The sequence below is a fragment of the Heterodontus francisci genome, chromosome 10 (genome assembly GCF_036365525.1).
Source record: "Heterodontus francisci isolate sHetFra1 chromosome 10, sHetFra1.hap1, whole genome shotgun sequence".
Classification (NCBI taxonomy): Eukaryota; Metazoa; Chordata; class Chondrichthyes; order Heterodontiformes; family Heterodontidae; genus Heterodontus; species Heterodontus francisci.
In genome coordinates, this window is record NC_090380.1 from 86814926 (window position 1) to 86887014 (window position 72089).

The following is a 72089-nucleotide window of genomic DNA, read 5'->3' on the forward strand; positions in this document are numbered from 1 at the left end:
TGTAAATAGAAAAATAGCATTACATTTTCAGGTCTGTGCCCTTTCATCAGAACTGGTCACAGACCTGAAACGTTAACTCTGTTTTTATCTCAGCAAATGCTGCCTGACTTGCTGAGTATTTCCAGCATTTTATGTTTTTGTTTCAGATTTCCAGTATCAGCAGTATTTTGCTTTTATATTTAAAATATATGACAGTTGATAAGTAATGGTAAACATTTAAAGAACTACTTCATAATCCACAATGAGTATACATTCCCTTAAGGAATAAAAATTCCATAGAAAAAGTGGTCCAACCATAGGTGACAAGTGAAGTCAAAGATAGTATTAGTTTAAAGGCAGAGGATTAAAAGAGTAGTAATCCTGAGGATTGAGAATATTTTAGAACACAGCAAAGGAAGATCAGAAAATTAATAGAGAGAAAATGGAATATGAGAGTAAATTAGCAAGAGACATAAAAACAGATTGTGAATGCTTCTGTAGGGAAAAGGATGGATCCCTTGGAGGCAGAGATGGGAGTATTTATAATGGGGAATAAGGAAATAGCAGAGACATTGAACAATTACTGGGTTTTCAATGCACTTTGGGGGCTACTGTGGGTGCAGGTGCGGATTGAAGACTGCATTCCTAGAAGGCGTCTCTGGATCCCAATGCCAATGAAATGTGCTCCAATTTTCAAAGTGAAGTTGGGGTGGGGGGGGTGGGGGGGGTTCTGTTAAGCTCCTTGACAAGCTTATTAATAGGCTGGGGAGGATGAGACTGCAATTTTCAATTGAGAAATTGGCGAACCCTAACAGTCTGGTGCGCTTTCGTAGGGTTCAATGTGGGGAGAAGTTAAACTCTTTTATTATAAGGTTAAAAATATCAGGACCGGGGGGATATTGCTGCAGATCGAGTGCAGTGCCCTATCATTTGGTCATATGGCCACTTTCCTGCATGGTTAGGCTGTTGGCCCTCAAAGGTGTTGCCTGCTGTCATCTGCAAGGCAGCAGCAAGCCCCAACACCTAGGAGGAGACGATGCTGGACACTATAGGAAGGCCAATGCTGAGGCAGAGGCCACTGGTGGGGCTGAAGCCATTGAAGATGACATTATCCTCATGCCTAGTCATCAGCCTGAAACGTTAACTCTGTTTCTCTCTCCATAGATGCTGCCACACCTACTGAGTATTTCCAGCATTTTCTGTTTTTATTTTAGTGCAAATGCACAATCTGTGGATCCACTGAACATATTGGGCCCCTGCTGATGTGTGCAACCTATAATCAGTGCAGAGAGTGCTTGCTGCATGCACCAATCATTATAATTCGCAGGCAGCATGAAGTTAGTGTGCTGGTTGCATACCATTTATCAGGTGTGGGTTAATAGTGCATTGTGGTTCCTATGCCTGTTTTTTGGGACTAACTAATTTATAGCCTTCCAATTCTAACTCTGGTGTAACTTGAGAGTAGAAATGATACAGGTTTCCGACCACCCTCAAACTTTCACCCCTCCAACCAGTAAACTTTTATGCAGAAACAACAAAATTTTAAAAAGCACCCTACAGATTTCTTGCAGCAGCAGAACATATCTGACAGCAAAACAAATGGCCGACAAGTGCTTTCGCGTGTCTGTCTCACCCACAGCATCAGTCCATATTGGCACTAAAGTGCCACTGGACATCACACCAGGGCAGTAAAATGGGGTATGATAGCATAGTGGTTATGTTACTAGACTAGTAATCCAGCGGCCTGGATTAATGGTCCAGAGAAATGAGTTCAAATTCCACCATGGCAGTTGGAAATTTAAATTCAGTTAATTAAATAAATCTGGAATAAAAAGATAGTGGCAGTAATTGTGACCATGAAACTACCAGATTGTGATAAAAACCCATGTGATTCACTCATATCCTTTAGGGAAGGAAATCTGCTGTCCTTACCTGGTCTGGCCTACATATGACTCCAGATTCACAGCAATGTGGTTGACTCTTAACTGCCTTTTGAAATGGCTTAGCAAGCCACTCAGTTGTATCTCAGTTAGGGATGAGTAATAAATGCTGACTTTGCCAGAAACACCCATATCACGTGAATGAATAAAACAAAAAAAGACAGAATAAGCACAACCACGTTCTCTGATGACGATCTCCAAGCCTTCCTCCAAGACGGAAGAGAAAGAAACCTCAAACTACTGAGTCTTTCTATAACCAAACCAGACACCAATATAAATCATTCAACTTTGGTGTCAACTAGTAGGGTGCATAGAGATAGTTGCAGCTGAGGTGCTACTACTGCAGGTGATCAATTGATGAAGATGTTCTGCAGAATCAGATACACCTTGTAGTGGCGAGTGAGGACACAGTCTAGTTTGCATTCGAGATGAGCTGAACGTTCCAGGAATGGAACCCCTTCCCATTTACATATGTCACCAGCTGCCTGATTAGGACCTTCGATTTCACGTGCACACCATCGTGTACCAAGTACCCTAGAAAATCAAGTTATCCTGTTGAAGTTCCTGGCTCTGTGTCCCTGTTGCCTAGAAGTGATGCTGACATGGATAAATGGAAGGAAGGAAGGACTGGCTTTTGAAGTGTATTAACTGACATTTTGTGCAAGTGTATCAAAGCAAAATACTGCAGATGCTGGGAAGCTGAAATAAAAATAGAAAATGCTACAAATACTCAGCAGGTCTAGCAGCATCTATGGAGAGAGAAACGGAATTAACATTTCAGGTCAATGACCTTTCATTAGAATCCCCCACCATCTACATCCTGAGATTACCATTGACTAAAAACTTAACTGAAGCATCCACATAAATACTGTGGCTACAAGAGCAGGCTGGCTATTCTATGGGGAATTACTCACCTCTTGGCTCCCCAAAGCCTGTCCATCATCTATAAGGCACAAGTCAGGAGTGTGATGGAATGCTGTCCACTTGTCTGGATGAATGAAGCAACAACAATATTCAAGAAGCTGAACAACATCCAGGACAAAGCAGCCAGCTTGATCAGCACACCATCCACCACCTTAAACATTGCTCTTTCTACCACTGGTGCACTGCCGCAGCAGTGTGTACGGTGTACAAAATGCACTGCAGCAATGTGCCAAGGTTTCTTCAACAGCACCTCTTAATCCTGCGACATCTGCTGCCTAGTAGAACAAGGACAGCAGAAACTTGGGAACACCATCACCTGCAGTTTTTCCTCCAAGTGACACACCATCATGACTTGGAAATGTATTACCGGTCCTTAATTGTCACTGGGCCAAAATTCTGGAACTCACTCCCGAACAGCACTGTGGATGTTGCCTTCAACTCATGGACTACAGTAGTTCAAGAAGGTGGCTCACTGCCACCTATTCAAGGGCAATTAGGAATAAAATCATAGAATGGTTACAGCACAAAAGGAGGCCATTTGGCCTGTTGTGTCCACGCTGGCTTTCTGCAAGAGCAACTCAGCTAGTCGCATTCCCTCGCCCTTTCCACATAGCCCTGAAAATTGTTTCTCTTCAGATAATTACACAATTTCCTTTTGAAAGCCACAGTTGAATCTGCCTCCACCATACTCTCAGACAGTGCATTCCCAGTCCTACCCACTCACTGTGTAATAAAGTCACTGTTGGTTCTTTTCCCAATCAACTTAAATCAGTGTCCTCTGGTTCTTGACCCTTTCGCCAATGGGAACAGTTTCTCCCTATCTACTCTGTCCAGACCTTTCATGATTTTGAACACCTCTATCAAATCTCATTTCAAACGTCTCTTCTCTATGGAGAATAGCCCCAGCTTCACCAGTCTATCCGCATAACTGGAACCATCCTCGTAAATCTTTTCTGCCCCCTCTAAAACCTTCACGTTTTTATTTATTTAGCGATACAGCACTGAAACAGGCCCTTCGGCCCACTGAGTCTGTGCCGACCAACAACCACCCATTTATACTAACCCTACATTAATCCCATATTCCTACCACGTCCCCACCATTCTCCTACCACCTACCCACACTAGGGGCAATTTACAATGGCCAATTTACCCATCAACCTGCAAGTCTTTGGCTGTGGGAGGAAACCGGAGCACCCAGTGGAAATCCACATGGTCACAGGGAGAACTTGCAAACTCCGCACAGGCAGTACCCAGAACTGAACCTGGGTCGCTGGAGCTGTGAGGCTGCGGTGCTAACCATTGCACCACTGTGCTGCCTAACATCCTTCCGAAAGTGCGGTGTCCAAAATTAGACATAATATTACAGTTGAGGCAGAGCCAGTGCTTTATAAGGGTTGATCATAACTTCCTTTCTGTTGTATTCTATGCCTTTATTTATGAAGCCCAGGAACCTGTATGCCTTTTTAACCGCTTTCTCAATCTGCCCCGCCACCTTCAACAATTTGTGCACATATACCTCCATATCTCTCTTCTTGCACCCCCCCTCCCCACTTTAGAGATGTATCCTGTATTTTGTATTGCCTCTTCTCGTTCTTCCTACCAAATGTATCACTTCACATTTCTCTGCATTAAGTATCATCTGCCACGTATCCGTCCATTCCACCAGCCTGTCTATGTCCTCTTGAACTCTATCCTACTCGCAGTTCACAATACTTCTAAGATTTGTGTCATCCGCAAATTTTGAAATTGTGCCCGGTACACGTAAGTCTAGGTCATTAATATAAGTCAAGAAAAGCAGTAGTCCTATACAGACTGCTGGTGAACACCAATGCATACTTTCCTCCAGTCCAAAAAGACATTCCACTACCCTCTGTTTCTTGTCACTCAGCCAATTTCATCTCCATGCTGCCACTGTCCCTTTTATTCAATGGGCTTTAACTTTGCTGACATGCTTGTTATGTGGCACTTTATCAAATGCCTTTTGGAAGTTCATCAACACTACATAAACCAGTGGAAACCCACATGGTCACAGGGAGAACTTGCAAACTCCTCATTAACCATCTCTGTTAGCTCATCAAAAAACTCAATCAAGTTATTTAAACATGATTTGCCTTTAACAAATCTGTGGCTTTCCTTAATTAATACAAGTCAGTTCAAATGACTGTTAATTTTGTTCTGGATTATCATTTCTAAAGGCTTTCCCACCACAAAGATTAAACTGACTGGCCTGCAGTTGCTGGGCTTATCCTTACACCCTTTTCTGAACAAGGATGTAACATTTACAATTCTCCAGTTTTCTGGCACTGTCCCTCGAGCTAAAGAGGATTGGATTATCTCTGTAATTTCCACCCTTAATCCCTCAGCATCCTCAGATGTATCCCATCCAGTCCTGGTGTCTTATCAACTTTAAGTACAGCCTGCCTCTCTAATATCTCCCCTTCATCAATGCTTAGCCCATCCAATGTTTCAACTGCCTCCTCATTCACAATGACTCTGGCAATATCTTCTTCTTTGGTAAAGACAGATACAAAGTACCTCAGCCATGCCCTGTGCCTCCATGTATAAATCTCCTTTTTTGGTCCCTAATTAGTACCCGTTTACTATTTACATGCTTATAGAAAACTTTTATGTTACTTACCATTGTCTTTTTGCATCTCATTCCTTTTTCAATTCCCCTCTGAACTTTCTATATTCAGTCTGGTTTTCACTTGTATTGTCAACCTGACATCTGTCATACACAGCCTTTTCCTGCTTCATTTTGCTCTTTATCTCTTTCATCAACCAGGGAGCTCTGGCTTTGATTGCCTGACCTTTCCCCCTTTGTGGGAATGTGCCTTGATTTGACCCGAACCATCACCTCTTTAAAGGCAGTCCATTGTCCCGTTACAGTTTTGCCTGCCTATCTTTGATTCCAATTTACCTGGGACAGGTCCATTCTCAATCCACTGAAATTGACCCTCCTCCAATTAAATATTTTTACACTAGATTGCTCTTGGTCCTTTTGATGTAGCTCCATAATCCATTGTGTCTCATTTCTTCCACATACGCTCTGAAGAGATGAGCTGCAGTGAATTATAAGACAACTTCCCCCGTTTGCCTGCCTGCAGTGTTACAAGGGACTGAAAATCATCAAGTTTCAATGCACAGCCTCAGAAAAAAAAGCAAAAATGACATCTATGATCAGGATTATCTTTGTCTATTTATTTAAAGAAGCACAGCCTCTTTTTTTAATTATTTTTATAATCAGGATACATTTTCATAGCATGAAAGTACATGTAGATGGAGATATAAAAGCAAAATACTGCAGATGCTGGAAATCTGAAATAAAAACAAAAAGTGCTGGAATTATTCAGCAGGTCTGGCAGCATCTGTGGACAGAGGAGCAAAGTTAATGTTTCAGGTCAGTGACCTTTCATCAGATGTAGATATAATTGGCCATCATTTCAAAATCCCTATTTATCTAACACCAAAGAACTAACCTGTTGAAATATTTATAATTTTCAGAAATAAATTGATAGAATTGCAGAATTTAGTCGCCACAATAAAAGAAAATATTACAAAATTCCATGTAGTATAAAGGGAATTTTACTCCAGCCACCCTAAATCCTTCACCTGACCAAAGGCTGTGATTCATGTGAGAGGAACAACTAGGGATTGAACCCAGATTGGTCAGTAGCTGACCTAGACTGCTGCTGCCATGGCCAAGAGAGTACAGTCTGGAATTGGTGCTTCCAGAACAAGAGCTGAGGTCGTCCTGTATTCTCCTCCACTGAAAATCAGCAGCCGTTCACCAGCCACATTGCAGCCGCTGGGGTAGCACTCTTAGGAGTACAAAGACAAGCACAAGCAAAATAAATTTGGCTTAGACTGTTTGTTTTGTGGCGATTTTAATTTTTGCATTGTGGCCAAGCAGATGTTGTGATCGTCAGTGACAGAGGGAAGATAAGGTGTGGGACTGTTGATCACTGGGGAATTGGGATTACATGGACTGGTATTGCAGTCAGCCCAGCCAGAAAGGGATTGGGTTGACTGTCTTCTCCCTTCTCCTCCTCTTCTCACCCCTCCTCCTGCTTCTCCCAAGCTTTTTTTTTTCATTCATGGGAGGTGGGTGTCACTGACTAGGCCAGCATTTATTGTCCATCCCTAATTGCCCTTGAGAGGGTGGCGGTGAGCTGCCTTCTTGAACTGCTGCAGTCCATCTGAGGTAGGTACACCCACAGTGCTGTTCGGAAAGGAGTTCCAGGATGTTGACCCAGTGACAGTGAAGGAATGGCGATATCGTTCCAAGTCAGGATGGTGTGTGACTTGGAGGGGAACTTGCAGGTCATGATATTCCCAACCATTTGCTGTCCTTGTCCTTCTCGGTGGTTATGGGTTTGGAAGGTGCTGTTGAAGGAACCTTGGTGCATTGCTGCAGTGCATCTTGTAGATGGTGCACACTGCTGCCACTGTGCGTCAGTGGTGGAGGGAGTGAATGTTTGTGAATGGGGTGCCAATCCAGCCAGCTGCTTTGTCCTGGATGGTGTCGAGCTTCTTGAGTGTTGTTGGAGCTGCACTCATTCAGGCAAGTGGAGAGCATTCCATCACACTCCTAACTTGTGCCTTGTAGATGGTGGGCAGGCACTGGGGAGTCAGGATTCCTAGCCTCTGACCTGCTCTTGTAGCCACGGTATTTATATGGCTACTCCAGTTCAGTTTCTGGTCAATGGTAACCACTAGGATGTTGATAGTGGGGGATTCAACAATTGTAATGCCATTGAATGTCAAGGGGAGATGGTTAGATTCTCTCTTGTTGGAGATGGTCATTGCCTGACACTTGTGTGGCACGAATGTTATTTGCCACTTATCAGCCCAAGCCCTGATATTGCCCAGGTCTTGCTGCATTTCTGCATGAACTGCTTCAGTATCTGAGGAGTAGCGAATGGTGCTGAACATTATGTAATCATCAGCGAACATCCCCACTTCTGACCTTATGATTGAAGGAAGGTCATTGATGAAGCAGCTGAAGATGGTTGGGCCGAGGACACTACCCTGAGGAACTCCTGCAATGATGTCCTGGAGCTGAGATGATTGACCTCCAACAACCACTACCATCTTCCTTTGCGCTAGGTATGACTCCAACCAGCGGAGAGATTTCCCCCTGATTCCCACTGACTGCAGTTTTGCTAGGGCTCCTTGATCAAATGCTGCTTTGATGTCAAGGGAATCACTCTCACCTCACCTCTTGAGTTCAGCTTTTTTGTCCATGCTGTGATCAGGTCAGGAGCTGCGTGGCCCTGGCAGAACCCAAACTAAGCGTCACTGAGCAGGTTATTGCTAAGCAAGTGCCACATGATAGCACTGTCGATGACACCCTCCGTCACTTTACTGATGATTGAAAGTAGACTGATGGGGCAGTAATTGACCGGGTTGGACTTGTCCTACTTTTTTTGTACAGGATAAAGGTGGGCAATTTTCCACATTGCTGGGTAGATGGCAGCATTGTAGCTCCCTGGCTGGTTGCCATATAGCTAGTAGCAAGGGCTGTGCCCTCATGATGGTGAGATTTTGCAGCATGCAGCATACCACCACAAATATTGACATGCACTCTACCTAGTACTGGAGCGCTTCTCCAGACAAGGTCAGGTAGTGGAAACAATGTTTAAGCATTCCCAGAGTCTGCTCTATCTTCATGTGATAGCATGGTTTTCCCCCTGTCCTGCTGTAGTCCAAGGGAGATGCGTAATACTGCTCCCATGTCTGAAGTAAATGGTTTGTGCAGAACCCTTGAAGTCAGGAAAATGCCTATCAGCTCCTGCCATGAAGTTATTTGTGACTTAAACCCCTTGTAGGGACTAAACCAAATCAGGAATACAGCCCGACGAATCTCCTTTAATCAAGATCAAACCAAACAAATTTTCAGACACTTATTTGGGTCCAAAGAATTGCACTAGCTTTCCCTCAAAGAAAGAAAACCAACAGAGAATTTTACCATCTTTCGGATAGCCTATTTCTAATATTTTTGTGGCTAAGTCATAAATACCCCAGATATCATAAGGGTCTGGGAAACTCTCTTCAATACATATCTCTCCACTTGAAGAGACACAGAGAGGGGGTTCTTGTAGTTGTATGCAAAATACTACATGACACGATTTATTAACTTTTAGATATTTATTAAAGAATTTAACATGCAATAAACTTCTGAAGTGGATAGGATATCACAACAGCGGAGGTCCTAGAGGAGTATAGAAAGTGTAGGGGGTACTTAAAAATATAATTAGGAAAGCGAAGAGGGGACATGAGAAAACACTGGCGGGCACGATAAAGGAAAATCCTAAGGCATTTTATAAGTATATTAAGGGCAAGAGGATAAGAAGAGAAAGAGTAGGGCCCATTAGGGACCAAAGTGGCAATCTGTGTGTGGAGTCAGAGGATATAGGAGAGGTTTTAAAATGATTACTTTTCATCTGTGTTCACTATGGAGAAGGACGATGTAGGTGTAGAGATCAGGGAGGGGGATTGTGATATATTTGAACATATTAATATTGAAAGGGAGGAAGTATTAGTTGTTTTAGAGGGCTTAACTGTGGATAAATCCCCAGGCCCAGATGGGATGTATCCCAGGCTGTTATGTGAGGCAAGGGAGGAGATAGCAGGGGCTGTGACACAAATTTTCAAATCCTCTCTGGCCATAGGAGAGGTACCAGAGGATTGGAAGACAGCAAATGACGTACCATTATTTAGGAAGGGTAGCAGGGATAAACCAGATAATTACAGGCCAGTGAGTCTGACATCAGTGGTAAGGAAACTATTGGAAAAATTCTGAGACAGGATTAATCTCCACTTGGAGAGGCAGGGATTAATCAGGGATAGTCAGCGTGGCTTTGTCAGGGAGTGATCATGTCTGACTAACTTGATTGAATTTTTTGAGGAGGTGACCAGATGTGTAGATGAGGATAAAGCAGTTGATGTAGTCGACATGGACTTCAGTAAGGCTTTTGATAAGGTCCTGCATGGGAGATTGGTTAAGAAGGTAAGAGCCCATGGGATCCAGGGCAATTTGGGAAATTGGATACAAAATTGGCTTAGTGGCAGGAGGCAGAGGGTGATGGTCGAGGGTTGTTTCTGCGAGTGGAAGCCTGTGACCAGTGGTGTACCGCAGGGATCGATGCTGGGTCCCTTGCTGTTTGCAGTGTACATTAATGATTTAGACATGAATGTAGGAGGTATGATCAGTAAGTTCGCAGATGACGTGAAAATTGGTGGTGTCATAAATAGTAAGGAGGAAAGCCTTAGATTATGGGATGATATGGATGGGCTGGTAAAATGGGCGGAGCAGTGGCAAATGGAATTTAATCCTGAGAAATGTGAGGTGATGCATTTTGGGAGGACTAACAAGGCAAGGGAATATACAATGGATGGTAGGACCCAAGGAAGTACAGAGGGTCAGAGGGACCTTGGTGTACTTGTCCATAGATCACTGAAGGCAGCAGCACAGGTAGATAATGTGGTTAGGAAGGCATGTGGGATACTTGCCTTTATTAGCCGAGGCATAGACTGTAAGAGCGGGGAGGTTATGATGGAGCTGTATAAAACACCAGTTAGGCCACAGCTGGAGTACTGTGTACAGTTCTGGGCACCACACTATAGGAAGGATGTGATTGCACTGGAGAGGGTGCAGAGGAGATTCATGAGGATGTTGCCTGGGCTGGAGCATTTCAGCTATGAAGAGAGACTGAAAAGGCTAGGGTTGTTTTCCTTAGAGCAGAGAGGGCTGAGGGGGGACATGATTGAGGTGTGCAAAATTATGAGGGGCATTGATAGATTAGATAGGAAGAAACTTTTCCCTTAGTGGAGGGGTCAATAACCAGGGGGCATAAATTTAAGGTAGGGGGCAGGAGGTTTAGAGGGGATTTGAGGAAAAAAAAATTTCACCCAGAGGGTGGTTGGAATTTGGAACACACTACCTGAAGGGGTGGTCGAGGCAGGAACCATCACAACATTTAAGAAGTATTTAGATGAGCACTTGAAACACCATAGCATACAAGTCTATGGGCCAAGTGCTGGAAAATGGGATTAGAATAGGTAGGTGCTTAATGGCCAGCACAGACACAATGGGCCGAAGGGCCTGTTTCTGTGCTGTATGATTCTATGACTCTATGACAATATCAAATATTACTGAGAGATGTAACACATATTCTTATTTCTAACGTAGAATCCAAAAGTTTAACCTTGCTAATGTTACAGCAAAATTATCTTAGAATATCCAGAATATCCATCAAAATTTAAGGTAAACTTGTGGTGTTGAGGATTCAACACTCCTAAGTGTTTGCTTCAGAACCTTGCTTTTTTATACTATTTCTAAGGTGTTATATGACTTTTGCATTAGATTGGACCTTCCTGTGTTCCCTCCAAAATCCATATCTTTAATTTAATGTTTTACTGTAATTTGAAGTTGTGAGCTTTTATCTGGTCAAAATGTTTATAGTTGTGTTTACTTGACCTCTCTTCTTCCTGTGAGTACATTCCATTTATTGTTAATTACCCTTTCCATGGCCCTCCAGAGCCGACCTGTCTGAACAAACGAATCAAGTTTATTGTTACCTCTTACTGAGGTCACACAGGATATTTCAATGTGTGTGTTTATCTTCCAAGCCCCTGGTAACAGCAATTCTATTCTAACAGAGACCTTGAAATGTTTAACTCTACCATCTTAAACTGGAACTTCAGTGAGCTCTGAAAACTAACCATTTATTCAATCTTTAACTCGAAAGGCATAATACACTAACTATTTCCAAATTCTACTTAATCAAGCCTATTATACCTACATTCCATTACACACCCTCTCTTGACCCAGATAAAGGCATACAACAAAAATAGGTTGTTTAAACTAAACGACGCCCAAAATATAAACATTCAATAAAATGTCGTAATCCATTATGTGAAACAGGATAATAATACAAACGAGTACAGTGACAACAATCATAGTCTGTATTTTTACATGGATCATCTAAATTTTCTAAAGATAGATCTTGTAATTCCAGTACAAAGATCTGAGGACACAAAATGTTCAAGAAGACGACTGTAACTCGGCATGTTGAACATCAATGAACAATTGATGAAATTACATAGAGAAGTAGAAAAGGATTCATAGCTGCTGCTTGAACTTGAACCAATAAGGTCCTGTTGAGATAAACTAAAATGTGCTTTAGTCTGTTGTCAGTCACAGTCCAGCCAACGTCCTCATACCAGGAATAAAATGAAAAGAGCTTAACATCAGGGAATTCTGAGGTCACCTGGATAGAAGTGTTATTCAGAACCTGAGTATCTGTATAACAGGTGTACTTTCCATCAGAAGCCAACTTGGCGATACAAAGAAGAGTCATTCCACCATGTTCTCCTTAGTACCATCGTACTCTTCCAATGTTACGATGAATCACTTGCTCGATGAATCTCCCCTCCAAACGTCACTCAGGGCAAATGCAGTAAAATGTTTTATTCCTGCCTCTCGACAAGAAATCGCATAGGGTAAGGTGTTCAAGCTGTAAGACATCTCTGGCATGTCACATGCACTGCTTGCACCCAGAAGATCTTTAACAAAAGAATCTAGCAGTGCTTTAAACCATGCTTTACTCAAGAGCAAGTCTCATCACTGAAAGTCTGCAGTACGTCATTCCATTCCCACAGTTGTGACTTGACTATCACTCGTTGCGTCGAGTGCGGTTCCCTGTGAAACTAACCTCTGAGGCGCTGTAAGGTCCTGCCTGGGTGAGGAACATTTATTGACACAGTTGGTTCAGTCCGATTTGCGCCGTATCCGATGCCAGCCTCCAGGCTGGATCCTGAAAGACAGGGTATGACTGCACCTTGTACTGTACCTCCATTCCTGTACCCTTCAGGACACCTCTTCAGGTTGTCTACAGAGACAATTTTAAAAGAGTGCTTGCCATTCGGCTGGTTAGCAAATATTTTGACAGTTCTTTCAATAATAACAGAATGTATTTGAACAGGTTTCTTCGATTTCGATCTCAAACCAGGTTTCTGTTCAAACTTTCTCTCCTGAACCCACTCCGCGGTTACAGATTGCCAAGCTTTGTTAGTTACCTGTTTTTGTCTATTCTTCTCTCTGATCCTCCGATCAGTTTCATGAATTTGATCTGTTATTTCTTGTTCCAAATCTAATTGTTGCTTTCGGTTCAAGGAGTCAGAAAGCGGAGAGACATTAAAAGAACCTGAGTAAGGGGTGTATGCATTTCAACACCATACATTAAATAAGACGGTGTTCCCTGGAACACTGTCCCTGATGCACAGATGGGCACATTATTTAGTGATAACTGTACTTCCGGAATGATGGCGGCTCTCTTATTCCCTCTGATTCCCTCTGCTTCTCTTACAGTTTGGTCAATAGCTTTTTTACTTCCTGGTTTTTACGTTCCACCAGTCCTGCTGACTGCGAATGACGTGGTGTGCTATGCTTTAACCCAATCCCCCTTTGCACACAATAGTCTTTGAAAACCATGAAAACAAAGGCTCCGCCTTGATCAGAGTGTAGGATTTTGGGTGCACCAGCTATAGTAATAATATCAGTAATAACATTGACAAGTGCGGATTCCGAAACAGTTTTTATGGGGATCAGCCAGCAGAAAGAAGCTCAGCCATCAACACAAATGAGGTCATGTTGATACCCCATTGATGGGGGTAGTGGTCCAATGAAATCAATAAAAAATTTCGCCATTCATTTATTTGGCTTCACAGGAGCCAATGGTGGCTGTTTAATAAGTGATGATTTGCTGATCAAATTACATGGCTCACAATTTGCCACATATCTTTTACAGGTTTTAAGCATACCTGGCCACCAATAGAAAGGAGTCAATTTACAGAATATTGTTCGGGCACCACTATGTGCCTGATCAATATCCTCGTGAGCTTCTTTTACAAGCTGTTCTCATTTGTGACTCGGGGGTTCCTCCCGGACACCCTCGGGCAAGTTAACCAGTATAATACCAGTTGGGATCATTGAATAGAAGTACTTTGATGGATATTCTTTTGGATTCTCTTTCGTCGGGTCTAATAGCTGAATCAGTTCCTCATCCTGATTACATTAACTATAACTCTCGAGGGAGTGTCATGCAGACTGAATGTTTTGCCTGTCCATCAGCAAGACTGTTGCCCTTTGAATATACTGAACCAGTGGTATGCTGGGTACATGAATTACCTGACAATTATGTTTCTCCTTTCGCAAATGGAGAATATCTTCCCACAACGACTTTGGTTTTATGGGTTTACCTTTATGAATAGTAAAACCTGTTTGCTCCCGGAACACAAGGTCTTGGTTGTAAGCCCATTTACAATAGTCACAATCTATACAAATTAATGCAGCTTAAGAGGGTCTGACTTTTCTAAAGCATACTGTAATGCTTCAGCATACTGTGCTGTCCATTGGCCATGGGGTATGGACAGTAACTCTTCTGGATAGAAAGAATAAGAATCTCAAAAGGTACCTATTACTATCCCTATCCCAGCTGAGGATTGTTGGTATATTCCTTTTTTAATCATCATTGATGACCCATCACAATAAATAACCTGATGATAATCTTGTAAGTGGTTTCAGAGGTGCTTGTTTAACTCCCTCCTCGTTATCATCATCTTCCATAACAGCGAGGTGTTCTAAGTCCATGTCTGAGGATAGAAATTTAAAAATTAACGTGGGCTCATTCAAAAAGGAGGCCCATTTCTCATATCGGATTTGAGTGACTCTTCTCTCATCAGAGGCCATTTGCAAAACTGATCTCAAATCTGGTATTTCAGTATAATTTGTAATGGGGTGTATCCCTTGAAGAGGTCGTGCTTTAATGAGGCACTGAACTATCATCGTCATAACTCTTTCCTTTTTATTATACCGTCTTTCAACATTGGAAAAATTACTGCAACTGCTATTTGAGGAGATGTTTTAACATGAAGATTAAGTGGGACCTGCAAGTCCCTTTGCTCTAAATCTATATCCTTCTGTACACCACGGCACAGTTGTTGCGATTTCAAGTAATCATCTGGGGAAAAAATGAGCGGGCCTTTTACTGTCTCACCTGCACTAGCATACAGAGGTGCTGAGAGATCAGCAAAAGTCAGGTAAAAGATCTAGCAAAGTTCAGGAGTCCTAAATTTGCCTGCAAATTTTTCAAAGTTCGGCAATATTGAATTGTATCTAATTTCCCTTTATGATCCTGAATAGGCCACTGTTTCCTGAGCTTGTGCCAGCCTGCATCAATATAGGTTCTATATCTACCTTGCCACATTGATTCGGATGGCCCTGTAGATAAGGGTAATACTTGTTTAGGAGCTGTTCCAAAAGACCCATTTCACCCCCTTCTGGGCAGGTGCAGTCTAGCTGTGCATGAATATACTTCTGTCGGTCATCCTTGTCCGTGGATGCCTCCACAGCCATGGACGTGATCTTAAGGAAGTATTTAATATCAGGCTGTCCTATAATAAGAGGAAAAACCAAATCAGATACTAAACCCATCTTCATGGTGGCTGTAATACCATAAATAGTAACAGGAATTGCATAAAAGGCAATCCGCTGTGTCTTACACTGTGTAAATCCCCCGAATGATAACTGATAAAGCGGGCTTCCCAAATCTGACCACTGAGTCTTTATAATTCCAGGATCTATGACTGAATAATCAGCTCCTATATCAAAGAGTGCCTGTACCTGTTCAGCAGTGGGCAGTGTTGCCAGGGCATAGGGGAATTCAAGAGACCCTGGCTGGGTGCCAGCTCTTCAATGTGGAGAGCCAGATGCTTCTGAGTCCTGACCATCAGCCCTGCCTTGATTTCTGATGACTCTAACTGAAGTCTGCCCCTCCATCTTTGGAATCTCATGCTTTCCCGATCCCTTAGGTGGATAAAAGTCTATCAGAAGACTTACAGTCACGACTATTGCCCCCTTGTGGTGGATGCCAATCCTGTTGGGAGTCTTTCTGATCCCTGCCTCTGTCAGCCCTGGAACCTCCCATTACTCTATGATAGGAACGGCCAGTGCAAAATTCATCCCCATAGGGATCCCAGCTGACCCTGCTATCTCTGCAAGGTGTAATGCTAGACTATTCCCACCGTTTTGGGGAAATATGCCGCTTGCGCTCCTGGCGAAATGGCAGTGTAGAGCCACCAGAGCGCCCGTCTGGGGCCCAAAGGAACAAGTCTGCAGGCAACTGGAACGAGAAGGAGTCCATGTCCTATTCTGTCCCTGTCTGTATGAAACAGAGACACAATCCATATTATTTTTAACCTTCGGATCCGGTTGGACCACAGGCTTAGTATGGGGCAGATCCAGCAAGGCATGGTTTGAGCAGATAATGCCATCAACATTATCCCACCTCTACTGATCACCAGGATAAGCAGACAATGCCCCTTCACAGGCTAGTCTAAGTGCAGAATTCTGATACTGGTTCACCAGACAACCGTGAACAATTTCCCAGTTGCCATGTATAAGGTCCTTACCTAATCGATAGGCAGCAGCCAAACCATTCGACTTAACAGTGTATTGAAGGATTTCTTTGATTGAGCCTTTTACATGCCCTCCCTGAGTTGTGGTCAGGAGCTGGGAATATATTTTTATCCAGATGTTGCAGTTATTAATTGGGGGGACGAGATCAGAGTTTAACATCATGGAGAGGAGCTGCCGTAAATGTGCAGCACTCCAGCCCTGACAAGAAGTGTCAAGTCTTTCAAGGTTATTTAAAATCCATCTTGTTTTATCTTGGTTGCTGAGACTGGGCTTGCCACACATGTCATGTATAGAGTGAAGATTCACATTGCCTAAGGGCGTAATTTGTGACTGCACTGGCTGTCCCACAGACAGAGGAAAACCTGCAGCACCAGCAGTAGCAAAAGTCTGCAAAAGTGTCTGTTTCATTTGAAGGTGATGTATCAGCAGCTGTCTATAATCCTCCCGCAAATTCTGATCATGAACTTTATTGTGAGGAAACCATCTAATCTGAAACCCATGTCTACCATGCACATAGGGAGACCCAGGACCTTCAATTCTCTCATGGATACCCCCACCAGTCATTAAGCCACCCAATTGTGCAGGCGTGCATGTTACCATTAATGAATGTTTTGGGTCTGGGGATCAGTCTGATTATCCCACTGGATACGTGCTATCCGTTCCTCCTGGGGGTCAGCCACAATAATACCATGAGCTCTACCTGAACTATCGGACATCAAAATCATCTATCTCAAAGACTACCACCTGATCTACCTGATGCAGTGGAATGGGATTCTGTAATCTACTGAAACAAGTTGTTGGATCACCCAAGGAAAAATTAAGCCAATCCCTTCTTCATTAGCCATTATATCGGAACAGAACCTGAACTAGGAATTAAAATATGTCAGGACCTAATCTCAACTAGGATTCAAAGTGAACTTTAAAGGAAATTTCAAAACCTCAAAAATAGAATGAGGGAGTTCCGATTTAAGATCCACAAACCGTGGTCGAGGTGGAGCCTGCCACACACACAGCCCCACAAAACAGTGTTCTACTCTACCTTGCTTTGAGAGAAGCCCCTCTGTAATACAGTAAATAAGCATGTACAGCAGTTCCGTTAAATAGACAAACTCCAGCACCCTTGCTCCTGTTATAATGAAACACAATAAAAACAAAAACCTCATTTGCTTACAAGCACAATGAATACCCCCACACTGGAATAATTCAAAAATTATCATTTGTTTTAAAAAGGCAGTTTAGATCAATGTTAAAAAATGCACATTAATTCTAGGCAGTTAACAAATCTAAGAATTCTGATGGCATTATTTATATTTTGAACCACGTGAGAACCAAAACAGATCTAACACAGTATTTATCACTTTTTAGAAGAACACACATATGAAAGAAACACATCAATTTCATTCTTTATAATGACTTGTTTGGGGTGTAAGTTATGTGGCAGGTAATGTGCTACCGTCATTTCCCAGGCATCCACAAATGCCACCTTGATACCCGTGAATATCTTCCTCATCACTAAATCAAGCTGATAGGTGTACCAGTCACTGCTGAAGAAACTGAACTGTCCTGGAAGGGCCTGGACATTGGCAGTTTTAATTACAACCGCTGTATCCGGACTCCTGCCTAATAACCGTAGAACAGACCTGCGGATATTCTGTAGTCTTCGGATGTATGGTTCAACTTGAATATTACTGAAATGGGACCATATAGTGATGGCTATAACTGTGTTTTTTCCTCCTTTAATGTCATCCAGTTTATTTACAATGTACTGAATTTCCAGGCTTGAAATTGGATCGAATCGGAGTGGTAAGCCATGAAGATGAAATTCCATCATGATGTTCTTTTCCACATCCACAGCAAGATGAGGGCCAATACCTTCAGGATTTCCAAGATCAATCTTTTTGAGACCTATAACAGAAAATATAATAGTATATCAGAAGTTTGCTGATGTTAACAGGTAGGAAATTGGGAGGAACACATCATGTGGGATTTCAACTAAATTTACAGCATTGATATATTTCATCTTTTTGCCTCAAACATTAGAATTATTTGTAACTGCTCCACAATGTTTCAGTGAGAAACTGCACCACCTGGTGGAGTGCTGAGTCATTCAAATCAGGAAGTTTTTTTCCAAGTTTGAGTTCCTGTTCGATTAGTTGATCTTATCTGGAGAGACAGAATGAACACTACAATTAGCCTCAATGCCTTTGGCTACAGAGGGGAGGGAAAAATAAAGCAAACATGTCCAATTGCTGTTCAATGATCCCCGTGCTTGAAAGTTCATGTGCACTGAGTGTTGTACGACAATAGTATTGGGTCTGGTCATGATGCCAATAATGGTCGGTTACTTGGTCAACACTCAGCATCGGAAGGAGATTAGGTGGCGGAGGGCAGGGTAAACTAAAACACACAAACGCACACACATCAGGCTGAATTTAATGTTCCCACCGCAGTCCTGACGGCATACACGGAAGCAGGTGCCATCGCTGCCGATGATGCATGCGGCTGGCTGACCACGATTACACGATGGGCGGCCACTTTCCATAATGGAGACAGGGTCCCATCCAATCACATGATGGGGACGGGCTCCGAGGTGGTGATTGCGGCTACAGTTGACTCCAATGCAGGTGCTGGCATCATTTCTAAAGAGCTGCCAGCTTGGCTTGTATTGCTGTGTTTCTGTAAAGCAGTGAAACTGGTGTGTTGCTGAACCCACTTTGAATGTTGTTTGAACGACCACTCCCCTGCAACACTACTGTAGCTGCTGTTTCCTAGGAATACTGGACTCCCCTGCAACACTACTGCAGCTGCTGTTTCCTAGGAATACTGGACTCCCCTGCAACACTACTGTAACTGCTGTTACCTGGGAATACTGGACCCCCCTGCAACACTACTGTAGCTGCTGTTTCCTAGGAATACTGGACCCCCCTGCAACACTACTGCAGCTGCTGTTTCCTAGGAATACTGGACTCCCCTGCAACACTACTGTAACTGCTGTTTCCTGGGAATACTGGACTCCCCTGCAACACTACTGCAGCTGCTGTTTCCTAGGAATACTGGACTCCCCTGCAACACTACTGTAACTGCTGTTACCTGGGAATACTGGACCCCCCTGCAACACTACTGTCGCTGCTGTTTCCTGGGAATACTGGACTCCCCTGCAACGCTACTGTCGCTGCTATTTCATGGGAATACTGGACTCCGCTGCAACACTACAGCAGCTTCTGTTTCCTGGGAATACTGGACTCCCCTGCAACACTTCTGTAGCTGCTGTTTCCTGGGAATACTGGAGCCCCCTGCAACACTACTGTAGCTGCTGTTTCCTGGGAACACTGGACTCCCCTGCAACAGTACTGTAGCTGCTGTTTCCTGGGAATACTGTTCTCCCCTGCAACACTATTGTAGCTGCTGTTTCCTGGGAATACTGGACTCCCCTGCATCACTACTGTACCTGCTGTTTCCTGGGACTGCTGGACTACTGCCACACTACTGTAGCTGCTGTTTCCTGGGAATACTGGACTCCCTTGCCACACTATTGTACCTGCTGTTTCCTGGGAATTCTGGACTCCCCTGTAACACTACTGGAGCTGCTGTTTCCTGGGAATACTGGACTCCCCTGCAACAGTACCGTAGTTGCTGTTTCCTGGGAATACTTTTCTCCCCTGCAGCACTTCTGTAACTGCTGTTTCCTGGGAATACTGGACTCCCCTGCAACACTACTGTAGCTGCTGATTCTGGTGGAGTTGTGGCAAATCTTGGACCTCTCCTCTGCTGCAATGTCTGGTGGAGTTGTGGCCAATGTTGGACCTCTCCTCTGCTGCAGTGTCTGGTGGAGTTGTGGCAAATCTTGGACCTCTCCTCTGCTGCAATGTCTGGTGGAGTTGTGGCAAATCTTGGACCTCTCCTCTGCTGCAATGTCTGGTGGAGTTGTGGCAAATGTTGGACCTCTCCTCTGCTGCAGTGTGACGGTTTCTCACAGTGTCAGTAGCCATCTCTTCAATGGGCAGCCCTTGTCCCCGAGAGTCCATCCCTGAAGGTGAGCAGGGGGGCTGAAAAAGCTGTGGCACCTGGGACTGTCGAAGTATGTAGACATTGTGGCTGCTTCCCAGGAAGCGGGCACATACCTGCAGGATGCACTTCCGGTGGTCATAGACCAGTTGTATGTTGACGGAATGGAAGCCCTTCCTGTTGATGAAGGCGGCTGGCTGCTCCATGGGAGCCTTGATGGTCACATGTGTGCAGTCGATGACATTTTGTACCTGGGGGAATCCAGCAATGGTACTCTCTGCCTGACTGTCAGAGTCGGTCCGGTAACGCACAGTCGCCAGCCCTCTTGAACAGGGCCACCTTTCAACAGCCGGGGATCCAAAGGCAGATGAGGCCCACCCGCTGTTCACTTAATTCCAAACCCCCCCTTTGAATCGTGATCAGTTGCATGTTAATCTATTACAAAGACCTGTTCAACTATTTAAATTGCAGTCCTGGAGCTTTCCCAACACTGACTAAATCCGGTCCAACGTCACAACATTGGATTTGCAGGCGGGCGCGCAAGCCACTATTGTCCAACCCACCATCACTCCATTCCCATTCCTAATGGCCTCACTGAATTCTACCCAGGATGACACACTCTACAGAAACAAAAGGTGGACTTACTTTCTGTAAATACTTTCTGCAAACTTATCAACAGATAGCTGATATTGTAGAACAACAACTTGTATTTATAAAGCACCTTCACCATAATGAAATATTCCAAGGTGCTCCACAGGAGTATAGCTAGCTTTAAAATGGGCTTTTATGCCATGTAACACACTGTATAATATCATGGTTTTCCAAGCATGGAGATTAAATAAATCAAATTGTGTTTTCGTTACACAGTATTCTGGAGTCTTCCTGATACTCTGAGGATTGAACTTCACAATTCTGTCCATTATTCTGTGAAAACTAGAGACCAGTGGCCTTGAATATTAATTTTTGTACTCAATTTTATTTCTTATTAAAAAAGAAAATCCAGGACAGAGATCAAAATAGTAGGGAAAATATACCAGGCTAGAGGTAGGTACCTGGCACTTAGTAGCACTGGGAAAGAGTGTTACTGAGGTGCAGCAGTCCTGGAGAGTTTTACATGGGCTTGGTCCTACTGGAAGGGTAGTTATTCCTGAACTTTAACTAGGGTGCAGCTCTTCTGTATAAGAATTCAGAACAGTTTGAAACATTTTTATTCAAAAGGGTTCCAAATTTCACTTCCCTTCTATTCCCTTAGTCAAGGAGCTGCATTAGTTTGAATGTTTCTTTTTCAATCCAAAATGATAAACCTTAGGAGCATATAATTAGTGTTTGCTTTTGTGAAACTTTTCTGAAAGATTTTCAGTATTTGATTTGCTTGTTTTTTGGTTTTGGTGGAAACAAATCTCAGAGGTCATGTTATGTCGTGAGAAAACAAACCATGAAAAATAAAATGTCCCATTAACCATAATCAGGGCTGATTTTAACTGCCTCTGCCTGATGTAAGCAGGTCTGAAGCAGCCTGAGAATGGTGTCAAGACACTTACAATCCAGTTTACACTGGTGCTTCGGCCGCTGCCATCTGGAGTAGGGTCCTGAGAAAGTTGACGGCAGGAGGCCAGTTTTTAAATGCTAATCAGGGTCCCTATGATGTATAGAAGAGTCTAAATGCAATTTTGAGATACAATTGGGCGGAGCAGGTGCACTGCCAGCACTGATGGAGACTAATCAGAAAATGCACCTAAGAAATTTTTAACCTCCTGGCACCATAGAAATACTCTGGTCCATGCATAATCCTCCTCCCTCCCAAACCTCCCCTTTGCTGTTCCACTCGTACAGAGTATTGCTGATACTTGGAATTTACCCTTTAACATAAACCTGGGCACCTCTAGCCAGGACCACACCTCAGGCCTGCAGCTGAGAATCAGGTTCCAAGGGGCTTTCTCACAGCTGATGGAGGATGAAAAGTCACAAAAACTGAAACTTAGCTGTCTGTCTTAGACCTGCTCCTGGACCCCTGCTGACTGCTGGGGCCAACTTTTGTTCCATGTTTCACTGGGTGTCCAGTGAACATTCCTCTGGCAAAGTGAAGGGGGAGGCTGAGAATCCAGTCTCCCATTTCATTAGCAAACTCATCGCTGGTGTGCATTACTGCAGGCATAGACCCAGCTCCTCGCACCAGGGAAATCCTTGACATCCTGGGGCAATTAACAGTGCCATAAATGATCGAACCCGCTCCCCCACTATTTTTCCTATCTCTGCACTCAGGGAAATGACCTTTCCCTGGGGTGAAAGGGCAAAATAAATCTACCATATTAAGTCCAAACTCAGATGGGACCTTCAAATAAAACTGTTCATGAAGGTACTGAAACAGAAGATTGTTATAATTAAATATAAGTCATGTTACTTTGCAATATTTTAATATTTCATGCTTTTATCTTTTAAGCCCTTAGTCAGTAGGCTAAAACAATTTTATGGGAGTATTTTGATTGATTTCATTGTTTCACCTTCACCTTTCTTTTATTGGTAAGTGAGTTATTTAAGATTATTGTTTTCAGAAATCCTGAGACTTTTTGATCAGTAATTTTCGAATAGCTTTTCTTGGTTGAAATTTGTACTGGAGCCAATTTTAAAAACATAATTCATATATTTTCAATGTCACATGTGCATTTAATGTGGGATGCATGCTGGATACAGGTAGTTTGATGAATAGATAGACTGACTAACCTGGAACAAATCCAATCAAATATTCAAACCACTGGCGTATAGTGGAATCCCCAAACAGATAAACTTTTTTTCGCTGAAGACAATCTGTAACACTTGTAGGAGTGTCAAAGCGGTGAATACTGCAGGTTGTTGATATCCACTGGTCCTTATAATAAAAGCCAGATGGTGATACCATGGGCTTTCCCCGGACACATTCCCCAAGAACTGCAGCTGAAAATAAAGAGAAACAAGATAGAGGAATCATGATGCAGTATCGGTAATGGGTAAAATGACAGACGGTCAGTGTGAGGTGTTCAAAAGAGAACTTAACATAATCCAAAACCAGTTTATGCCTCTCAGGGATGAGAGCTCTACTTGCCAATAAAAGCAGCCATGGACAATAAAGAGATTAGAGACAACAGAAAACTAAAAGAAAAAGCATACAAAAATCAAAAAATAGCACAGATTCTGGTGAATGGGAAAGATATAAAAGAACAGCAAAGGGTGACAAAACAGAGAGCTAGAGCTACAAAACAAAAAGGGAATCTTGAAAGAAGCTTCCAAGGAATATCAAAATCAACAAGAAAATTTATACCGTGACAATTAGGAAAAACAGGGTTGCCAGGAGCAATTGACAATTGAGATACTGTCAATGAAAGTAAGGAAATAGCAGACATGCTAAATAATTATTTTGTGCCAGTATTTCCAGTGGAGGAAGAGGTCAGCATGCTGGAAATCCCAAGGAAACAAATTTTTAATCAGGACAGGCACTCACCAAAATTAACATGAGCAAAATAACAGTAATGAACAAAATAATGACACTAAAGAGTGACAAATCACCAGCACCAAAAGGCTTCCATCGCAGGGTTTTAAAGGAAGCAGGTGAAAACATTGCCGATGTCCTAACTGGAATCTTCCAAGTTCTCACAATAGTCAGCGACACCCAGCATGGATTTGTAAAGGGTAGGACATACCCGATGAACCTGATTGAATTTTTTGAAGAGGTGACTAAAGTAGTGAACAGGGGAATGTCTATAGATGTCATTTATATGGACTTCCAGAAGGCATTTGATAAAATCCCTCATAAGAGATTTTTAATTAAAGTTGATGCACATGAAATTGAGGGCAAATTATTGACCTGGAAATTGGCTGAACAGCAGAGGACAGACAGTAGAGATAATGAGCAGGTACTCTAATTGGCAGGATGTGACTAGTTTTTTTATTTTTTTTTTAATGAGGCCTTTAAACCCCAGGCCCCTTTTATATTTTCCATGTTGAGGGGGCCTTTATTTCTCAGGCCCCCTTTATATACATATTTATATTTTTTTTAAATAACTTTATTAAAACCAGAAATAAACAAAAACTCAAATTAAAATGCCATTCTCGACGTCGATAATGCACTCCAGTCCCTGCGGTGCCAACCGGTCGCGGAAGGTCTCAAGCGTACGGGCGGACACCGCATGCTCCTTCTCCAGGGACACCCGGGCGCGAACGTAACCGCGGAAGAGGGGCAGGCAATCGGGGAGGACGGACCCCCCGATGGCCCGCAGCCTGGACCTGTGAATTGCCACCTTTGCCATGCCCAGGAGCAGACCGACGAGGAGATCCTCCACCCGGCCCACGCCCCTCCGCTCCGGGTGCCCAAAGATCAGGAGCGTGGGACTGAGGTGCAGCCAGAACTTGAGGAGCAGCCCCTTCAAATACTCAAAGAGGGGCTGCAACCTCGCACACTCCATATATACATGGAACACGGACTCATCCAGGCTGCAGAAAGTACAGGCGGCCTGGGAGTCCGTGAACCTACTTAAAAGTCTATTGCACGGGACTGCCCTGTGCAACAGCCTCCACCCCAGGTCCCCGATGTAAAGGGGGAAGACTCCTGCGTAGAGAGACCTCCATTGGGGTTTTCCCTCGCCGCCAGATGGCAACACGGACCGCCAGGGCGTGTCCGGCCTGCTGACGAGGGCGAGGAAGTGGAGTGTGTGCAGGAGCAGCCTGTACAGGAAACCCCTCTAGGATGTGACTAGTGGTGTTAGGGCCTCAGATATTCACCATATTTATTAATAACTTAGATGGTGAAACAGAAAGACGCATACCCAAATTTGCCGGCGACAAATAGATTGACAGGATTGTAAGCAGCATAGATGGAAGCATAAAATTATAAGGGGATATTGATAGATTAAGAGAATGGGAAAAACTGTGGCAAATGGGTTTCATTGTAGGCCATCCATTTTGGACCTAAAAAGGATAGAACAGGGTACTTTCTAATTGGGGAAAAGTTAGAAACAGTGGAGGTCCAAAGAGACTTAGGGGTGCAGGTACACAGAGCATTAAAATGTCATGAACAGGCACGGAACATAATCAAAAGGCTAATGGAATGCTGGCCTTTATATCCGGAGAACTAGAATGCAAAGCCCTGGTTAAACCACACCTGGAGTACTGTGTTCAGTTCTGGACACCACATCTTAGGAAGGATATAATGTCCTTGGAGGGAGTGCAGCTTAGATTCCCCAGAATGATACCTGGACTCCAGAGAAGAGATTGCACAAACTTGGGTTCTGTTCCCTGGAATTTAGAAGGTGAAGGGGTGATTTGATAAAAGTTTTTAAAATATTAAGGGGACTAGCGTTACGATCAGGTGAGGAGGGGTCAAATGGTTCCTCTCTTTTCCCTCTCCTTGATTGACTGCAACAGGTTTATTCTTTTTTGAAGAGGATATACTTGCCAATTCAGTGCGTGTTTAACTGTCTGTGCGCTGTGCTCATGAAAGAACCAATCGGACAGTTCTTCTTGAGCGTAACTAAGAGGTTAACTTTATTATACTAAAGTAAGATAATAAAATACTCTCCGACTTTCACACACACACACATACCCCCACACACACACACCCACACACACACACGCAGTTCACACACATACACAAATAGAATACAGAGTGAGGGAGGGAGGATAGATCAGTCAAGTTAAAGTCCAGAGAAATAAAAGGGGTATACAATCTGTGGAAGTTGGTGACTCGGCTGGCTTCAGGCTGAATTTGTGCGGCTTTGCTTCGGTGGTCCTGAGGCTTCCAATTTGAAGATGTGGACGGTTGATTTTGCTGTTCTCCTGGAGACAGTAGTGCAGGGTTAATTTCCTTCAAGGAATCTCTGTCTGCAGCAGGGGTGTCCCTCGGTGGTCACAGTCAGCAAACAGGGTTTGAAGCTTGCAAGGTTGGTTGGAGAGAGAGAGAGGGGGGGAGGAAGGAGGGACCCCTTGGGTCGTCTCTCATCAGTATCTAGTTGTTTGTCTCTATACTGCAGAGAAAACAGAAGCTTAAGCACACAAAGGGTGGGCCTGTTGCATGACTGTCACCCAGTGATTAAAGCATGTTGTTACTAATGTATTCCCCCTTGCAACCTAATTAGTCCATGTCTAGGAATCCCCTTTTCACAGCTAGGTCCCATTGTTCAAGTGATTAGGCTGAGTGATTTGTTTCCACTGGTTGATTTCTTTGATGCCTCGCTAAGAGGAACAGGACTCGTGGTTCAACCAGATTCCCCAAGTTATTATCCTTGATGGGTCTTTGCAGACATGGACTGGAATTTTACATCAGGCTGGAGGCCCAGCCCACCAGCAGAAAAAGACAGTGGTGAGCCTGCCTCTGCCGGGCCTGGAAGCCATGCTGTAATTTTACATGGCCTTGACCCTTAATTGGCCTCAGGTGGGACTTCCACCCCTCTGAGGCAGGAGGTCCTGCTTCCAAGTGCTGCCAGCCAGTCAACAGGCCGGCAGCTCTTCAGTCCCGGCAGCGCCACCGGAAACAGTGGCTCCTGTTGGGACCGCACCCAGCCAGGACTGGCAATATGGACAAGGCCCTGGAATACAGTTAAATGGGTGGGGCCTCACTGGAACAATCAGCTGGAGCTCAGTAAACCTGGGGGGGTGCGGGGGTGCGGGGGTGGGTGCATGGGCGTTCACTCGAGAGGTTGGGGGGTGGATGGAGGAGGTGCTCTTGGGCGATGGCTTGTGTTGCGGGGAGAGGGAGAAACCATCTACCTAACCAGGAGAGACCCCCTCCCACAGCCCACAAGGAGGCTGCCAGGTATTACTGGGCAGCCTTCTGAGCTACTGAACCACCTGCCTGCCCGCCACTGGTAATATACCAACAGCGGTGGGAGGAGGCCCTTAAGTTGCAATTAATTGGTAAAATTGCAGCTGGAACAGGAAGGGCACCCCCGCCTCCCACCCAATTTTACGTCCTCCCCCACCTCCAGCCCACTTCTGCAAGGGGCATAAAATTCCAGCCATGGTGTCTCCATCAAGACAGATTGGAATGTGGAAGGTACGGTGATGAATATTGGGGTAGCCATCTTTAGCTGCAAACTCCAAGTCCTCTTTAGTCTCTGTTTTTTTAAAATGCAATTCAGCTTTCCAGCCAGTGGATTAAAAATCATCATTCAACATAAAGCACCTTTTCATGACTTGGATAGATAGAGAGAAATGATTTCCACTGGTTGGGGAGCCTGGGTCTAGGGGGCATAGTCTAAAAATTAAAGCCAGATCTTTCAGGTGTGAATTTAGGAAATAGTTCTCCACACAAAGGGTAATAGAAGTTTGGAACTCTCTTCTGTGAATGGCAATTATTTTTAAAACTGAGATCGATAAATTTCTGTTCGACAGAAATATTAACAGATGTGGGACACAGGCAGGTGTATGGAGTTAGGTCACAGATTGTTATTTTCCTGCCTTATGCTCCTTCTTAAATCCCAATTCACTCTCATCCTGCTATCTGACATGAAGTGCAAACTGCACATGGTATGACCATGGACCTCTTGCTTTTCATGTGCCTCCCTTCCCTCACCCCAACTCTCCCCTTCTGCATTTCTGTTTTCAGATACCCAAGACCTCCTGCCTGGCCAGCCAGTGCAGTGTCACCAGGAAGAGCAAGAGCAGACGTCTGAAGAAGAAGCATCACCACTTGATAAGACACCCGCAGCCACCAGCTCAGATACTGGCACTGTGAGTACATTAGACGATAGTATCGGGGCAGGATCTGTATGTGGTGAGCAACTGAGCAACATTGGGCTGCAGAGAAGGGAAAGGGATAGCTCCACTGAGGATAAAGTCACAGAGGATTTCTGCTGCAAAGGACAACTGAGGATGCTGATGGGGAAGTGTATGGGAGAACGCTGATGGGCATGCACTCAGAGATGCTTTGTGCATTGGCAGGCCTGCCAGCCACCCTGTTGCCTCGGTCAAGGTGGATGGAGGAGTCCAGCTCCAATTTGTTAGAGGGCTCCATACAGACCTAGGTCCCATTCTATCCAGTATGGAAGTGGTGTCCAACCCCTTGACAGCACTTACTGACCCAGCCGTTTTGCAGCGTCCAATGGGCAATGTCTAAATTTGCAGTGTAGCTTAAGCAGAAGACACCCAACATTGCAGTGCTGCCATGAAATCTCAGACTGAAGTCATGCCATCTATGCTTGTTGTCATGCAAGCCCAGTTTGGTGGCATGCAAGCTCAGACTGCCACTATCATGGCTGTGGATACCACTGCTCAAAGGGACATTTGGAGTCTCACAGCAGTCTAGCAATCTGTGCTCCAGCAGTTTACTAGAACTGCTGAGGCGCTGTCCCATGGAAGTGTCAATGGATCCTTGGAGCACAAATCTGCTGTCCACTCCCAGAATGACCACATTCATGCTCCCACCATTGCCACTCCACCAGTGCCCATCAGTCACTTAGCTGGGTCTGCTGCTGCCCAGGCTGAGGTGGTACAGACTGAAGCCGGGCACTCAAAGCCCAGAGTTGCTCAAGGTTGTCCTGCAAGGCCATCTGCAGTAACAGTTACTGAAAGTCAGAAGCCTTCCACCAGTAATGCTGTGGTAGCACTGCATAGGAACATGAGGACATATGAAGGCACCCACAAGACAGGCACTAAAAAAATGCACAAGGCTGAATTGTTTAATTTCTGTGCGTATTATTAGAAGTGTTGTTGGATAAAGTTTTCATGGAAATGTTTTTCTGTGGTTTCCTTTATTTCAGGACTGTGTCCAAGAGGATGTAGTGATGGTCCCTCGAGAGGGACAGAAAGGTGGGCAATTGTGGATCAGTGGTGATGTGGAGATGAGAATTGATAGAAGTCTGTCCGGCTGAAGGGGCACCAGATGCCTTCTCCTCTTCTTCCTCCTTTCTGCCTCCTCCTCCTCCTCTTCTTCCTCCTTCTCCCAAGATTAATGCCGAATTCCTGGCGGCAAGAGTTGCACCCTCATGAAAGCAAGATTGTGGAGGATGCAGACTACCTTGGATTTGGAGACATGCTTGTGTGAGTATTGGAAGGCTCCCCCACCAAGCCCTCTAGACAGTGGAACTGTTGTTTGAGAACACCCATAGTGTGCCCATGATGTTCCTGGTGGCAGCATGGCTCTCGTTGTATGCATTCTGTCCACACGTGATCGGGTGGCAGAGGGAATTCATGATCCACATATAGAGCGGTAAGCCTTTTCACAAAGCAGCCAGCCTCTGGCGCATCATGTGGCTCAAATATGGCACGAACGGCTGACTGACACAGGATACAAGCATTGTGCCTGTCGCCAGGACAGCGAGCGCTCAATGACATCGATGGTCTGTGGATGGCTGCACACCAACTGCACCTTCAGGGAGTAGAACCATCTGCCGTTCTGGTACATCTCCCCATTCCTCCAACACTTTTTCCAAACTCCTCCAAAATCACTGAATACAGTACTTCCACTCATTTTCGGCAAAAGTAAGTCAAAGGCACCTCACCTGAAAGTCCCATGATTAGGCCCTGGGTGGATAGGGGAGGGGTTGGGGGTCCTTCATGCAGCTGAATGTATGCAGGAGTACTAAGAAAGGGCATTAACAGGACCTGTGAGGGCCAAAATGGTAGATTGGGCTTCCAACTCACATTTGACATTGACGTCATGATCTTCTCGCTCTGCGTGCTCAGCACAAGTACAGTATGCCTGTACTCATACCCTTAGAAGCCAGGTGTGCCACACAGGTTGTGCCAGAAATGCATGGAAGCAATATGAACACCATTTTTGCCTCTTTGGGCTTCCATAGTACCAAGGACAGTGGCGCTACGGAGCCGGATTTTGTGGCCACAGTGTCTAATGTTCTATCTCAGACTGTATTGAGGAAAAAGGGGATTCTGTTTTAAATCATATTTTCAAACTATAAATTAAAATAGTTAAAATGCACCATAATGGCCAAGACACTAGTATTATTCTAGTATTATGACTTAAAAACAGAAAATGCTGGAAATACTCAGCAGGTCTGGCAGCATCTGTGAAGATAGAAACAGAGTTAACGCTTCAGGTCTGTGACATTTCATCAGAGGTTAGAAATCAAAGGTTAGAAATTCTGTTTTTATTTCAGATTTCCAGCATCTGCAGTATTTTGTTTTTATTTTAATCTTGAATGACTTGTTGAGTTATAGATGTTTTATGTACAAAGTTTCGGATCAGTTTTAATCTTATGTGGATTCATCAAGACAATCCATTTTTGTTGGTTAAGTCCTACTTGTTTTAAATAAACTTGTACCCAAAATTTATGAAACAACTGCATGGAGCATTAAATTACACTTTATTTGAAAAAGAGTGGCAAATTCCAGACTATTTACGGCAGGCTATTACTCCACCATTCTGCTTACTCACATGCCCTCAAAAATATTAAACCTTCAATTTACTCATCATGAATGTACGGCTTACCTGCCCGAGGTGAAGGCTCCACAGTTACGTAACCTTTGGAACTGGGTAATATGGACTTCTTGATGTTGGCTCTGCTGAAAATGTAAATATATTGTACATTAAGTCATTGTATTCCTCAAACCTTTAACTAAAATTTATTTCAGTAGGAAGGTTAAAATGTTAACCAACCTGATAGTTCAGATGTAGTGGGCTAAAAATTTGATTAGGCCCATTAGCTGGTGCGGGGATTGCAAAGCACGGTTACCCATGCCCAGTCGAAATAATGCAGGCAACACATAAATTTCATGTTTTCTGCTTATCTCTATGATTGTGACATGTAGCCCAGGACTAAATGTGCTGCTGAGTGGCTGCACGTTCATCAGGGGGACAAGGTGCATGCATGCCTCACATGACTTACAGCCAGCGAGCACTTCTTAAAGCAGCCTACTCCACTAATAGGGAAGGTGCATTCAGGCTGAAGCAGCTGGTGGAACTGTTAGTTAAAGTCTCTGAAGGAAGGAAGAAGATTACCAATGGAGCAACAGGCAGAGAGAGGGCTCCCAGTTCTTTGATGTGGCACCCGAGGCCTTAGTCCAAGAGGTCAAAAGGGGGAAAGAGGTCATAGCTCTGCAGGGGGCCAGAAGGACCTCGAGGCATACCCTGCAAAAGGAATGGGAGCAGGGGGTCAGGAGCTACCACCTCATGAAAACAAGCTTCTGGAGGACACAGTGGACTACCACAAAGTTGCAGATGTTCTCCGGCAAGTGTTGGAGGGCTTCCCCCGAGCCGTCCAGCAATGGAACTGTTGTCAATGGTTTACTCCATGATGTTCTTGGCAGCATAGCTGTTGTTGTACATGCATTGCCAAGCATGGTCGGTTTGCGGAGGTGATCTCATGAACCATGTGTAGAGCAGATATCCCTTGTCACCACAAACTCACTGTTTGGTTTGTCATGTTGGCTCCAATATGGCAGGAACAACTGTGTGGTGCAGGGTGAAAGCATTGTGCCTGCTGTCAGGCTAATGAGCTTTCACCAGCATTATGTTCTGTGCAAGGTCACACACCAACTGCCCATTAAGAGCCTGATAGACACAACCACAAGGGGCTATCTCCCTGTTTATACGTGGCACCCACAGAGCTACATGGGTGCAGTCAATGCCTCGCTACACCATTGGGAAACCCACTACCCTGGCAATGGATGTGCCTGCTCCTCCTGCTTCTCTGTGGTTGGAGAGAAGACGATGAAGTCCCCTTTCCCGTCTACAGGACCTCTGTTACAATCCTGATGCAGCAATACACGGTAAATTGTGAAATGTTGGCAATGTCATTGGCTCCCACCTGGAAGAATGTGCTGGCAGAGAAATTGAGGACCACAGTGATCTTCACAGCCACTGGCAGTGCCATCCTCGCCCTACTCTGCAGTTGCAGATTCGATCGGAGGAGGTGGCACAGTTCAGTCCCACCTTCCTACCTCCTTGGTGAATCATAGCTTTCATAGCTGCCTCAGTTGCTGCTCATGCCTTCAAGTGCTCCTTGAATATCCTAGGTAGGTACAGTCTTCCTTTGAATGCCCTTCTCCTCCTCCAACTGCACACAGCTTCCCCTCTGAGCTACCTGAGCTTCATTGCCCTGCCATGCTGCAGACCATGAGGGACTGCAATTATAGCCTTTGTTAGTGCTAGCAGGCCTTTCACTGACAGGCCTTCAAAGTCCAATGAACTCCTTGGAAAAGTCCAGCAACTCTCCATTCTGACTCCAACACCTTTTCAGAACCCCTCCAACAACACTAAACACACACACACTGCAACAGCAAAAGAAAGTCAGACACCTCACCCCAAAGTGCCATTCTGATCTCTTTAAATAGCACTAATGGTGAGGGTCCCTTGTGTAGCTGAATACATATTCATCTGGGAGTGTTTAAGAGAGGGTGTTAACAACATCTGCAAGGCCCAAAATGGCAAATTGGATGGCAAATTAGCATTTGACACAGTGATATCAGGATCTACCCACTCTGCACGCTTTCTGCACATCCACAACATGCTCATGCTAACACCCTTACAAACATGGTGCGCCAGGCGTGGTGTATGATTGCCTTTAAGAGTGATGTCCCTTTAAGATCTTAGTATGCTAATGAGCTATGTACCGGATATAGTCATGTGATTACAAGCTAGAGTCACTCTGCAACTGTAACACACAGAGTAAGGTTCTGTAAATAGTGTGCTCTGTACTGTACATAATAGTTTAGGTGTAATAAACCTGATTGAGATCTTCGACCACCTAGACTCCACGCATCTCATTTATGTTGTGTCAGACAACATAAATAATGCATTACATGATGACAGCTGCAGTGAGAAGACAAAGTCTAAATTTACCATGGGTAAAATAGCTTTGAAAACGACCATTCCTACAGCCACCAGAGACAAAGGTTCCATCGAAATACTGGCCCAAACAATGGACAAAAAAAAAACACATCCAGCTGTAGAAGACAGAGCTCAGAACGGCAAGTTGCAAATAAATCGGGCGAGTCATTCTGCCGATGGTGGAGGGATACTGGTTTTAAAAAAAGGCTGTGAGGTGCTTTAAAGATTGATTTTTTCTAAAGATTCCATTAAAAGAATATGGGTAAGATCCGACTCCTCTCCCAGGCTGATTGAAGTCGGTGCCATTACAGGAGGTGCCCGATTGCAAAAAGCACGGGAAAAACTCAATCACTGCAGCGCCTTCATGCACGCAGCCAAAGTTTAAAAAACTTATTAAATCACTCGAACATGAAAAGCTTCCATTCATGCAGCCACACCAATAAAAATGCCATTAAACCACTTGGGCGTGAAGAACTCTAGAAAAAAAAAGCAAGCTGTGTAAACAGGCAGACTTAAGTGCTGCAAGCAAGATAAACAGAGAGCACTACCAAGCATCTGTTCTTCTCAATCCAAGCAGTTCGCGTGAATAACAGAGATTTTATTAAAGGGGAAACAGTGCATAGAACAAGGCTCAAAGCAAGCTTCAAGCAAACGAACAGCAGGAAGATGGATACCAAATTTCCCAGAATGAACTGAATGGCCATGGATATCCTTTCCGAGTTCAAACCTTTCAAATAAAGAATGCAGTAATGCTTCACAGATCAAATGTTGGCAGAACCAGTAAAACAGGCTGTGAAAATACTAGTAGCAGTTGAAAATGAGGGATTACACAGAATCAATACCTCTGGCTTATCTGAGAAAGACCAGAAAAATCCCGCAAAGATATGGAAAGTGCTAGAAGATCAGCTCTGATTAAGAATGAATTTTAGAATTGACTGTCTGGAATTGAATTCTTACAGGCAACAGCCACAGGAATCAGACCAGTTTGTCAGTAGATGATATAGTAAGGGCCACGAATGCGATTTCTCAGAAGCTGAGCTGTCAGACCGAATAATATAGCTGGTAATTGTACCAACTCCCATTGAAGCATTTCAGAAAGATATCTAGGAGAAAAAGAAAGATCACAGCATTGATGCACTGCTGATGGCAGGAAATATGAAGCCATTGTTGCTGGATAACAGCACCTGCAAGCACTGGGTGCAGCCAACTGTATTGGCACCATAATCAGGTCGAAAAGAGCAAGAAAGCTGTGTGGTAAGTGTGGTTTGCCCCACTGACCACAAAGTTATCCTGCATTTCAAGACCTGTGAAAGGAGTGCAGTGCAAAAGCTCATTGTGCCCGCCTGCGTAAGAAATCTGGCTCCAAAGACGCATCCAGTCATAGTATGACTCAAACAAACAGAAAACAGGTGCAGCAACATGGCAACAGCAGCAAGGAGACCTCCAGAGACCTGCATAAACACAAGCTGATACACAAAATCCACAGCAAATCAGACCTGAGACAAGACCCAGTGAGAAGTAATTTTCAGCCAGAAGTGGCACAGGCGTTTCACATTGTGAAACTGAAACATCATGTTCATAAAGTCAAACAACTGGAAACTTTCACCACTATTAACATGAGATGCCCAAAGAAAGCTGGAAAACATACACTCAGGGTAAAGACTGACACAGGAGCTAGTGCAAATATCCTACCAGTCCGAAACCTGAAGGATATGTACTGGAGTCATTGAAAATCATTGTTACAACCGGCAACTGCCAAGTTATCTGCATACAATGGGTCACCCATCACTTGCAGTGGTACACTAACAATGGAATGCAGCTATGGCAAGTCAGCATGGAAGCCACAAATATTCTACCTGGTAGACATGAGCGGACCAGCAGTGGAAGGACGACCAGCGTGTAAAGACCATCACTATCCATGAGGTCACTAAATCACCAATTACACCAGAAGAGACCAAAGGTACCCATATGACGCACAGTTCCCTCCAGGATCTCAGTAGTTCTGGCTTGGAAAGTTTCAGCCCCTTCTCAGAGATGCCACACCAAGAGAATGAAGATCCAAACTCAGATGGTGAAAGGTCTTTGTCAACAGGCAGTGTTTCCTCGCGCTTCAGTGACTCAGAAGAAGAGATTGACATTGTCACTACTGAGACGCAACAGTTGGCAGTGGGGAGCATTGCCAAGGGGAAATCTCCAGGACCAGAACCCGCTCGCAGACTCTGGCCAGCATCAAACATTGCAGTCTGGACACCCAGCAATAGCATAACTATGCTGCGCCTTCACCTCTGCTATCCAGAGAACCACGAGTACCGCAAAGGGCCAGAATGGACAGGTACTGCCAAGAGACCTAGTACTCCTCGCCCAACAAATCTTCGACCTTGAGCCTTGAGATGCGGAGGTTGAGGAGAAGCAATGGACACGCAATGTCCTGAGGAGGCAGAGGAGGAATGAGTTGAAGAATTGTCTTTTGGTTCTTAGAGATCAGGTGCCAGAACCTTCCAAGAATGACAAGGTCTCAAAAGTTGTCATCTTGAGAAAAGCAACAGAATATATTAGCAGGCTGAAGGGAGAGCAACAGAAACTGAATGCAAAAAGGAAGAAACCTCAGAAAAAACAGCAACAGCTGAGATGCAAATTCTCCGAGCAAGAGATGTCAAACCACCAAAGCAATATGTGGACTCTTAAGTTTCTGCATGTGTAAATGTCATAATCTCTATCCATGTGTAAATAATTTTGATGTTATCCAATGTTATGTATTTTTACTTTTAGCATACGAGACTTATCTTTGGAAAGAAAGGGGAAGTTGTATGATTGCCTTTAAGAGTGATGTCCCTTTAAGATCTTAGCATGCTAATGAGCTAAGTACCAGGATGTAGTCATGTGGCTACAAGCTAGAGTCACTCTGCAACTGTAACATCTCGAGAAAGGTTCTGTAAATAGTGTGCGCTGTACTGTACATAATAGTTTAGCTGTAATAAACCTGTTTGAGATCTTCAACCAACTGGACTCCACGCATCTCATTTATGTTGCATCAGACATCATGAAGAACTCATTAGAACGTGAACCACGCTGCAATTGGCCGGAAGCGGTTTGGCAGCTATTTTCAGCTCACCGAGCTCTTTAACACTGACACCAGCAGCAATACAGAGCTGAATGTTGCAGCTAATGTCTCCATTTCCGATTCACACTGGAATGCAAGTCCGTCCTAGGTTGGCACTCACCGAAATGGCAGTAGAGGCACTATAATCGACCGCAACAGCTTTGGGTTAATAGAGGGAAAAATCAGCACGAATTCCTGCTCCTAATAGCTACACAGCAACCCCGACTGGAAGTGTCTGTTTTTGGACGCTGGGCAGGGACAGGACTAAGCTCGGCTCTGCTGCTCTCCAACACTCACTGTTGAAGCTCACACATGAATAATAGACTTTTGGATCAGTGCAAGTGTGTGTGTGGCAATGTATTCCAATGATGGAGTCAATGCCATCAGGGAAGCAGGGTAGGGAAGAAAATTGCAGGAGAACATTGGATAAAAAAGACTTTAAATGTAGGACTCAAGTTTACATCCACTCAGCTACAAGAACAAGGTTATTATTGATCAACCATGTACCTCAGTTTATGTTGTGAGTTGCTGCCAGGAGCAGACCTGTAACATAAATGATTTACCTCAGCAACATGGAATATCATTTCAGATTATCTCCCTCCCTTCTGTCCACATTGTCAAGGCATGGCATCATCGCTGGCTAGTACGAGTGGGCCCATATAAATGGTGACAGCAAAATGAGATATCCTGTTTCTAGCTGCAACTAGCCTGAGATCTGTTCATCCATATAGACCAGTAATGCTGTTTTTGCATTACTTGTCTGTATTGTCCTTCCCCCAAAGACTAGGAATAAGAAATTGGGTTGCCTGGCTTATGAATTCAGTGGTCATGTTTCATGACTTGCCCACACCTGTTCAAATCTAGTGGGGGGGTGGGGGGCAGTGCTACTCCGTCATTCTTCCTGCTGTCTGCAGCCTATGCGCACAGCAGGGGTCCAAGCATCATTATTTGGCAATCACATGCTCCAGACAACCTGCTCCTCTTAAAGACACGGTGTCTAATAAAGGGAGACAGCTCACATAAAAGCATAGAATGGTTAGAGCACAGAAGGAACCACTCAGCCTGTATTGGCCGTACCAGCTCTTTGTAAGAGCTACTCACCTAGTCCCACTCCCCTGTAGCTGTGCAATTTTTTTCTCTTCAGTTAATTATCCAATTCTCTTTTGATAGTCCTGATTGAATCTGGCTCCACCGCACTCTCAGGCAGTGCATTCCAGATCCAAACCACTCATTGCATAAGAAAGTTTTTCCTCATGTTGCCGTTGCTTCTTTTGCCAATCACCTTAGATCAGTGTCCTCTGGTTCTCGACCCTTCCATCAATAGGAACAGTTTCTCCCTATCTACTCTGTCCAGATCCCTCATGATTTTGAATAGAACGACCCCAGCTTAGAGTCATTGAGACATTTATGGCACAAAAGGAGGTCATTCAGCCCATCGGTCCATGCCGGCTCTTCACAGAGCTATGCTGTCAGTCCCACTCCCCGGCTCGATCCATGGAGCTGTGCACGTTTCTCAGGTAGGCATCTAACTTCCTCTTGAAGTCATTGATCGTCTCCGCTTGCGCCAGTCTTGTGGGCAGCGAGTTCCAGGTCATTACCACCCACTGCGTACAAAACAGCTTCCTCATATTTCCCTGCATTTTTTTGCCCCAAAATTTTAATCTGTGTCCCCTCATCCTTGTACTATTTGTTAATGGGAACTGTTTTCCCTTGTCTAAGCCTGTCATAATCTTCTCCAATCTCTCCACGTAATTGATGTCTCTCACCCCTGGAAACATTTGTGTATATCTTTTCTGCCCCCTCGCTAATGCCTTCACATCCTTCCTGGAGTGTCGTGTCCTGAATTGGACACAATACTCCAGTTGGGGCTGAACCAGTGTTTTATAAAGGTTCACCATAACTTCCTTGCTTTTGTATTCTATGCCGCCATTATCATGCAGGACCCCACCTGCCAAGAATGAGGCACATTAATTTCACCACATGGACATTAAATTTCAAATTGTTGCTGGGAAGAGAAGACCTTTGACAAGGGGTTGCAGAGCCCCTGGCTGGGAAGACATTCTCACATATTAACAGACAGTGCTTGGAACAAAGCAGCTATCCCCTGCTCCAATACAATCCACAAACAGATGTGGGCAACCAGTTAGTCACATGGCTAACCTGCTTGGCAGTCTGTTTTTTTTTGAATTTGTACAGTTTGGGCAGAAAGCTGTTTGCTCCTGGACTGAGAAGATCTCTCTCCTGTCTGCTGCCATCTGTTTCTCACAAGTCTCTGAATCCACTGAAGACACATGAACCCCAAGAGAGAAAAGTCTCCTACAGCGAACAAGGATTAAGAAGAATACTGGGCCCCAACAAAAAGCAAGATCCACCTACAATCAAGAACTCTACAGTGAGCTCGAAGAACCGTAACAAAAACTCTTCAGATATTGTCTCAAACGTTATTTTATTTTATTTTTCTTCTGCTCTTTTCTATCTCTATTTGCATGTGTGTATCGCGTATGCATGCGAGCGTGGGCACGTCGTGTATCCATAGGCATCAACCGAATGAGAGTTTAATATTTTTTTTCGAGATACAGCACTGAAACAGGTCCTTTGGCCCACCGGGTCTGTGCCGACCAACAACCACCCATTTATACTAATCCTACATTAATCCCATATTCCCTACCACATAGAGACAGAGAGAGAGAGAGAACAGCGGGAGCAGAGCATTTCTCGTGTATAGGCGGAGCGCACGTGGGACTGCTGGGTAAGTGAGGTTACATATTTGGGCGGTTGCTTTACCCGAAACACTACTCAGGTTGTGTCTCCCACCCATCCTCCTCCTCTAACCAAAAAGAAAAAAAAATTTTGTCCGTCGGATTGCTAAGCTAACAAGTTTTGACTTTTTTTTTGGTTTTCAGTAGATTTGTTGGGAATTTAGAATAGTGGGAATGGAGGTTAAGGCAGTTGAATGTTCCTCCTGCAGAATGTGGGAGGTAAGGGTCGCCAAGAGTGTCCCTGCTGACTGCATCTGCAGGAAGTGCACCCAACTCCAGCTCCTCGAGAACCGCGTTAGAGAACTGGAGCTGGATGAACTTCGGATCATTCGGGAGGCGGAGGGGGTTATTGAGAGGAGTTATAGGGAGGTAGTCACACCTCAGGTAAAAGAAGTAGGTAGATGGGTTACCGTCAGGGGAAGGAGGGGGAACCAGCAGGCAGTGCAGGGATCCCCTGTGACCGTTTCCCTCAACAACAGGTATACCGTTTTGGATACTGTTGGGGGGGACGACTTACCAGGGGTAAGCAATGGGGTACAGGTCTCTGGCGCAGAGTCTGTCCCTGTTGCTCAGAAGGGAAGGGGGAAGAGAAGCAGAGCATTAGTCATTGGGGACTCCATAGTTAGGGGAACAGATAGGAGGTTCTGTGGGAACGAGAGAGACTTACGGTTGGTGTGTTGCCTCCCAGGTGCCAGGGTTCGTGATGTCTCGGATAGTGTTTTTGGGATCCTTAAGGGGGAGGGGGAGCAGCCCCAAGTCGTGGTCCACATAGGCACCAACGACATAGGTAGGAAGAGAGATGGGGATTTAAGGCAGAAATTCAGGGAGCTAGGGTGGAAGCTTAGAGCAAGAACAAACAGAGTTGTTATCTCTGGGTTGTTGCCCGTGCCACGTGCTAGCGAAACGAGGAATAGGGAGAGAGGGGAGTTGAACACGTGGCTGCAGGGATGGTGTAGGAGGGAGGGTTTTGGTTTCCTGGATAATTGGGGCTCTTTCTGGGGTAGGTGGGACCTCTACAAACAGGATGGTCTTCACCTGAACCAGAGGGGTACCAATATCCTGGGGGGGGGGGGGGGGGCGGAGATTTGCTAGTGCTCTTCGGGGGGGGTTTAAACTAATTCAGCAGGGGTATGGGAACCTAAATTGTAGTTCCAGTGTACAGGATGTTGAGAGTAGTGAGGTCAGGGATAAGGTTACAAGGACGCAAGAGGGCACTGGCAAGCAAGAACTTGATTTAAAGTGTGTCTACTTCAACGCCAGGAGCATCCGGAATAAGGTGGGTGAACTTGCAGCATGGGTTGGTACCTGGGATCTCGATGTTGTGGCCATTTCAGAGACATGGGTAGAGCAGGGACAGGAATGGATGTTGCAGGTTCCGGGATTTAGATGTTTCAGTAAGAACAGAGAAGATGGTAAAAGAGTGGGGGGGTGTGGCATTGTTAATCAAGGAGAGTATTACGGCGGCAGAAAGGACGTTTGAGGACTCATCTACTGAGGTAGTATGGGCCGAGGTTAGAAACAGGAGAGGTGAGGTCATCCTGTTGGGAGTTTTCTATAGACCTCCGAATAGTTCCAGAGATGTAGAGGAAAGGATAGCGAAGATGATTCTCGACAGGAGCGAGAGTAACAGGGTAGTTATTATGGGGGACTTTAACTTTCCAAATATTGACTGGAAATACTATAGTTCGAGTACTTTAGATGGGTCAGTTTTTGTCCAGTGTGTGCAGGAGGGTTTTCTGACACAGTATGTAGACAGGCCAACCAGGGGCGATGCCACATTGGATTTGGTACTGGGTAATGAACCCGGGTTCATTAACAACCAGGTGTTAGATTTAGATGTAGGTGAGCACTTTGGTGATAGTGATCACAATTCGGTTAGGTTTACCTTAGCGATGGGCAGGGACAGGTATATACCGCAGGGCAAGAATTATAGCTGGGGGAAAGGAAATTATGATGCGATTCGGCAAGATTTAGGATGCGTAGGATGGGGAAGGAAACTGCAGGAGATGGGCACAATCGAAATGTGGAGCTTATTCAAGGAGCAGCGACTGCGTGTCCTTGATAAGTATGCACCTGTCAGGCAGGGAGGAAGTTGTCGAGCGAGGGAGCCGTGGTTTACTAAAGAAGTTGAAGCGCTTGTCAAGAGGAAGAAGACGGCTTATGTTAGGATGAGACGTGAAGGCTCAGTTAGGGCGCTTGAGAGTTGCAAGCTAGTTAGGAAGGATCTGAAGGGAGAGCTTAGAAGAGCGAGGAGAGGACACGAGAAGTCATTGGCGGATAGGATCAAGGAAAACCCTAAGGCTTTCTATAGGTATATCAGGAATAAAAGAATGACGAGAGTTAGATTAGGGCCAATCAAGGATAGTAGTGGGAAGTTGTGTGTGGAATCAGAGGAGATAGGGGAAGCGTTAAATGAATATTTTTCGTCAGTATTTACAGTAGAGAAAGAAAATGTTGTCGAGGAGAATACTGAGATACAGACTACTCGGCTAGATGGGATTGAGGTTCACAAGGAGGAGGTGTTAGCAATTTTGGAAAGTGTGAAAATAGATAAGTCCCCTGGGCCAGATGGGATTTATCCGAGGATTCTCTGGGAAGCCAGGGAGGAGATTGCAGAGCCTTTGTCCTTGATCTTTATGTCGTCATTGTCGACAGGAATAGTGCCAGAAGACTGGAGGATAGCAAATGTTGTCCCCTTGTTCAAGAAGGGGAGTAGAGACAGCCCTGGTAATTATAGACCTGTGAGCCTTACTTCGGTTGTGGGTAAAATGTTGGAAAAGGTTATGAAAGATAGGATTTATAATCATCTTGAAAAGAATAAGTTCATTAGCGATAGTCAGCACGTTTTTGTGAAGGTTAGGTCGTGCCTCACAAACCTTATTGAGTTTTTCGAGAAGGTGACCAAACAGGTGGATGAGGGTAAAGCAGTGGATGTGGTGTATATGGATTTCAGTAAGTCGTTTGATACGGTTCCCCACGGTAGGCTATTGCAGAAAATACCGAAGTATGGTATTGAAGGTGATTTAGTGCTTTGGATCAGAAATTGGCTAGCTGAAAGAAGACAGAGGGTGGTGGTTGATGGCAAATGTTCATCCTGGAGTTTAGTTACTAGTGGTGTACCGCAAGGATCTGTTTTGGGGCCACTGCTGTTTGTCATTTTTATAAATGACCTGGATGAGGGTGTAGAAGGGTGGGTTGGTAAATTTGCGGATGACACGAAGGTCGGTGGAGTTGTGGATAGTGCCGAAGGATGTTGTAGGTTACAGAGGGACATAGATAGGCTGCAGAGCTGGGCTGAGAGATGGCAAATGGAGTTTAATGCGGAAAAGTGTGAGGTGATTCACTTCGGAAGGAGGAACAGGAATGCAGAGTACTGGGCTAATGGGAAGATTCTTGGTAGTGTAGATGAGCAGAGAGATCTTGGTGTCCAGGTACATAAATCCCTGAAAGTTGCTACCCAGGTTAATAGAGCTGTTAAGAAGGCATATGGTGTGTTAGCTTTTATTAGTAGGGGGATCGAGTTTCGGAGCCACGAGGTCATGCTGCAGCTGTACAAAACTCTGGTGCGGCCGCACCTGGAGTATTGCGTGCAGTTCTGGTCACCGCATTATAGGAAGGATGTGGAAGCTTTGGAAAGGGTGCAGAGGAGATTTACTAGGATGTTGCCTGGTATGGAGGGAAGGTCTTACGAGGAAAGGCTGAGGGACTTGAGGTTGTTTTCGTTAGAGAGAAGGAGGAGGAGAGGTGACTTAATAGAGACATAAGATAATCAGAGGGTTAGAAAGGGTGGATAGTGAGAGTCTTTTTCCTCGGATGGTGATGGCAAACACAAGGGGACATAGCTTCAAGTTGGGGGGTGATAGATATAGGACAGATGTCAGAGGTAGTTTCTTTACTCAGAGAGTAGTAGGGGCGTGGAACGCCCTGCCTGCAACAGTAGTAGACTCGCCAACTTTAAGGGCATTTAAGTGGTCATTGGATAGACATATGGATGAAAATGGAACAGTGTAGGTCAGATGGTTTCACAGGTCGGCGCAACATCGAGGGCCGAAGGGCCTGTACTGCGCTGTAATGTTCGATGTAATGTTCTATGTTCTATGTACATCCCCACCATTCTCCTACCATCTACCGACATGAGGGGCAATTGACAATGGCCACAGTCTTTGGCTGTGGGAGGAAACCGGAATACCTGGCAGAAACCCACGCAGTCACAGGGAGAACTTGCAAACTCTGCACAGGCAGTATCCAGAACTGAACCTGGGTCATTGGAGCTGTGAGGCTGTGGTGCTAACCACTGCGCCACTGTGCTGCCCAAGTTTAATAAATTTCAACTTTTCTTCTTTAAACCTAAGAAAGCCTGTTTGTGCTGGGTTCTTTACCTTACAATTGGAAAGCAGTGAACAAGGATTCACCAAGGGGGAACTAAAACACAGTGGGTTGAATTTTACCGGCCCCTCAACGCCGTGGGTCACAGCGCGGGGGCCGGTAAAATGCTGTGGGGAGAGGCCCGTAACGTTGGGATGGCCCGCCACATATTATCGGCGGTGGCGGGATCTCGATGAGGTCCCCCCGCCGCACGGCACCACAATTAGCATATGGTAAAGAGTACTTACCTTTGCTGATTATGCAGCCCGTCACCTCGCCACTGACACGTCCGGATTTTTCACTGAGCGGGCGGCCGACATGTGCCGTCCCATTCACGATTTGAAAAGCGGCGGGTCCTCAGAGGCAGAAGGTGTCGCCTGTTATTCAGGGGTCTAACTCTGCATTATGGAAGGGAGTGGGGGGGGGGGGTGGATATTCAGGGATCCACCTCTGCATTCTGGAAAGGAGGAGGGAGGGAGGAATAGTCAGGGGTCTAACTCTGCATTCTGGAAAGGAGGGTGTCTGGGATTACTGGAGGGAAAGCTGTGCTGGCATGAAGGGAGGTATCGTGTACCATCCCTCTGTTAATAGTGCATGCTCTCTGTTTGTGAGGGGGCAAGGGCACACAAGGCACCCTCTGGGTGGGGAGGGTGCCAGAAAGGGCAGGAGCATGAAGGTTATATGGATGGCGGGGGCAATCGATTCAACTGGTAGGATCGTGATGTGGTCATGCTGTGCCATTCTTAGTTTTGGCCAAGATGGGCAATGCCAAGGCACGCCACATAGTTGATCCAGGAAAGCAGCTGATGTATCCGTCAACACCAATCCCTGCCCTGTTAGGAACCTTCGAATACATGAAGGGTTCAACTTTATTTATCACATGGAAATAGGTAGGGCTCATCCTATATTGTGTGATCCTCTACTCGTGAGGATCTGTATGCACCAGAGGCAATATCAACAGGCAGGTGCGATCCACGTAGAGGCCCCCCGGTCATGAGCAGCAACCCTCAAGAGGAACCCGCCATTACGTTTGCTGTGCATTTACAGGCACTGCATGACATGCCATCAGATGTCAGAGCACCAGTGTCAGGAGACTGCACATATAGAGAGGGTGGTGACACATCTCTGTGCCCTGCTCAAGGATGACCTGCAGCCCATGGGCTCTGGTGGACATCCCAAGCCTTTGATCCTCATAGTGGCAGCGGTTCTCAAGCCTGACACTTCTACAGCTTTTTAGGGGCCCACTGGAGACCTTTGTGGGGTCACACAGTCCAACAGTGCACTGCTGCATCAGGGAGGTCACCAATGCCCTGCACCAGAGGGCCAGTGAGTATGTCCGCTTCAGGATGGACACTCACAGCAAGACCCAGAGGGCCATTGGTTCTGGCACCATTGCCGGAGAACCATAGGTTGTAATGTTCATAGACTGTACTTGTGGTCATCAAGCCTCCCACCAGGCTACCACCTGCAGACGTCACCATTAAAGGAGCCCTCTCAATCTAGGTGAAGCTGGTATGTGAACACCGCAGATGCTTGCAGTGACTGTGTGACCGCTTCTCAGGCAGCTGCCATGACACCTGGGTCTTGTGCCAGTCCCAGCTGCCACCGCTGCTCATTGTACTGGCTCAGATGGAGGGGTGGCTTTTTGGAGATAAGGGCTATCCTCTGCAGACATGGCTCCCGACACCAGTGAAAGACTCCGCCACTGCTGCAGAGGAGAGATACAACGCCAGCCACTGAGCTACTTCAGCCACAATTGAGCAGGAGATCAGCATGCTGAAAGAGTGCCTCCAATGCCTGTATGGATAGGGTGATGCCCTGTACTATGGGCCAAAAAGGCCAGCTCCTTTCTTTGCTGCTCTGCACAACTATGCTCCCAATAGGGGCAGGCCTGGCACGATGAGGAGGGACATCAACAGGATTCCCCCTCGGACTATGAGGACGCTGAGGACCTACAACGTGAAAGACGCATGAGAGGGCAGATGGCACCCAGGCTCCCCACGCAGGGCTAGCAGTGAGATAGGGATGTACTGAAGTGGCTGATCAGACAAAGACTCTCTGCACCATAGGAACTGACATGAGCTCTGCAAGCCACACATCACCCTCGCTCACTGCTGTGCACCAGTCTACATCTGCAGCATCCCTGTGTAAACCATTAGAGGTAGCAGCTGACTGAGCCAATGTCCATGTCACTGCATCTGTGGAGACACTCATGAGTAATGGTGGCATGGCAATGATGTTTTTGCATACGTTGGCTCTTCTGAAGGGTCAATGGTGCAAAGGGATGTGACATTGGTGCTACATGCTGGCACAGATCATTCACACAGAGAAAAGGACATACATGTTGGTGAGGAACATTTAGTGAAAGACATATTTACATTGCTGTGATACCCGTGCATTCCCATTTGTTTCAGTGTGTTCTCTGTAAACCTCTGTAATACCTTTCATGGTCTATTTAAGTCTCACGTCCTGGAATGTGCAAATGTACGATTATTCACCCAGGCGCGGCACGCCTCCAAGAAGGAATGTCACATTTGAGTGGGAGGAGAGGATTACAACTTCACAGGACACTGGGACACAGCAGGGTAAATATGTGGCAGCAAAGCGGAAAGTGCTGGGGTCACTCATCAAGTCAGGCAGCATCTGTGGAGAGAGAAGCAGAGTTAACTTTCAGGTCTGTGAACTTGGTCAAGTTAACTCTGCCTCTCTCTCCACAGATGCTGCCTGACCTGCTAGATTCCTGCAGACTTTCTGATTTGCTATCAGATTGACAGCAGCCCCACTCTTCAGCATTCAAGTCAGTATCCTTTGACAGCTGTCAGGAAGCAGGTGCTGGGGTGCTTTAAATAGGGCCCCAGCACCTGCTGCACAACTGTTAAAAAGTCTCACTGCGCCGAATGACCCACCTCTCCCCGCGAAATATGCGAGAGGGGGGTGGGGGCAGCACGTAGCCTAAGGAAGGGATAGAGGAGAAGATATGTAGGCAAATCTCAGAGAGGTGTAAAAATAATAGGGTAATAATAGCAGGGGATTTCAACTTCCCCGGTATTGACTGGGATAGTCTTAGTGCAAAAGGCTTAAAGGGGGCGGAATTCTTAAAGTGCATCCACGAGAGCTTTTTGATCCAGTATGTAGAAAGTCCGACAAGAGAAGGGGCGGTACTGGACATAATCCTTGGGAATGAAGCTGGACAAGTGTATAGTGACCATAACTCTGTAAGATTTAAGGTAGTTACGGAAAAGGACAAAGATGGACCAGAAATAAAGGTACTGAATTGGGGGAAGGTCGATTTCAATATGATAAAACAGGATCTGGCCAAACTGGACTGGGAAAAGCTACTTGTCGGAAAGTCTACATCAGACCAGTGGGAGTCATTCAAATTGGAAATAGTGAGAGTTCAGAGCCAACATGTACCCGTTAAGGTGAAGGGTAGGACCAATAAGTCCAGGGAACCCTGGATGTCAAGGGATATAGAGGATTGGATCAGGAAAAAGAGGAGGCTTATGGCAGATTCAGAGCGCTGAAAACAGCGGAGGCACTAGGAGTATAGAAAGTGTAAGGGGGTACTTAAAAAAGTAATTAGGAGAGCAAAGAGACAACATGAAAAAACCGGCGGGCAAGATAAAGGGAAATCCTAAGGCATTTTATAAGTATATTAAGGGCAAGAGGATAACCAGGGTAAGAGTGGGGCCCATTAGGGATCAAAGTAGCAATCTGTGTGTGGAGCTGGAGGACATAGGTGAGGTTTTAAATGATTACTTTTCATCTGTGTTCACTTTGGAGAAGGACGATGTAGGTGTAGAGATCAGGGAGGAAGATTGTGATATACTTGAACATATTAGCATTGAAAGGGAGGACGTATTAGCTGTTTTAGAGGGCTTAAAAGTGGATAAATCCCCAGGCCCAGGTTCTAACACAAATTTTTAAATCTTCTCTGGCCACAGGAGAGGTACCAGAGGATTGGAGAACAGTGAATGTGGTACCTTTATTCAAGAAGGGTAGCAAGGATAAACCAGATAATTACAGGCCGGTGAGTCCAATATCAGTGAGAGGGAAACTACTGGAAAAAATTCTGAGGGACAGGATTAATCTCCACTTGGAGAGGAAGGGATTAATCAGGGATAGTCAACATGGGTTTCTCAGGGGACATCGTGTCTAACTAACTTGATTGAATTTTTCGAGGCGATGACTTGATGTGTAGATGAGGGTAAAGGAGTTGATGTAGTCTACATGGACATCAGTAAGGCTTTTGATAAGGTCCTGCATGGGAGTTTGGTTAAGAATATAAGAGCCCATGGGATCCAGGGAAATTTGGCAAATTGGATCCAAAATTGGCTTAGTCGCAGGAGGCAGAGGGTAATGGTCAAGGGTTGTTTCTGCGAGTGGAAGCCTGTGACCGGTGGTGTAATGCAGGGATCGGTGCTGGGCCCCTTGCTGTTTGTAGTGTACATTAACGATTTAGGTGTGAATATAGGAGGTAAGTTCGCAGATGACACGGAAATTGGTGGTGTGGTAAACAGTGAGGAGGAAAGCCTTAGATTACAGGATGATATAGATGGGCTGGTAAGATGGGTGGAGCAGTGGCAAATGGAATTTAATCCTGAGATGTGTGAGGTGATGCATTTTGGGAGGACTAACAAGGCAAGAGAATATACAATGGATGATAAGACCCTAGGAAGTACAGAGGGACCTTGGCATACCTGTCCATAGAACACTGAAGGCAGCAGCACAGGTAAATAAGGTGGTTCGGAAGCCATACGGGATACTTGCCTTTATTAGCCGAGGCATAGAATATAAGAGCAGGGAGGTTATGATGGATCTGTATAAAACGCTAGTTAGGCCACAGCGGAGTATGGTGTACAGTTCTGGGCAATAGGAAGGATGTGAAATAAAAACGAGAAATGCTGGAACCACTCAGCAGGTCTGGCAGCATCTGTGGAAAGAGAAGTAGAGTTAACGTTTCAGGTCGGTGACCCTTCATCAGAACTGGCAAATATTAGAATTGTAAAAGATTTTAAGCAAGTAAAGTGGGTGTGGGGCCAGAGATAACAAAGGAGAAGGTGTAGATTGGACAAGGCCACATAGCTGACCAAAAGGTCATAGAGCAAAGGCAAACAATATGTTAATGGTGTGTTGAAAGACAAAGCATTCGTACAAATAGGGTTTTAACGGACTGAAGGTTGAACAGCAGCAAGTACAAACATGAAAAAAAACAGTGGGTAAGCAAACTGAACAAACTAAGATGAACTGATATAAACATGAAAAAAAAAGTTGAAAAAAATGTAAAAAAGAAAAAAAGAAAAATAACTAAATATAAAAGTAAATTGGGGGGCACATCATGCTCTGAAATGATTGAACTCAATGTTCAGTCCGGCAGGCTGTGGTGTGCCTAATCGGTAAATGAGATGCTGTTCCTCGAGCTTGCTTTGATGTTCACTGGAACACTGCAGCAAGCCCAGGACAGAGATGTGAGCATGAGAGCAGGGGGGAGTGTTGAAATGGCAAGCAACCGGAAGCTCAGGGTCCTGCTTGCGGACTGAGCGGAGGTGTTCCGCATAAGCGGTCACCCAGTCTGCGTTTTGTCACCCCAATGTAGAGGAGACCACATTGCGAGCAGCGAATACAGTATACTACATTGAAAGAAGTACAAGTAAATCGCTGCTTCACCTGAAAGGAGTGTTTGGGGCCTGGGATAGTGAGGTAAGAGGAGGTAAATGGACAGGTATTACACCTCCTGCGATTGCAGGGGAAGGTGCCATGGGACGGGGACGAAGTGGTGGGGGTAATGGAGGAGTGGACCAGGGTGTCGCGGAGGGAACGATCCCTTTGGAATGCTGACAGGGGAAGGGAGGGGAAGATGCGTTTGGTAGCGGCATCATGCTGGAGGTGGCAGAAATGGCAGAGGATGATCCTTTGGATATGGAGGCTGGTGGGGTGGAAAGTGAGGACAAGGGGAACCCTGTCACGGTTCTGGGAGGGAGGGGAAGGGGTGAGGGTAGAGGTGCGGGAAACGGGCCGGACACGGTTGGGGGCCCTGTCAACAACAGTGGGGGGGAATCCTCGGTTGAGGAAAAAGGAGGTCATATCAGAAGCACCGTCATGGAAGGTAGCATCATCAGAGCAGATGCGTCGGAGATGGAGAAACTGGGAGAATGGAATGGAGTCCTTACAGGAGGTAGGGTGTGAAGAAGTGTAGTCGAGGTAGCTGTGGGAGTCGGTGGGCTTATAATGGATATTAGTAGTCAACCTATCCCCAGAGATGGAGACAGAGAAGTCGAGGAAGGGAAGGGAAGTGTCAGAGATGGACCATGTATAGGTGAGAGAAGGGTGGAAATTGGAAGCAAAGTTGATAAAGTTTTCCAGTTCGGGGCGAGAGCAGGAAACGGCACCGATACAGTCATCAATGTACCGGAAAAAGAGTTGGGGGAGGGGGCCTGAGTAGGACTGGAGCAAAGAATGCTCGACATATCCCACAAAAAGCCAGGCATAACTAGGACCCATGCGGGTACCCATAGCAACACCTTTTCCTTGAAGGAAGTGAGTGGAGTTAAAGGAGATGTTGTTCAATGTAAGAACAAGTTCAGCCAGGCGGAGGAGGATGGTGGTGGATGGGGACTGGTTGGGCCTCTGTTCAAGGAAGAAGCAGAGAGCCCTCAAACCATCCTGGTGGGGGATGGAGGTGTAGAGAGATTGGACGTCCATAGTGAAGAGGAGGCGGTTGGGACCAGGAAACTGGAAATTGTCAAAATGACGTAGGGCGTCAGAAGAGTCACGGATGTAGGTGGGAAGAGACTGGACCAGCGGAGAAAAGATAGAGTCAAGATAGGAAGAAATGAGTTCAGTGGGGCAGGAACAGGCTGACACAATGGGTCTGCCGGGACAGTCCCTTTTGTGGATTTTGGGAAGGAGGTAGAAGCGGGCTGTCCGGGGTTGCGGGACTATGAGGTTGGAAGCTGTCGAGGGAAGATCTGCAGAGGAGATGAGGTCAGTGACAGTCCTTTGGACAGTGGCTTGATGTTCAGTGGTGGGGTCATGGTCCAGAGGGAGGTAGGAAGAAGTGTCTGTGAGTTGGCGTTGAGCTTCTGCAAGGTAGAAGTCGGTACGCCATACAACAGCACCACCCTTGTCTGCAGGTTTGATGACCATGTCGGGGTTAGACCTGAGAGAACGAAGTGCCTCAAGTTCAGAGGGGGACAGGTTAGAGTGAGTGAGGGGGGCAGAGAAATTAAGATGTCCAATGTCTCGCCGACAGTTTTCAATGAAAAGATCAAGAGCGGGTAAGAGACCAGGGGGAGGGGTCCAGGTAGAGGGAGAACCTGTTATGAAGAGAGACTAGATAGGCGGGGGTTGTTTTCCTTGGAGCAGAGAAGGGTGAGGGGGGGACCTGATTGAGGTATACAAAATTATGAGGGGCATTGATAGGTTAGATAGGAAGAAACTTTTTCCCTTAGCAGAAAGGTCAATAACCAGGGGCTCATAGATTTAAGGGAAGGGGCAGGAGGTTCAGAGGAGATTTGAGGAAAAATGTTTTCACTCAGAGGGCGGTTGGAATCTGGAATGCACTGCCTGAAGTGGTGGTAGAGGCAGGAACACACAGACACAGACACACACAGACACACACACACACATACATACACACACACACACACACACACACACAGACGAGAGAGAGAGATCATGATCACTATCTGGAATACTCTACATCGCTATATCGAATGTGCAGGCAGACATTGTCTACTTGTGCAAACAAAAACAGTGCCAGGTATCTCAATATTGTAAATCAATGCATCAAAAAGAATTTAAATACAGGTGTGCTTCAGGAGCTTCTCATGTTCATGTTTTTCATTGATATTTAAATGCTGGGATATCTGGTTCTATACCTTATCCACATGTTACAATCTGGCTCAGGATGAGTGACAAAAAAAAAGCAAAATATAATGAAAAGACATACCTTTGGAAAAAACGATTCTCTTCTCCAATTAAAAAGTTTCTCTTAAATTCTCTGGCATGGTTAATACGAGCAGTGCAGGGAAGCTTCTTTGGTTTGGAACAGAACCAGGGCTCCCCAGTCCTGAGATCAGTAAAGTTACAGAGCGTTTTACTTTCAGGCAAACAAAAGCCACATACAGTGGTCTCTGAAGTACGCCCATATTTGAAGGTACTTTTATAAAACAGTCGATCTGGCCGTTCCTCACGTAACCTTTCAAGTACTTGGACCCCTTCACTGGGATGAACCAAGGAAACAGACACTTCAACTTTCCCTGGCCAAGATAAACTAAAATTTATATAGTAAAATCCATTTTGGTTATCTATAACTGTTCCTGCTGAACCAGCTTTTAAAGCTGGGGTGTGGATTCGGGCTTGGAGATAGTCACCCCCATATTGCTTTGGATGTCCTTCAAAATCATTCATTTGCAGCATCACTTGTAACTGATCTCCAACATAGAAAGTCTTTGCAGAATTTAAAATAACAAAGCGAACATGTGATGGGTCGCTGCTTTTCAGGAAGGGCACAGCAGGGCTGGGTGGTTTTGGCCATTCGAGCATTTTCATAAGGAATGTTCCCTCTGACCTTTCTTCAGGAGTAAAGCTGTGATTCTGGTAGCCACATTGCAACAGTCTGTGCGTCCAAGGGAGCTTCCTTGTTTCTATTTTCTGTCTCATTGCAGGATAAATCTTTGGAGTAGGGTATCTCCTTTTAGATTCTGATCCAGAAATTGAATATATATCATACTATGAAAAGGAACAACATTTTTAGTGAATACCTTTTTCATTGCCATCGCATACATGTTATTTCCTAGCATACATCCTCCTACAGTCAAAAGAGAAACAAGGAAGGATAATTCAGATCACAGACTTCCTCAGAATTGCGAAACCATGATTAAAGGGTTGTATACTTCAGTGAAGGAAGCTGTATTTAATATTTTAGGTATTCAGACTGTATCACAGACCAGGAGAAAAAACAAGTTTGAAGAAATTCTGGCCGTTGAGTCCCAGACACCTCAGTCAGTTTATCCAGTCAGTGCCTGAAGCGAATCAGACTGGGAAAGTTCCAGGTTTACTCCCCAGTGTGTGCAGAGTTAGCCTCGGCACTGCTGAGTTCCCACTCCTAATCACTAGCCAATGACTCCTATTGGAAGAGCACGTGTGGGAAAGGGTGAGAATAGAGTCGGTCTTCACTATAATGCCCTCCTACCGGTCAGGTGACCCACTAAAACTCATCTTTCTTCTTGTTTACACATTAAAAAAGAGAAAGTCTGAAACAAAACCCACGATTCAAAACTTTTACAATTGGATAATGTTACTCCATTAAAATTAGGTGGCTTGCTATTTAAGGGCAGCACTAAATAATGCTAGAGACAATGACTGGAAACTTCTTATTGATGCTTCAGCACTCAGCTGGAGAACACAAAATTAAACCCATGCTCTGCTCAGATACCAATGTGACTCTGCAGTGGGGTGCAGCTGAAGCTTTTTTTTAATTCACTCATGGGATGTGGGCGATGCTGGCCAGGCCAGCACTTATTGCCCATCCCTAATTACGCTTGAGAAGGTGGTGGTGAGCTGCCTTCTTGAACCGCTACAGTCCATTTGGGGTAGGTATACCCACAGTGCTGTTAGGAAGGGAGTTCCAGGATTTTGACCCAACGACAGTGAAGGAACGGCGATATAGTTCCAAGTCAGGATGGTGTGTGACTTGGAGGGGAACTTGCAGGTGGTGGTGTTCCCATGCATTTGCTGCCCTTGTCCTTCTAGTTGATAGAGGTCACGGGTTTGGGAGGTGCTGTCTAAGGAGCCTATATGTAGAGGGGGGTTGGGGAAGGGGAGGAGAGAAAAAAAGACAAAATATCCCCACCCAACCACTGTTGCACACCTTCTAGTAGGCGGTCAAAGAGAGCACAGGCAGAGGTCTGAAGCACAATGCTCACCATATAATGGGAATATATAACCCAGCAGGACCTAAACTGGGAGAAAACTCAGCCCTTGTTTAAAGAGACCACAACAGAAATATAATCATATTGATAGGTTCTATTTGAAACGCGGTCCATGAGAGATAAACCATCAAATTTTTAACGACTGCTATTTTGTACCTTGGTTTACTCTAAACATGTTGGTTATACCACTCTACATACCTTTATATTATACAGGTTCAGAATCAGCAGCAGTAGTGTCATCAGTACCAGAAACATGAAAAGGGACCGATTGATGTAGGAGGGAAGAGCAGTTTTTTTTGTGGCTTTTTCATCCATACTGGAAGGTCACTGTGCACTAGTCAGCCTGTTTAGCACTTCTGCTTTGTATATCTGCAACAAAATAAAACTAAATAAATTTAATATTAAAAAATGACTGGGACCTGATAGTTTCCATTTGAGGATCCTGAGGGAAGCCTCTGACTAGAGTTTCACAAAATGCCATGAAAAGTAAATTATGCCAGTGAACTAGAGGGTGGGAATTGTAGCATTCTCCTAAGGGAGATGGGGATAAGCTAGGTAATTCTCGTCAGTCTTACTTCAGCTGTTGGTAAACTACTAACCAATATATCCAAAATAAAAGCAAAAAGTTGCGGATGCTGGAAATATGAAATAAAAACAGAAAGTGCTGGAAATACTCAACAGGTCTGGCAGCATCTGTGGAGAGAGAAACAGAGTTAATGACCAGAATTTTACCTTGGGCAGGAGGCCGAAAAGTCAGGGGCGAGCCTGCCTCCACCAGGCCTGGGGAGCCAGGCTAGGATTTTTCTCTCCCCAGGCCCTTAATTGCTTTTGGGCAGGACTTCCACCTCCTTGAGGCTGGATGTCTCACCTAATGGAACTGCCAGCCAATCAGCGGGCCTTCAGCTCTTAGTCCCAGCAGCCCCACGGGAGCGGTCGGAAGCAAGAGGAAGGACAGCCTAGAACCAAGCTAAGTCCCTCGCCAGGGACAATCAACCGGGCCCTGGCGAGGCAAGGGGCATCGGTTAGGGGGGTGGGGGCACTGTCCTTAAGCCAATTTTTATTCCAAGTTGACACTGACCCTCCAATTCCATGAGCCTTAATTTTGGTAACCAGCCTTTTATGTGGTAACTTGTCAAAGGTTTTCTTAAAATCCATATAGATGACATCCGTTGCATTCCCTTCATCAACCTTCTCTGTTACTTCAATTAGATTCGGCAAGCATAATCTGCCTTTTACAAATCTGTGCTGGCTTTCCCTAATTAATTCAAATCTCTCCAAATGTCTGTTGACTTTTTTGATTAATTATTGTTTTTAAAACCCTACCCACCACAGATGTTAAACTAACCAGCCTGCAGTTACTAGGAATGTCCTTACACCATTTCTTGTGGTGAATGTTCTCCAGTGCTCTTAAGTGGGGAGTTCCAGGATTTTGATCCAGGGATGAAAAAGAAACAGCAAAATATTTCCAAGTAAGGATAGTGTGTGACTTGGAAGGGAGCTTCCAGGTGGTGGTGTCCCCATGCGCCTGCTGTCCTTATCCTTCTCGGCAGTAGAGGTCATGGGTTTAGAAGGTGCAGTCGAAGGAGGCTTGGCACTTTGCTGCAATGCATCTTGTACATAGCACACATTGCTGTCACTGTATGCCGTTGGTAGAGGGAGTGAATGTTTAAGATTATGAATGGGGTGCCAATCAGGTGGGCTGCTTCATGCTGGATGATGTCGAGCTTCTTGAGTGTTGTTGGAGCTGCACCCATCCAGGCAAGTGGAGAGTATTCCATCACACTCCTGACTTGTGCCTTGTAGATGGTGAAAAGGGTGTGTGGTCGAGTTAAGTTTCTGGTTAACAGCTGACCCTGTCTCTCAGAAACTAGTGCAAGGACCACTTCAATACAGGGGATTCCAGCAACTCTGTTAATATTGGCAGGAGAATCCCAGAGAGAAACAGTTGAAAACCTCTGCTTTGTTGGAATATAATTTCTTACTCCCAGAATCTGATCGCTGAATTACTCCACCTACCATAAATTTGTAGTTAATTTTAAAACCATCAGAAGTGAAATGCTTAGGCATTGCATTAAAATATGCAATATTAATGATTGGATTTTTTTATTCATTCATGGGGTGTGAGCGTCACTGGCCAGGCCAGCATTCATTGCCCATCCCTAATGGCCCTAACTGAGTGGCTTGCTTGGCCATTTTAGAGTCAACCACATTGCTGTGCGTCTGGAGTCACATGTAGGCCAGACCAGGTAAGGACAGCAGGTTTCCTTCTCTGAAGGACATTAGTGAACCAGATTTTTACAACAATCGACAATGGTTTCATGGCCATCATTAGACTAGCTTTTTAATTCCAGATTTATTAATTGAATTCAAATTCCACCTTCTGCTGTGGTGGGATGTGAACCCATGTCCCCAGAGAAATACCCTGGGTCTCCAGGTTACTAATTCAGTGATAATACCACTACTTCACCTCCTCCAATTCTACTCAAACACAAAGAAATCAATGTTTAACCTGCCCAAGGATTTGAACGTTACCTTAAATGTATTAAGTAGCATTTGGATTAACCGGTTTTTCTTCCGTGGTCGACTCTCAAGCGGTCACACTGACTTTTTAACTGTAATCAAAGTGTTTTTATTTTGAACACACTTGAATTTACTTAACATTCCAACCAAGCTTAAGTAAGCTTCATCGGATATCCTACACGTACATAATAAAAAAGTAATTAAAATTTTACCTTTAGAACCTTTAATCGTTGTCTCCAACCAGTTCAGTTCGAAAAATGTTGGTAACAGCTCCTTAATTAGATTTCTGCAACCACTCCCAGTCGTAACCTTTAGGAAACATTCTTCGCTTCTATGTCAGAAAAACAAAAACTATCTGCTTCCTAGCCTCAAAGAATATATATATATATAATATATATATAGGAAATTCTTATTTTGATTTTGGCAGTAGACATTGAAATTACTTTTTTTAAAAGGGCTGAATTTTATTCAGACACACCCACATTTTCTGGCCGCCACCCCTTCCCCATATGACGTGGCGGGACATTGGGTGCAGTGAGAGAGTTATTGACAGCTGTGCAGCAGGTGCTGGGGCCCTATTTTAAGCGCCCCAGCACCTGCTTCCTGACAGCTGTCAAAGAAATACTTAACTGCCTGCTGAAGAGTGGGGCAGAGTTAACTTGTCCAAGTTCACAGACCTGCTGGGGTTACCCCAGCACTTTCTGCTTTGCTGCCACATACTTAACCTGCTGTGTCCTGTGAAGTTGCGATCCTCTCTCCCACTCAGTGTAACATTCCTTCTTGTAAGCGTGCCACACCTGGGTGAATAATCGTAAATTTGCACATTCCATAAAAGGTTTACAGAGAACACACTGAAACAAATTGGAATGCACAGGTATCACAGCAATATAAATACATCCTTGAGCAGGGCACAAAGATGTGTCACCAACCTCTCTACATGCGCAATCACCTCTGACAGTGGCTCTGACATCCGATGGCATGTCATGTGGGGCCTGTACATGCACAGCAAGCGTAATGGCGAGTTCCCTTTGGGGGCTGCTGCTCATGACCGGCGGCCTATACGTGGACCACACCTGCCTGTTGATTTTGCCTCTGGTGCATACGGATCCTCACGTGCAGAGGATCACACAATGTAGGATGAGCCATACCTATTTCCAAGTGATAAATGAAGTTGAACCCTGCATGTATTTGAAGGTTCCTAACAGGTCAGGGATTGGTGTTCACGGGTACATCAGCTGCTTTCCTGGATCAACTATGTGGTGTGCCATGGCAGTGCCCATCATGGCCAACACTCAGAGTGGCACAACATGACCACATCATGATCCTACCAGCAGAATCAATTGCCCACACCATCCATATAACCTTAATGTTCCTCCCCTTTCTGGCACACACAGGGTGCCTAGTGTACCATTGCCCCCTCACAAATACAGAGCGTACACTGTTAACAGAGGATGGTACACAGTACCTCCCTTCATGCCAGCAGAGCTTTCCCTCCAGTTATCCCAGACCCCTTCCCTTTAAGAATGCAGAGTGAGACCCCTGTGTATCCCTCCACCCTTCCTTTCAGTATGCAGTGTGGGACCCCTGTAATGCCCCCCTCCCTCCTCCCTTTAGATATGATGAGTGAGACCCCTGAAAAGAAACTTACCTTCTGTCGCGAAACCTTCTGCCTCTGTGGATCCGCCGGCTTTTCCAATCGTGAACTGGACGGCATGTGACGGCCACCCATTCATCGAAAAATCAGGAAGTGTCAGTGTAGAGGCGGCGGGCTGCATAATCAGCAAAGGTAAGTACTGTATGCTAATTGTGGTGCCGCTGCTATGCAGCGCGGGGCCGCACCGATATCCCGCCACTGCTGGTAATATGCGGCGGGCCCTTCTCGCCGTCGCGGGTAGAGGTGGGCCTCTCCCCACAGAAATTACCGGCCCCCGCGCCGCTACCGACGGCGTCGAGGGGCCAGTAAAATTCAGCCCAAAATGTGTAAGCAAGGCTGCCCCACTAGCAAAGTGACCAACTGCACCACATGGTTAAGACCAGAAAGGTCATAGGTTTTATTCCCTCGTTTGTGCTCAGTTCGCTGGTCTCAGCTCTTCTCAAAGTGTATGGTGGGGGAGTTACAGACCACATCAGTGGCCCAAAAAAGCAGGAACATCCTGGTCAAGATTACTCCTAAGCAACCTACAGTCATCTCAGATTGACTACTTGGGGGAGTAGCCAGAAGGTTCGGGGGACGGATGTGGCAACCTGGAGGCAGGTTCTTTCACACACCTGGAGACAAGATCACATCTATGTTTGTGGTGATCTGGGCCCTGTTGGTTGCTGCCGCCATTAAGCAGTTGGTGTTTCCCTCAAGTTAGTACCTTCCGGAAACTCATGCAACCGAATAAGCCCCAGACATATATGCTTTCATCTTTCCTCTGGCACCAGCCTATGTGATCGAAGGGTGGGTGCAGATGCGAGGCGAGTCTGCACCTCCTAAAACCATGCCTACGCTACGCAGCAAACAAAGAAAGGTAACCTATCGGCTTGGAAGCTGGAATGTGAGGACTATATGTCCTGGAATGAACAGCGACCCACACTCCACAGATAGTGTACACAAATCAGCCCTGATATACCGTGAGCTATACAAGCTTGGTGTCGACATTGCCGCTCTACAAGAAACCAGATTTGCTGACACAGGCTCTATTTGAGAGGGTAATTACATGTTCTACTGGCATGGAAAGAGTGAAGAGCACTATGAGCATGGTGTAGGCTTCATCGGATATGCTACCTGTACATAATAAAAAGTAATTAAAACTTTGCCTTTATAAATAGAAACCTGAACAGCTTGTCTCTGGTCAACCGGCTGACACAGTCAATTGTGCCACCAGTAGCAACCTCAGAACGCCTTACCTCCCTGCCGTTATCATCAAATGACGCACAGTTGACATCGTATGCATTTACACACCAACTCTGAAGGCCAGCATTTCTATGACTCCCTTGATGACATTCTGAGGAATATCCCGAATGGTGAGAGGCTTTTCATCCTGGGTGACTTCAACACACATGTTGGGACAGACAGTGATTCATGGTCAATGTGCCCCGGTTGTCATGGTGTGGGCAAGATCAACGATAATGGACAATACCTTCTTGAGGCAGATTGTGCCTCCTCGTCTAGCTGGTGCTACTGTCCACACCTTGGTTGATGCCATGATACCTTGTGACGATGTCTGCCCTGGAAGAAGATGTTGGTGATGCAGAGTTCATTCAGCATACGAGCATACGAATTAGGAGCAGGAGTAGGCCACTCAGCCCTCGAGCCTGCTCCGCCATTCAACAAAATCATGGCTGATCTGATGGTAACCTCAACCCAAATTCCCGCCTACCCCCAATAACCTTCCACCCCCTTGCTTATCAAGAATCTATCTACCTCTGCCTTAAAAATAATCATTTACACTGTCTTTTGAGGAAGAGAGTTCCAAAGACTCACAACCCTCTGAGAGAAAATGTTTCCCCTCATCTCTGTCTTAAATGGGCAACCCCTTATTTTTAAACAGTGACCCCTAGTTCTAGATTCTCCCACAGGAGGAAACATCCTTTCCACATCCACCCTGTCAAGACCCCTCAGGATCTTATATGTTTCAATCGAGTAAGGTGACTACCCTCCACGACCCGATCAGACAAAGATAACAGGCCTACAACGAGGACCATGCTGCTACCAGAAACATCATGGAGCAGAACACCAGCATTCTCAAGCAATGGTTCTGCTTCCTGGACCACTTGGCAGAGCCCTACATTACTCTCAGTAGTATGTCTCCAACTTCATGGTGGTCTGCTGTATCCTGCACAACTGCGCAAATACCAGAAATACAGAGAAGGAGGATGACAAGGAAGAGGAGAAGGTGAGGTTGAGAATCTGGACCCCTTCACTCTGGATGAAGTTCCCTTAGGAATCCTTTAATAGCATTGTTCCACAATTCACATTCATCTGCAATGTTCCATCACATTATCCTCTTGCCCCCTTTAAAAGCCACCAACAAAAATCTTTCTGTAAAAATGTTATCTAACAACACATCCAAAAATACATATCAACTGAAACATTCACCCTTGTGCATTACTTCAGTGTCTGTCTTACAGGTGCCTTTGTCTGTTCAAATGCTTTTACACATTGCTACTCCAAAGGCTGCAGTATGGCTGGTGGAAGGCTGCTGACTTTCAATAGAAGAGACTGCAGCTGGCTTTGGATGATGCTCTCAAGTCACTTTGGGTCTTGACTGCCCGGCTTCAGACGGAAACACCTTGGCTTTGTGGCAGCAGTTTGGGCTGGTTTACTGTGAGGCGACAGAAACAGCATTGTTCACATGGCAGTGTAGGAGTACAAATGCTGACATCCTGAGAGAGGACAGCAGGTTTGTGCACCATGGAGCCACTGCCACTCCCCCCGGGCCAGCGGCTCAGCAATCCTAATAAACTGCTGGAGCACAGATTGCTGGACTACTGTGAGAGCCTGCGTGTCCCTTTCAGCACTGGTATCTGCAACCATGATGGCAGCTCTCCATTAAATCTGCTGTCATCACGCCTCTCCTCAAAAAAAACTTTTGACCCCATCAGCCTTGTAAACTCCTGCCCCAACTCCAACCTCCTTTTACTCTCCAAAGTTTTTAACCATGTCGTCGTCTCCCAAATCCATGCCCATCTCTCCCAGAACTCCATGTTTGAATCCTTCCAATCAAGTTTCCACCCTGCCACAGTACCAAGCTCTTATCAAAGTCACAAATGACATCCAATGTGACTATGACCAAGGTAAACTTTCCCTCCTCGGCCTTCTCAGCCTGTCTGCAGCCTTTGACACAGTTGACCCCACCATCCTCCTTCAACTCCTCTCCCCTGTTGTCCCTCTGTGTGGGACTGCTCTCACTTGGTTCCATTCTTATCTATCTAATTGTAGCCATGGAATCACTTGCAATGGAGTTTCCTCCTGCTCCCGTATCTTTACATATGGTGTGTCCCAAGGATCTATGCTTGGCCCCCTCCTATTTCATATCTACATGCTGCCCCTGAGCAACATTATCAGACAGCATGTATGCTGACGACACCCAGCTCTATCTCACCACCACCTCTCTCAACTCCTCCACTGTCTCTAACTTGTCAGACTGCTTGTCTGACATCCAGTCGTGGATGAGCTGAAATTTCCTGCAATTAAATAATGGGAAGACTGAAGCCATTGTCTTCAGTCCCTGCTCCAAAAACTCTGTTCCCAAGATTTCAATTTACTATACTGTATTCGCTGCTCACAACGCAGTCTCCTCTACTTTGGGGAGACCAAATGCAGAACACCTCTGCTTAATCCGAAAGAATGACCCCGAGCTTCCGGTTGCTTGCCATTTCAACACTGCCCCGCCTGCTCTCATGCCAACATTTCTGTCTTTGGCCTGATCCAGTGTTCCAGTGAACATCAATGCAAGCTTGAGGAGCAGCACCTGATCTTTCGATTAGGCACTCTGCAGTCTTGCGGACTGAACATTGAGTTCAATAACTTCAGAGTATGACTGGCCTTTTTTTATATTTTATTTTTTAACCATGTGCCTGTTTTTCATGTAGTCAGAGCTGCTCATTATTCTGCTATTCACAGTCTCTCTGGACTAATGCTTCGTCTTTCATTAACACACTCTTTGCATTTGTTCCAGGACAGTTTTGTTATTTAATCTCTCTTGCCCTCTGCCCTATCAAACACCTTCTCCTTTGTTCTCTCCCTGACCTCCCCTCCCCTTCACTTGCTTAAAACCTAATTCTTTTCTAACCTTTGCCAGTTCTGATGATAGGTCACAGACCTGAAACGTTAACTCTGCTTCTCTCTCTACAGATGCTGCCAGACCTGCTGAGTATTTCCAGCACTTTTTCTTTTTATCCCTTAACCTACTTTGCCAGGCCACTTTAGCTCGCTCTGCTTTTGTGCCCTCATAATTGCCCTTATTTAAATTTAAAATACTAGTCTTAGACCCACTCTTCTCTCCCTCAAACTGAATGTAAAATTCAAACATATTATGATCACTGCTGCCCAGTGGCACCTTCACTATGAGGTCATCAATTAATCTGATCTCATTGCCCAATACCAGGTCTCATATAGCCTGCTCTCTGGTTGGCTCCAGAACGTGCTGTTGTAAGAAACTATCCCGAAAACGTTCTTTGATCTCTTCATCTAGGCTACCTTTCCCCATCTGATTTTTCCAGTCTATATGTAGATTAAAATCCCCCATGATTATTGCTGTACCTTTCTGAGAAGCACTCATTATTTCTTCCTTTATACGCCCTCCTATCGTGTGGTTACTGTTTTGGGGCCTGTACACCACTCCCACAAGTGACTTGCCTTTATGATTTCTCATCTCTACGCAAACCATTTCTACATCCTGGTTTCCTGAACTTAGGTCAGCCCTCTCTATTGTGCTGTGATGGAATATAGGTATAATAGGTTTAATTAAGTAGAATTTAGAAATAGTTATTGTATTATGCTTTTTCGAGTTAGGGATTGAATGGATGATCAGTTTTCAGACCTAACTGAAATTCCCCATTAAGAAGGTAGAGTTAAATATTTCAAGGTCCCTGTTAGAATAGAATATCTGTTGCCAGGGAATTGGAAGATAAACACACACATTGAAATATCCTGTGTGACCTCAGTAAGAGGTAGCAATAAACGTAATTAGTTTATGGGGCTGTATTAAGGTACCATAAAAAGTCAATTATAGAAAATGGACTCACAAGAATAAGAGGTTAAGTAAACACAACTATAAACATTTTGACCAGATAAAGGCTTACAACTTCAGAAAACAGGGGGTTTCCAGTAAAACCTTAAGTGGAGAGTTAGTTCATCATACTATCAAATATGGATTTTAAAAGGAACACAGAAAGGTTACATCTAAATGCAGAAGTCAGAAATAGGGATGTACTCCTGATTAATCCCTATAAGGAGTTAAAGTCATAAATCACTTCAGTTCTAATACCATCATTAATTAACAGAGCCACCCCTCCACCTTTTCCTAGCTTCCTGTCCTTCCCACGTGTCATGTACCCTTCAATATTTAGGTCCCAATCTATGTGATCCTGTAGCTATGGCTCTGCAATGCCTATCAGATCGTACTTATTTATTTGCATTTGTGCTATCAGTTCATCTGTTTTGTTTTGAATGCCACGTGCATTCAGATACAGAGCCTTTAGTTTTGTCCTTTTATTATTTTTGTAACCTCTAGCCTTGTCTGCTGACTTACTCTTTGATTTGAACTCACTGTCCCTTCCTGTCATGGACTGTTTATCTTTTCCTATATTAATACCTTTCTCTCTTGTCTTGTCTCTACTCTTTGATTTACCACATCTTCCCAAATTTGATCCCTTGCCCTGACTATTTAGTTTAAAACCCTTTCTACTTCCCTAGTTATGCGGCTCACGAGAACACTGATCCCAGCATGGTTCAGGTGTAGACTGTCTCAATGGTACAGCCCCCACTTTCTCCAGTACTGGTGCCAGTGCCCTATGAACCAAAACCCACTTCTACCAGTATTTGAGCCACACATTCATTTCTCTAATCTTATTTGCCCTACTCCAATTTGCACTCTGTAATGCAGAGATTATTACCTTTGAGGTTCTGCTTCTTAATTTGGTGCATAGCTCATCACAGTGACTATACAGAATCTCTTTCCTTGTCCTGCCTATGTCGTTAGTCCCTACGTGGATCATGATGACTGGATCCTCCCCCTCTTACTGTAAGTTCCTCTCCAGCCCTGAGCATATGTCCCAAACCCTAGCACCAGGCAGGCAACATAAACTTCTGGACTCTCACTCATTGCTGCAGAGAACAGTGTCAATTCCCATCACTATACTGTCCCCTACTACCACGACTTTCCTTTTTTGCTCCCCCCACTTGAACGGCTTCCTGTACTATGGTGCCATGGTCGGTCTGCTCATCCACAGTATAGCCCTCGCTCTTGTTCATACAAGCTTCAAGAACCACAAACTTGTTGCTCATTTGCAAGGGCTGAGGCTCCTCCACTCCCACCTTCTCAATCCCCTTACCCGCTGATGTACAGTCACACCGTCCTGTCCCTGACCACTGACCAAAACAGATGAACCTATCCTAAGGGGTTTGACTGCCTTCCGGAATGAAGTGTCCAAATAACTTTCCCCCTCCCTAATACATCGCAGTGTCTGCAGCTCAGTCTCCACCTCAATGACTCTGAGCCGAAGCTCCTCAATCCGTGGACACTGACTACACCGTGGCATCCAGGAACTCCCACATACTGCAGCCATGACACATCACCTGTCCTGCCATCTATATTGTGTGACTTATTTATTTTATTTGTTTCCCTCCTTCTGAACTTCCAAACTCCCTTCTTCACACTCTGTGCATTCCAGCAATACTCAGTGCAGTACTATATTACATTGTACTGCAGATATCTCCTCCATTTGGACTCTGATACAGAAATTGAAGGTTTATCATACGATAAAAGGAACAACATGTTGATGAATATGCTTTCTGTTTCCATCACATATATGTTATTTTGCGACACAGATGCCCTCCTCAGAGTCTAAATGAGGTAGAATGGATCTAGGAGTGCAGATATGTAAATCAATAAAAGTAGTGATGCAGGTTAATAAGGTCATTTAAAAAAAAGTAAACAAAGCACTGGAGTTTATTTCTAGAGGGATAGAATTGAAAAGCAGTGAATCTATGTTAAAATTGAATAGATCACACTTGGAGTACTATGGACAGTTCTGGCCTTCACTTTTTTTTAAAAGACATAGTTGCATAGCAAAGGTGCAAAGATTTGCAAGGATGATACCAGAACTGAGTGATATCATGAAATATTGAACAGGCTGGGGCTCTTTTCTCTAGAAAAGGGAAGACTGAGGAATTATCTGAAAGAAATCTACAATTATGAAAAGGTTTAGTAAGATATAATTGTAAGTGGTTTTCTCCAGTGTATCGAAGACACACCTCTGATTGCAATTCTGGATGATAAGGATTATATGGACAGATCAAACTCAGACCTACATTTTTCGGGCTCAACCGTATTGTGTTTAATAAGATTAACAATAACACTCATAAACAGTACAAAACAGTACAACAATAAAAGCAAAATACTGCGGATGCTGGAAATCTGAAACAAAAACAAGAAATGCTGGATTCACTCAGCAGGTCTGGCAGCATCTGTGGAAAGAGAAGCAGAGTTAACGTTTCGGGTCAGTGACCCTTCTTCGGAACTTTCCGAAGAAGGGTCACTGACCCGAAACGTTAACTCTGCTTCTCTTTCCACAGATGCTGCCAGACCTGCTGAGTGAATCCAGCATTTCTTGTCAAAACAGTACAACCCTGGTTTGTCCAACAAGCCCGACTGTGCTAAATTACCACGGCCTAATAAAAGAACCCTCTCGTGAAATAACCTAACACAGGACCTCCAGCACTAAACCCCTCTAAGGTTTGGTTGGGACTGACAATCACTCCCTCACACGGTTAAGTGATCTTTTGGATGTGTAGGCGCAGGCAATATGCTCACCCCGATTGCCCGTTGTCTTGCTTGCAGCTTCTTTCTGTATATTTCGCTCCTGGTTCTGTACCAAAGAACAACAAAGAACAAAGAACAGTGCAGCACAGGAACAGGCCATTCAGCCCTCCAAGCCTGCGCCGTTCTTGATGCTGGCCTAAACTAACACCTTCTGCACTTCCGGGGCCCATATCCCTCTATTCCCTTCCTATTCATGTATTTGTCAAGATGTCTCTTAAACGTCGCTATCGTATCTGCTTCCACCACCTCCCCTGGCAGCAAGTTCCAGGCACTCACCACCTTCTGTGTAAAAAACTTGCCTCGCACATCCCCTCTAAACTTTGCCCCTCGCACCTTAAACCTATGTCCCCTAGTAACTGACTCTTCCACCCTGGGAAAAAGCTTCTGACTATCCACTCTGTCCATGCCGCTCATAACTTTGTAAACCTCTATCATGTCGCCCCTCCACCTCCGTCGTTCTAGTGAAAACAATCCGAGTTTTTCCAACCTCTCCTCATAGCTAATGCCCTCCAGACCAAGCAACATCCTGGTGAACCTCTTCTGTACCCTCTCCAAAGCCTCCACGTCCTTCTGGTAGTGTGGCGACCAGAATTGCACGCAATATTCGCAGTGTGGCCTAATTAAGGTCCTGTACAGCTGCAACATGACTTGCCAATTTTTATACCCTATGCCCCGACCGATGAAGGCAAGCATGCCGTATGCCTTCTTGACTACCTTATCCACCTGCGTTGCCACTTTCAGTAACCTGTGGACCTGTACACCCAGATCTCTCTGCCTGTCAATACTCCTAAGAGTTCTGCCATTTACTGTATACCTCCCACCTGCATTAGACCTTCCAAAATGCATTACCTCACATTTGTCCGGATTAAACTCCATTTGCCATTTCTCCGCCCAAGTCTCCAACCGATCTATATCCTGCTGTATCCTCTGATAATCCTCATCATTATCCGCAACTCCACCAACCTTTGTGTCGTCCACAAACTTACTAATCAGACCAGCTACATTTTCCTCCAAATCATTTATATATACTACAAACAGCAAAGGTCGCAGCACTGATCCCTGCGGAACACCACTAGTCACATCCCTCCATTCAAAAAAGCACCCTTCCACTGCTACCCTCTGTCTTCTATGACCGAGCCAGTTCTGTATCAATCTTGCCAGCTCACCTCTGATCCCGTGTGACTTCACCTTTTGTACCGGTCTGCCATGCGGGACCTTGTCAAAGGCTTTACTAAAGTCCATATAGATAACATCCACTGCCCTTCCTTCATCAATCATCTTCGTCACTTCCTCAAAAAACTCAATCAAATTAGTAAGACACGACCTCCCCTTCAAAAAACCATGCTGTCTCTCGCTAATAGGTTTGTTTGTTTCCAAATGGGAGTAAATCCTGTCCCGAATAATCCTCTCTAATAGTTTCCCTACCACTGACGTAAGGCTCACCGGCCTATAATTTCCTGGATTATCCTTGCCACCCTTCTTAAACAAAGGATCAACATTGGCTATTCTCCAATCCTCTGGGACCTCACCTGTAGCCAATGAGGATGCAAAGATTTCTGTCAAGGCCCCAGCAATTTCTTCCCTTGCTTCCCTCAGTATTCTAGGGTAGATCCCATCAGGCCCTGGGGACTTATCTACCTTAATGCTTTGCAAGACACCCAACACCTCCTCCTTTTTGATAATGAGATGACTGAGACTATCTGCACTCCCTTCCATAGGCTCATCATCCACCAAGTCCTTCTCTTTGGTGAATACTGATGCAAAGTAGTCATTTAGCACCTCGCCCATTTCCTCTGGCTCCACACATAGATTCCCATCTCTGTCCCTGAGTGGGTCAACCCTTTCCCTGGTAACCGTCTTGCTCTTTATATATGTATAAAAAGCCTTGGGATTTTCCTTAATCCTGTTTGCCAATGACTTTTCATGACCCCTTTTCGCCCTCCTAACTCCTTGCTTAAGTTGTTGGTTCCGTAGAATCGAGCCGAGCCCCACTCGAGTGACTCGCTGAACATTGATGCCGAGGAGACGAGCGAAGAGCCAGCACCAGTGCCATATATATCCAACCCCATCACCTTTTCTCCAGCCAATACTGATCGATGTATTGACTCGGGTGATCTGTCTGTACCCCCACCATCCCCACCCTGTGGCCTGGAGTGAGTCATAACCTTTGAAATCTTTGTGAAAAATGATATTTTGTTTTCCCGCTCCCAGGCCTGGCACCAGGAGAGACAAAGTGCTGATTACTGAATGTCTGTCGTTTCCTGTGTTGACAGCCCCCATTAGCAGGCAATGGGTTTCAATCTCAAACCGATCTTGCTTAACTGGCTTATCTCCTGGAAGAAAATAACCCAGCCATCTCCTGCCTTCCACCAGATTCGGTTGGGACTGAGTCGTGCCTGTGCTTGATTGAGTTACTTCTCAGGGTATTGTTCCCAGTAACCATATCAGATAGTGATGACGTCAATCGGCCTGGGCTCCCTTCCACTCAGACTGTCAGTGTGAAATCACCATTTGCATATGAATGCAGCCTGGCTCTAAACTCCTGCCAGTCAATCCTATTCCCTAAGCCACTCCCACAAGCTTGCCAAACAGTACCGTTCTTTTTGGGATTTTGGATTTAAAATATGATTCATAAAAATGGTCAGAAAGCTGGTGGGGAAGTCCAAAACTAGGGCCATAAATATAAAATGGTGACGAATAAATGCAATAAGGAATGCAGAAGAATCTGTTTATGGAGTGAGTGGTTAGAATGTTGGGCATACTATCACGGTTGAGGTACTATCATAGATGCACTTAAGTGGAAGCTGAATAAATACATGAGGGAAAATGGAACAGAAGGTTATGCTAACAGCATTCGAGGAAGATGGGTTGGAGGAGTCTCACATGGAACATAAACACCTGTATTGGCCAGTTGGGCTGAATGCCTATTTCTGTGCTGTGCATTCGATACAATTCTATGAAATTCTCTGTAGTCAAAAATGAAGCAAGTAAGGGTAGTTCAGATCAGATTTCATCAGGATTGCGACATCAAATTGCTATAATTAAATGGGTTATATACATAAATGATTTCATTGATCTCACCAAAGCCTTTGACCTCGTCAGCAGACGTGGTCACTTCAGACGATTAGAAAAGATCGGATGTCCACCAAAGCTACTAAGTATCATCACTTCATTCCATGACAATATGAAAAGCACAATTCAACATAGCGGTGCCTCATCAGACCCCTTTCCAATCCTGAGTGGCACGAAACAGGGCTGTGTTCTCGCACCTACACTGTTTGGGATCTTCTTCTCCCTGCTGCTCTCTTATGCATTCAAGTCTTCAGAAGAAGGAATTTTCCTCCACACAAGATCAGATGACAGGTTGTTCAACCTTGCCCGTCTAAGAGCGAAGACCAAAGTACGGAAAGTCCTCATCAGGGAACTCCTCTTTGCTGACGATGCTGCATTAACATCTCACACTGAAGAGTGTCTGCAGAGACTCATCGAAAGGTTTGCGGCTGCCTGCACCGAATTTGGCCTAATCATCAGCCTCAAGAAAACGAACATCATGGGACAGGACGTCAGAAATGCTCCATCCATCAATATTGGCGACCACGCTCTGGAAGTGGTTCAAGAGTTCACCTACCTAGGCTCAACTATCACCAGTAACCTGTCTCTCGATGCAGAAATTAACAAGCACATGGGAAAGGCTTCCACTGCTATGTCCAGACTGGCCAAGAGAGTGTGGGAAAATGGCGCACTGACACAGAACACAAAAGTCCAAATGTATCAAGCCTGTGTCCTCAGTACCTTGCTCTATGGCAGCGAGGCCTGGACAACGTACGTCAGCCAAGAGCGACATCTCAATTCATTCCATCTTCGCTGCCTCCGGAGGATCCTTGGCATCAGGTGGCAGGACCGTAACTCCAACACTAATGTCCTCGAGGCGGCCAACATCCCCAGCATATACACCCTGCTAAGCCAGCGGCGCTTAAGATGGCTTGGCCATGTGAGCCGCATGGAAGATGGCAGGATCCCCAAGGACACATTGTACAGCGAGCTCGCCTCTGGTATCAGACCCACTGGCCGTCCTTGTCTCCGCTTTAAAGACTTCTGCAAATACGACATGAAGTCCTGGGACATTGATCACAAGTCGTGGGAGTCAGTTGCCAGCGATCGCCAGAGCTGGCGGGCAACCATAAAGGCAGGGCTAAAGCGTGGCGAGTCGAAGAGACTTAGCAGTTGGCAGGAAAAGAGTCAGAAGTGCAAGGAGAGAGCCAACTGCATAACACCCCCGACAACCAATTTTATCTGCAGCACCTGTGGAAGAGTCTTCCACTCTAGTATTGGCCTTTATAGCCACTACAGGTGCTGCTTCACAAACCACTGACCACCTCCAGGCGCTTACCCATTGTCTCTCAAGACAAGGAGGCCAAAGAAGAAGAAGATACATAAATGAAGAAACATACATTTAGTTTTATACATTTTTTTTCACTCTACATCTCAGAGAATGCAAGTCTGTAAGAAATCTGGCCACGGATTTGAGCTTATCTAGCCAGCACTTGAAGCTTTACCAGACTGGTGCAGTACTAGACTCAACACTGCTGAGTTAGCTGGGGGAAAATATATAACCAGTCAGTGTCCCACTCCTGATCACTTTCCAATGACTCCTGTTGGAAAAGCATGTGTGGCATCGGGTGAGAACAGAGTTGGACTTTATTATGGTGCCCTCCTGTCGGTCAGGTGTTCTGCTAACACTCACCTTCAAGGCTAAATAACAATAAATCCTTCAGCTAAGTAATGGAAAGCACTGGCTGTCCATGAAACTGTATCCCAGCAGGATTAGTTTTCATGATTTCAGTTCACATTACATGAGCATCCTTAATAGTTTGAAACATTCTCAGTAATAATGTTTAATAAGCAACAAGAAATTTGCTATCAGTGTATAGCAACAGTTTAATTGTGCTGAAAACTGAAGACAGGCAGACTGAAGATTTGTGGAATTCAGTCCGATGGCACAATCTCAATTCTTTAATACAATGAACATCTGCCTTGCTGTTTACATGTTACAAAAGAGAGGTCAAAATAATATATACAATTTAAAAGGTTGAAAATTGGATAATGTTACCCCAATAAAGTTAGGTCACTTGCTATTTAAGGACAGCACTAAAGAACACCAGGGACAATGAATTTAAATAAAAGCAAAATACTGAAGATGCTGGAAATCTGAAATAAAAACAGAAAGTGCTGGAAATGCTCAACAGATCTGACAACATCTGTGGAGAAAGAAACGGAGTTAACATTTCAGGTCAATGACCTTTCATCAGAACTGGCAAAGGTTAGATATGTAATAGGTTTTGCACAAGTGAGAGGGGGGAAAGGGGGAAGAAGAACAAAACAGAAGGTCTGTGACAGGGCAGAGGGCAGAAGCCTTATTGAATTCTTTGAAGATGTGACAAAACACATTGATGAAGGAAGAGCGGTGGATGTGGTGTATATGGATTTTAGCAAGGCGTTTGATGAGGTTCCCCATGGTAGGCTCATTCAGAAAGTGAGGAGGCATGGGATACAGGGGAAGTTGGCTGTCTGGACACAAAATTGGCTGGCCCATAGAAGACAGAGGGTGGTAGTAGATGGAAAGTATTCAGCATGGAGCTTGGTGACCAGTGGTGTTCCGCAGGGATCTGTTCTGGGACCTCTGCTCTTCGTGATTTTTATAAATGACTTGGATGAGGTAGTGGAAGGCTGGGTTAGCAAGTTTACTGATGACACGAAGGTTGCTGGATTTGTGGATAGTGTGGAAGGCTGTTGTAGGTTGCAACGGGACATTGACAGGATGCAGAGCTGGGCTGAGAAGTGGCAGATGGAGTTCAACCTGGAAAAGTGTGAAGTGATTCATTTTGGAAGGTCGAATTTGAATGCAGAATACAGGCTTAAAGACAGGATTCTTGGTAGTGTGGAGGAACAGAGGGATCTTGGGGTCCATGTCCATAGATCACTCAAAGTTGCCACCCAAGTTGATAGAGTTGTTAAGAAGGCGTATGGTGTGTTGGCTTTCATTAACAGGGGGATTGAGTTTAAGAGCTGCGAGGTTATGCTGCAGTTCTATAAGGCCCTGGTTCGACCACACTTGGAATATTGTGTTCCTTTCTGGTCGCCTCATTATAGGAAGGATGTGGAAGCTTTAGAGAGGGTGCAGAGGAGATTTACCAGGATGCTGCCTGGACTGGAGGGCCTGTCTTATGAAGAAAGATTGAGGGAGCTAGGACTTTTCTCATTGGAGCGAAGAAGGATGAGAGGTGACTTGATAGAGGGGTACAAGATGATGAGAGGCATAGATAGAGTGGATAGCCAGAGACTTTTTCCCAGGGTGGAAAGGGCTATCACCAGGGGGCATTATTTCAAGGTGATTGGAGGAAGGTTTCGGGGAGATGTCAGAGGTAGGTTCTTTACACAGAGAGTGGTGGGTGCGTGGAATGCGCTGCCAGTGGTGGTAGTAGAAGCAGATACATTAGGGACATTTAAGCGACTCTTGGATAGGTACATGGATGATAGTAGAATGAAGGGTAGGTAGTTAGTTTGATCTTCGAGTAGGTTCAAGGTTCAGCACAACATTGTGGGCCGAAGTGCCTGTGCTGTGCTGTACTGTCCTATGTTCTATGTTCTATGTTCTAAATGGCAAAAGTGTCATTGAATAAAAAGCAAAGGGAGTGGTAATAGGTGTAGTAAAAGATACCATTACATTCCTGCCAGTTCTGATGACAGATCATCAATGAATTGACATTTCTTTTTGATGCTTCAGCACTCAGT

General features: G+C 45.2%; 1 protein-coding gene across 1 annotated transcript; it reads right to left on the reverse strand.

Annotated features, from left to right (window-relative positions):
* Positions 1–14811: 14811 nt before the first annotated feature.
* Positions 14812–56132, reverse strand: LOC137374593 (NXPE family member 3-like). Its single transcript, XM_068040931.1, has 6 exons — positions 55977–56132; positions 53443–53613; positions 51261–52042; positions 30746–30819; positions 23053–23262; positions 14812–18231 (listed from the first exon to the last, which is right to left on the reverse strand). Exons 2-6 carry the CDS (start codon positions 53557–53559, stop codon positions 17681–17683), a joined length of 1734 nt encoding a protein of 577 aa, XP_067897032.1. The 5' UTR covers positions 53560–53613; positions 55977–56132; the 3' UTR covers positions 14812–17680.
* Between the last annotated feature and the right edge of the window lie 15957 nt (positions 56133–72089).

Excerpts from the sequence above, each read along its gene's own strand:
- LOC137374593 (XM_068040931.1), bottom strand. The coding sequence starts at position 53,559 with ATGGATGAAAAAGCCACAAAAAAAACTGCTCTTCCCTCCTACATCAAT. Across the intron at positions 23,263-30,745 it reads GGAGCCTTCACCTCGGGCAG|CTGCAGTTCTTGGGGAATGT; the intron begins GTAAGCCGTACA and ends CTTTATTTTCAG. Across the intron at positions 18,232-23,052 it reads TTTGATTGGATTTGTTCCAG|GTCTCAAAAAGATTGATCTT; the intron begins GTTAGTCAGTCT and ends TTTCTGTTATAG.